We start from the raw sequence: 72,089 nt of genomic DNA, 5'->3' as shown, positions 1-72,089 counted from the left end.
CTCTTCTTCTTCAGCAATATCCAAATACGGTATGTTAAAAGACTTAAAAACTTTAACATAGTCGAAAAACTCAGCAGGTCCGTTGCTCGGTTTTGGCGGTTGGTAACTTGTGATATCGGTGTTACACACCACTTCAACCTTGCTGGTCGATGTATTGAAGACACGTCTGTTGGGAGTCCCAACAACATAACCGACTAAGATTCCTTCATCGGCTACTTCACCAAATTTAGAATTTGTCTTCAAAATCGAACAAGGGGACCCGAATGGTTCAAGACCACTCAAGTTGGGCTTTCTCCCATGCATAAGCTCATAACACGTTTTACCAAGTCTTTTAACAGTTAAGACTCTATTCAGAACATAACAGGCTGTAGCAACAGCTTCAGCCCAAAACACCACAGGAAGCTTCGAATCAGCCAGCATAGTTCTGGCTCCTTCAGTTAATGTTCTATTCTTCCTTTCAGCCACTCCATTCTGTTGCGGTGTATAAGGAGCACTGTATTGATGTTCAATCCCTCTCTGAAGGCAGAAGATCTCCATCTCAAAATTCTTGAACTCCGTTCCATTGTCACTCCTGATGAACTTAACCCTTTTATCCATAACGTTCTCAACTTTGGTAATCAAATTCTTCACCATCTGAGCCGTTTCGTCTTTTGATTTCAGGAAATACACCCACGAATATCGTGAGTAGTCATCAGTGATCACCAAGCAATAAGAAGTTCCTCCTAGACTTTTTGCATTCACGGGACCGAAGAGATCCATGTGAAGCAACTCCAGAGTACTGGCAATTGAATTGACTTTCTTGGTGAGATGGGATTTCTTGTGCTGCTTTCCCTTCTTGCACGCAATACATTTATCTTCAAAATTGAAATTCTTCAAGGGAACGCCCAGCACAAGCCCATTCCTGACAATGTGGTTCATCTTCCGAAGACGAATGTGCCCCATTCTCCTATGCCACAATTCGGACTCTGATTCACTCGCTTTCGTCATAAGGCATGATTCTGCCGTGGCCATTTCAGTTGATCTCATATCCATAATGTATGTATTTCTTTCACGTGGAGCCTTCATCACAATCCACTCCTCTGGTATCTGAAAACCAGGTTTCAACACAATCGCCTCATTCTTCGTAAAGTGAACGGTGTACTCCTTATCACAAATCTGCGACACACTCAGCAGATTGTGCTTCAATTCTTCTACAAAGTTAACCTTCTCCAAAGTCATCTTTCCGTTTGACACCGTTCCCATTCCAGTAATCTTGCCACCACTTTCACCGGCAAAGCTAACTCTCCCTCCTTGAACAGGTTTCAAATCGTGTAACAAGTATTTGTTACCCGTCATGTGCCGGGAACAGCCGCTATCTACAACCCAAAGATTGTTGGCAGCCCTGTTCAACTGTTCCTGCACAATAAAGCAAAAGATTAGAATTTAGGGATCCAAGACCAATTGGTCTTGGATCTATACATCCCAAACTTTGGCTTTCCAAAGTTAGTATCTCGGTAACTCCTGTAAGTCCCATTAGGATATCTCATTGAAGATTGATTGTGAGGCCTTCCAAACCGCTGTGAATTGAAAGAATTATAGCTTGTGGTTTGGTTATTAGTAGTGTAAAACTGAGATTTGTTTCTATGAAAACCTGAATTATTCACATTTTTGAATTTTAAGTGGTTTTCATTTTTAGCAGCATGATAATTAATATTAGGTTTATTCTCAGCTTTAGTAGGCCTTACACCTCTGAAACGCTGCTTCAGAGGGCAATTTGCAACAAGATGTCCTAACTGATTACATCTAAAACAACACCTATGCTCAATTTTTTTCTCAACCGGTGTTTTAGATGTCGAGGCTATATTACTGCCCGTTCGTCTCACATATGGTGGGACGTACGGGTTTAGTGGAGTACTCTTTTTATTCATTTTATCTTTTTCTCCACTCTTGGGTAACACAACCTCCTCTTTTGCCTTACCAGACTTGGATGACTTATCCGAATCTGACGAGACTGGACCCTGATCAGAAATTTCAACACTTGAAACAGGCGAACTTGTTTCGCCTCTACTAACATTTGGTTCTTTAACAGTTACTTTAATTGGCACTGTCTGAGCAACCTCAAAATCAACAGATTTCTGAACACTATGGTTAAAAGTGTAATTGTGATTGTACGGTGGTGGAACATCATGATAACCGATTCCTCCTCTCTTAGCAGTGGAACCTTGATCACTAACAAGGTGATCAAGAATAGTAGAAGAATTTCTGAACTGCTCCAGTTTTCGATTCAGTTCCACCACTTTCACCTGGTGGTCAGCAATCTGTTTTTCTCTCTCAGCAATTAGTTTGGTCTTTTCTTCCAAAACTTCATAACTTAAATCAATCACTTCAATTTTTTCAGCAAGTTTTGTTTTTAGACTTTTAACATCTTTTTCACAAGCTTTTATTTTAATTTTATAATTATTTTCTCTTGATTTAATAAAGTGATGATCTTCTTTTAAGGTTTTAAATTCAGCATCCAACCTAACATACTGATCGGTTATGGTTGCTAGTTGCTCAGACAAGTTCTCACATTTTGAACAAGTTGGTTTAGAACATACCTCGGAGAGCTGGTCATTAACGTCTGCCATTAGAGCTTTTTCCTCTCCGGTAACCTTCTCACTTTCTTCAGTTTCTACCTTTGCCAAATTTGCCTGCTCAAAAGTTTCTTTAGAAAGCAGGTTCCAGTTGTATTCACCATCTGCTCTAGACATCATGGCACTGTAATCTTTTCTACCCTCACTTTGCTATGGAGACCTACCCTGACTTCATTCCACACGCTCATTCCTGCATTCTTTTGCAAAGTGACCGTTTTGTTGACAATTGTAGCATCTCACCTTTGCCTTGTCAAACCCCGGTTTTCCACCAACAAACTTCCTTCCCGTCTTTCTCATAAACCTCTTTACTCTTCTCACGATCATGGCCATTTGCCATTGTAAATCCATTTCTTCCATATCGTCAGCATCAATCTGATCGTAATCTTCATCCAACATAGCTGGATCTACAATCTTCCCTTGAATGTAGTTCTCATAGGAAGCAATGAAAGAAGCATAGAGACCAAACTGCTCTTCAGCAGACTTGACACTCATAGGCATCTTGGAGTAGTTGTTGATGGGAGAACTTGGAGAGCAACTACTTTTGCTTACCTGGGGTTGAGAACCACTCGATCCAGCTGCTACATAGCAAACATCCCAATTTGTGTTAACTGACACATGCCCCTCATGTGATGAGTTGGGGCCCGACTCTCCCTTTGTGTAGTAAGCAGCAGATTCAGTCTTCGATCCTGAGCTAGTGTTGACTTTAGCTCCATACATACCTGGATCTTGAACCTGATCCATAGGTGTCTCTTTTCTGACCATGTTAAGCTCAAAGGTTCTGAGCTTGTTGACTACCGTTTCAAGATCATAAGTGGGAAAGTCCTTGTCTTCCCTCATCAGCACAGTGTACATCTCCCATTTTGGTGGGAGAGCATCTAGAAGCTTCTCAACTATTTCTTCTTCTCGGTAGGAAATGGAATAGTTGCTCAATTCAGTCATCAGATGGTAGTATCGAGTGATAATATCATCTAAAGATTCATTCTTCAAATACTTGAAGACTGAAAACTGGGTTTTGAGCAATTTAATTTTTGAAGCCCGGATTCCTACATTCCCCTCAAATCTGCTCTCAAGAGCTTCCCAAAGCTCTCTTGCTGATGTGTACTTTCTAAACGTATGAAGGATCTCTTGTGGAAGAGCCATAGTAATAGCAGCATGAGCCTTGCTCTCAGCCTCATACATCTTTTTCTCTTCTTCTTCCATCTTACTATACTTTTTAATTTGATCACGACCTTCATACTCCATTACTGGTGGAATATAACCATCCTGGATGCATACCCACATCTTCGCATCCTGGTATTTGACGTACTGTATGAACCGATCCTTCCATGCAACGAAATCGGTTCCCTTCAGCAATCTTGGGGCCTTGGTAGCTGACCCTGCTTCAACTTCCATCTTCACTAACTCAGAGATGTTGATCGACGACATCTTTCCCGAAAAGTAAGAAACCAGAAAAATTAAGAATTTTTTTTTTTTTTAAGTACTGTAGGCGAAGTTACGGAGAACTTCGCTTGAAGTAGGCGAAGTTGTAGAGAACTTCGCTGAAGAACTTCGCTGACGAACTTCGCTGATAACACAGCTGTATAACTTCGCTGATTAACTTCGCTGATTCTTAACTTCGCTTGAGGTAAGCGAACTTAAGAGGTAGGCGAAGTTGTAGAGAACTTCGCTTGAATTAGGCGAACTTGAGAAGGTAGGCGAAGTTGTGGATAACTTCGCTCAACCTTATATCTTCGCCGAAACCCTACGCACAGTGATGGCAACTTCGCCTGATGAACACGAAGTTTCTGCAGATCTGTAAATCGGATTTTAACGAGGTTTTTGACGGTGTAAAGGCTTGAACACGATGGTAGGAGGTAAGAATGATCAATAACACAGAAAACACGTCCCGCGAATAGTCGAAACGGGACAATTTCTACACCCGCGTGAATATCCCGAACCACACAATCGAGCAAATGCTCTGATACCAATTGTAGGTTCCCTGGACGGATCACACGAGATATCGCGGTCTACTCAGGTGCGGAATCCCTGCGTAGATCCTTACGAGTGTAGAAAGCAAATCAAACAAACACGATACGATAAACGAACACGTTATATTGATAACCGAACACGTGATATGATATCACTATTACAGACTCTCGTCGACTCGATCGACTCAAACGACTTACTGATTAACTGAACTCACGAACTACTGACTGATTAACCTAAACCAAGCCGTAACATCTAATATAAATACACGACAACTTCGCCTGATATGTTCAGGCGAAGTTGTCCATAACTTCGCTTGTTCAACAAGTTCGCCTAGGCGAACTTGTTAACAACTTCGCTTTACACAAAAACATAAATAACATTACAGACTCGATTACAGACACTAGACTATGAACTACTGACATTCGTGCACCAACATCTGTCCAAGGCGGAAAGTCATGAGCTTTTCATGCAAACCATTCATTCATCTTCATCACCTCAAGCCGCCTTTGTTGCTCACCAAAACCGATCTCACAATTCAAATAAAGCCTCACGTGGCTCCTCCTATCCGAATAGGGGACGGTCATACGGATCCAACTATGGTCGGGGTCGGGGTCGGCGTCCACCAAAATGTCAACTATGCCAAAAAGAGGGTCACTCTGCCTCTTCATGCCCCACCCTTTCGTCCTATGCTCAACGAGCTCCCCCGGTTGATGCAAATCTTGCACAAGCTTTTCAAGCTCAATGCCACATTAATGGAAACTATCCGGATTGGACCGTTGACTCCGGCGCCACTGCCCATATGACACCAAATCCAAATGACATTCATCCTCCTTTTACAAATCTGGGTAATAATTTTGTTACCTTTGGTAATGGACAATCTTTACCGGTTGAAAAAATTGGTAATACTTTTCTGAAAAATCGCCTGCCATTAAAAAATGTCCTTGTTGTTCCTCATTTAACCAAAAGTATACTTTCCATTAGCCAACTTACAAATGATTCCCCTGTTGATGTCCTTTTTTCTAATCATTTCTTTAACATTCAGTATCGGAACACAAAGGAAGTTCTAGCACGGGGAACGTGTGAAAATGGGTTCTACATCCTTCGGGAGGGACAAGGAGCACTTGTCGCCTCTATATCGTCACACCATCTTAAAGCTTCGTTTGATAGATGGCATAATAGGCTTGGTCATGTTTCATTTGATGTTATTTCCAAATTACATAAAACTGGTCATTTATGTGTTACTTCTTTGTTACCCAAACCGGGACTTTGTTCGTCGTGTCAATTTCTAAGTCACATCGTTTATCTTATGAAATAAATCCTAAACGCTCATTGCATGTTTTAGATTTAGTTCATTGTGATCTTTGGGGACCCGCTCCCATTATGTCTACAGATGGTTATTGGTATTATGCAATATTCATTGATGATTATTCCCGGTTTACGTGGTTCTACCCATTAAAAACTAAAGCAGAATTTTACAATGCTTTAATGGTTTTTCTACCATTCGTTCAAAACCAATTTTCGTGCAATGTTAAAATATTTCAGAGTGACGGTGGCACTGAATTCACAAACAATCGTGTGCAAACACTTTTCCAACAACAAGGAATTCATCATCGGCCCTCGTGCCCACAAACAATCGAGTTTTCCCTTATTTATGCGACTATGCCAAACATAATCTTTCCCCAAAAATTGCTTCATGTATCTTCATTGGCTATAGTCCTAAATATAAAGGGTATAGGTGTTTGGACCCAATTACCTCCCGGGTTTATATTACTCGTCATGCTCAATTTGACGAAGATGTGTTTCCATTTGGTGGGATTATTCCACCAGTTGATGAGGCAAAATTGTTTTTTTCTAACTTTGATGAATCCATTCCATCTTTATCACTCGTGAAACCTGTTAGTCCACGATTTTTATACTGAGGATCCTTTATCCTTGACTGTCTTATGGATAGTTTATCCTTGAAATATATATCAGGATATAAAGGATCGACGATCCTCGGTATTGTTTGTTTACTAATAATTGTGTTTAGTATGGTGATGTGTTAGACATGTATATCAACTTCAAGACGAACTTGCATCAATTATCCTCATGGGACATCCTGTAGCTGAAACATGGATCTAGGATCCTAATTCAACATAGCTGATTATGGACAAACTCTCTAGAAGATTGACGTTTAAATAACAACAATGGTATATAGACCTGGTCTACCGCTTTATTCGCTAGTGAGTGGCTATTAGCACGTGGTCAAAGAGCACGTTGGTGAAGAATGGAAGACTAGCGGATTTATAGGATGAAGTCGTTAAGTTAGTTAATTACTTTTTTCTTATATATTTGAGTATGATCGATAGGAATAGACACATGTACTTACACACACACTAGAGCAGAAGCAATTATTCTCTCTATACACTAGCTTTCATTGTAATCTCGATCATATACTCCACAAATATTTGTAATCACCTTTTGTTCATTAATAAACTCGACGGTGATAGTTTTCACCGTCCTGGGGTTTTTTGTGCCGGAGACCACGATAACCATATACTCATCGACCAAAGGTTACCTTGTTGATCATTGACTAAAGTACTTCGACCAAAGATTATCCTATTAATCTTCGACCAGAGCTATTTTACCAACGATTGCCTCGATAAGTTTTGACCGAAGTAAGACTATCGTGATTAAGGGCTTTTTCCCTCGTGATCAAACCATTGTGTTCACCGATATCATGCTTATACATTTGTTATTATCAAATTAGCACCTTACCTCACATAACAGATTTGGATACTTGATCCTTAGCTGATTTTTGTCCAAAACATTTTGGCGCCCACCGTGGGGCAATTGGTGCTATAACCCATATTATTCTCATCAACCTTCATTTTTCATACCCATATCACTTTCAATGGCCTCTCAATCCACCTCTGCATCATCAACTATGCCGTCTTCGGTTTCTCTCTCCTCAAGGACCTTGTCGCCGATGCCTCCGTCAATCACGGGAGCACCAAAGGCTGCTACTTCTGGGAGCAAGACGCAAATACCAGTCTTCCAGAGCTCGAGAACAACCGCTGCTACTTCGGCGGTAAACTCTAACAATGACGTTTCCTCTATGTTTTCGCAGGTAAAAGCATATATGGAGCATCAGACCAAGACTAACCAGAGGATCCTTCGTGAGATAGAAGATCTCAGGAAGAATAAGAGGCCAGCAGAAGATCTCACTCCCCTGGTGCCCAGGATTCTGGATTTCACCAGTTCAGGATCCATGGCTCAGCTTTCGCAAGGATCTTCACTCTTTCAGTCAGGATCACATATCCTTCAACAAGGGTCCATGGGTCAACCGGTTCAAGGATCCTCAATATTTCAGCCAGGATCCTCTATCCTGCAACCAGGGTCCATGGGCCAGCAAACTCAAGGATCCTCAGTCTTTCAGCCAGGATCATTCATCCTTCAACAAGGATCCATGGGTCCTCAGGTTCAAGGATACTCGGATTTCCAGCAAGGACCATCTAGCTTCAACCATGGGTCAATAGGACAACCAATGCAGAGTTCCTCGATGTTCCAAAGGGGATCAGGGGTGCTTCCGCCAGGGTCCTCCGGGATTCCTTATCAAGGATTCCCCTTTCAGGATCAGGGATCCTTTGGATCCCAACATCAACGATCTTCCGAAGTCCATGATGGGGACATAATCCCCATGCAAACCATAGCTTCTGGAGGACCCACTCCGATTGCTGACTCTTCTTATCCCAGATACTTGTCTGGAATACCAAACTCAACCCAACAGAGAGGTAACTGGTACGATCCTATATCTTTAGATACTAACCATGTTCCCATGCAGGATTTAGGTATCAACCATGCCATGGCCAAAGAGTTACAGAAGCTAAAGGATATGATATCCAGTGTCCCGGGAGTAATACGTCCAGTTCCTGAGATACCGGAGGGAAGTCACAAATTATCCAGATTTGCTCCGCCCATATATGATGCTGAAATCCCGAAGCGGTTCCAAACTCCCAACATGAAGACGTATGATGGAAGTACCGATCCGGAGGAACATGTTGCACAGTATAGGGAGATGATGGAAATTAATCCCGTTCCTGAAAGACTCAAGGAGGCTTGCCTTTGTAAATGATTTGGAGCCACACTAACAGGAGCTGCACTAAAATGGCTGCTAAGTCTCCCTCCTTTCTCGGTTACATCTTTCTCTCATTTAGTTAATTTATTTAACACTCAATTTTCCTGTAGTCGGAAATTTGAGAGGTTAACCAGTGATTTATATCGTGTTGTTCAACCTAGTGATGAATCCCTTAGGGATTTCGTTACCAGGTTCGGCAAGGAAGCTCTAGAAATTCCAAACCTTGATATGACTACTGCTGTTGAAGCATTCAAGATGGGAATTTAAAAGAGCTCCCCCCTTTTATGATGATTTAGTGATGACTCCATGCAGGACATTAGATGAAGTCAGAAACAGGGCATTAAGATACATCCGGTTAGAGGAATATAAGAAGATCCAGGATCGTCTCGGGGGACACACAAAACAAGAAACTCCCGAAAAGAATAAAGGATCCTAGAATAGGAACAACAACTCAAAGCCATACGCCAAGTTCAACAATCAAAACGTACGGGCAGTTGAAGAAGGAGATGAGGATGAAGACTATCCTTGCATCTCCGACTATTGTTTCTCTGTGGATACTCATGGCCTGATATGTGCCATGAAGGATCTGGGGGGAAAATCAAGGTGACCCCGAAAGAATGAGAAGGTTGTGGGTTTCAAGGACAAATCTAAGTGGTGTGCCTTCCACGAATATTTTGGCCACGCGACAGACGAGTGCATCGGCTTAAGGAAGGAGATTGGATACTTCCTGAGCAAGGGTCACTTTAAAGAACTCTTGGGAAGGAAGAAATCCAAGATCCAAGATACTGAAGACCTTCCACAAAAAGCAACACCACCACCACCAGATGCTCATGTGATCAACTTTGTCTCCAGAGACTACGAACTGTTTAGAGATTCTTGTACCATAGAAGAAAGTCCCATAGAAGAATTCGAGTTGGATAATGAGAGAAGACCACTCATTCCCACCACTCGAGTAACTGATCAGAGAATCTTTTTCAATTCAAGTATCCCGGATCCTCAACAGGACAAGCTGGGTGTGCAAGCAATCAATTTCATCTCCGGAGGTTCAGACATCTGTGGAACTTCTTTCTCTGCAGCAAAAAGATTCGTCAAGGAGATCAAGATGGATAACGGGGATCATCCGATGGTGTCAACCACATTAGAAACAGACAAGAGAATCTTCTTCGACGAAGAAGACAAGTTGAACATTCAGGATCCTCATCATGACGGTTTGATTATTACTTTATTTATCTCTAACCATTATGTACGCAGGATCCAACATGATGTACTCAAGAAGATGAACATCCCAGATTCAGAAATCATTCCTAGAACATCGGTGCTAGTCGGTTTCAGTGGTGAAACCAAGAAAACATTGGGGGACATCAACCTCCCAATTTATATTGAAGGGTTAAACTCATATCAAAAATTTTGTGTAATAGATAACCTTTCCTGTTGTAATGTTATTTTAGGTAGGCCTTGGCTCCATGGGATGAAAGCTGTAGCTTCAACTTATCACCAATGCATCAAGTTACCTACTCCTTGGGGAGTTGTGAAGATAGTGAGTGACCAAGCGAAGGCCAAGAACTATTATTCATCATCAATGAAGCCAACAGCCAAACCAACTATAGCATAGCAACTACAGCAACATCCTAGGGACGTCCTGGAAGCTCGGGAGAAAGACCTTAAAGAAGTATCATTGGACCTCGAAGATCCAGAAATAAAGGTGTTCCTAGGATCCAATATCCCCAGTAAGATCGAGGAGGATATAATATCCTTCTTAGGGCGAAGAAGATCTACTTTTTCCATCAAACACTCAGACATGACAGGTATTTCAAAAGAGGTAATCACTCATAAACTCGACCTTGATTTAACTGTGAAACCCGTCTATCAGAAGCGAAGGAAATTTGCTCCTGAGAAGAACAAGATCATACAAGAAGAAGTTGAAAAACTTCTTAAGGTCGGTATGATCAGAGAGGTTCAATATCCTCGATGGCTAGCTAATGTGGTCGTTGTTTCAAAAAAGAATGGAAAGTGGAGGGTGTGTGTCGATTTTACGGACTTAAACAAGGCATGCCCCAAGGATCCTTTCCCATTACCACATATAGATTCCATGATGGACGCGACGCTGGACATGAAATGCTCACCTTTATGGATGCTTCCTCTGGATTTCAACAAATTCAAATGGAACCATCTGATCAAGAAGATACAACATTCATGACTCCAACCGGCATATATTGTTATACTGCCATGCTGTTTGGACTAAGAAATGCAGGGGCGACGTACCAAAGACTAGTCAACATGATGTTCAAGGACCAATTGGGAGAGACTATGGAGGTATACATAGATGATATGGTGGTAAAGTCGAAGAAAGCAGAGGATCACCTCAGAGACCTTGAGGAAGCATTCAATATCCTTGATCACTATAACATGAAACTAAATCCATCCAAATGCCACTTTGGCGTTAAGGCTGGAAAGTTTCTGGGATACATGGTCACAATGAGGGGAATTGAAGCGAGCCCGGAACAGATCGAAGCCATCATCAATCTCAAGTCTCCTACAAATGTCAAAGATGTCCAGAGACTCACTGGAAGAATAGAGGCTTTGAATAGATTCATTTCAAGATCCTTCGAGAAGTGCAAAGACTTCTATGATATTCTAAGAAAGAACAAGAAATTTGAGTGGACTGAAAGACATGAGGCTGCACTCAAGGCTTTGAAGGATTACTTATCCTCAGCACCAGCCTTGATGAAGCCTATAGATGGAGAACCCTTGTTTCTATATCTCGCAGTGTCAGGCAATGCAATAAGTGCCGTCTTGGTAAAGGACCACGATGGTGAACAACACCCTGTGTATTATGTAAGTAAGAGTCTTTTAGATGCAGAATCCAGGTACTCCCATTTAGAGAAATTAATTCTTGCACTTATTATGGCTTCAACTAAACTGATACATTATTTTGAAACTCACCCTATTATTTTGAGAACTAACTATCCTGTAAAGAATGTTCTTAGAAAACCAGAGTTATCAGGTAGAATGGCTAAGTGGGCTGTAAAGTTAAGTGCATATGATATCCAATACAAGCCGAGAACAACAATCAAGTCTCAAGCACTAGCAGACTTTGTGGCTGATTTCACTAGTGATCTACAAAGAGAAGCTGACTTGGAAGTCCAACAACTGGAAAAGACCAAGGATCCTTGGATACTCTTCACAGATGGAGCGTCCAACGTGAGAGGAACAGGATTGGGGATCCTATTGAAATCGCCACAGGGGGACATATTACCCCAATCCATAGATTGTGAGTTCCAAGCAACAAATAATGAAGCAGAGTACGAGGCTTTAATCGCAGGTTTGCAATTAGCCAAAAGCATGAGGATCAGGTATCTTCAAGTTTATGTAGATTCTTTGTTGATAACTAACCATTTTAACGGCTCGTATAGTTAAAGGTGAGAAACTAATGAAATATTTAGATGTTGTGAAGGAATTGTCGAAATTTTTCGAAGTATTTAGTATTACACAGGTACCGAGGGAAGAAAACGCTGGGGCAGATGCCTTAGCAAACTTAGCCTCATCTCTGAAGATTCCTGAAGATTTGAAAATCCCAATAATCCACATTCTCTCGCCAGCAATAGGAGAACAGGAAGTTGGAGACATAACAAATGATAAGGAAATCGTACTCTGGGATCCTTCATCCTCAAATAACAAAGGATAATGGATCCATCCTATCAAGAACTATATTCAGACTGGAGAAATTCCAGCCACAGAAAATCCCAAGCCCTTCAAACTCAAGGTATCCCAATATATTTTATTAGATAATATGGTATATAGAAAATCTCTTGCAGATCCATATATGAGATGCATCGAAGATCCTGAGATCCAAGAAGTACTTAAGGATTTTCACGAAGGAGATTGTGGCAATCACACAAGTGGAAGAGCATTATTTTCCAGGATACTCAGAATTGGATACTTCTGGCCAACAATGAAGAAGGATGCAGTGGAGTATTCAAAAAAGTGTGATGCTTGTCAAAGACACGCGAACATCCTTCATCAACCAGCGGAGCCTCTGTATCCTATATCCTCCTCATGGCGTTTCATGAAATGGGGTATGGATATTGTAGGCAAACTGCCAAAAGCACCAGGTGGAAAAGTCTTCATGCTTGCTATGACTGACTACTTCTCCAAATGGATTGAGGCAGAATCATTTGTACAAGTCCGAGAAAGGGAAGTAATATCTTTTATTAAACGAAATACTATAACTAGATTTGGTATTCCCGCTGAAATTATTTGTGACAATGGTTCCCAGTTTATCGGGAAGAGAACCACTAAATTTTGTGACAGTTGGGGCATCAAAATGATTACTTCAACTCCGGTTCATCCTCAAGCCAATGGCCAAGCGGAGTCTAGCAACAAGATCATCATCAACAATCTAAAGAAAAAGCTAGGATCCAAGAAGGAAAAATGGGCTGAAGAACTTCCTTATGTTCTTTGGGCAGACAGAACTACACCCAAAAATGCAACAGGCCAGACACCCTTTTCTTTGGTGTTTGGATCAAAAGCAGTAATTCTCACAGAAATGGTGGTTCCTACTGCGAGAACCAACATCCGTGATCCTGGAGTCAATAAAGAAGTCCTTCTTGAAGACTTGGATACTATAGAAGAACTCATGGATCTAGCAAAAATCAGAATGGCAGCTTATCAACAAATGGTAGCTAGGACATATAACAAAAATATCAGAATCAGAAGATTTCAAGAAGGAGATCTAGTGTTAAGGAAAGTCTTTCAAAACACAACAAATCCGGCTGATGGGAAGCTACCGCCCAAATGGGAAGGACCTTATCAAATTGAGTCGGAGGCAGGAAAGGGGGCATATAATTTGCTCACAATGGAAGGCAACAGGTTATCGAGAGCATGGAATGCCATCCACCTCAAGAAATATTTTTTCTGAGCAGGATCCACTATATATTATCCAAAAAAGGATCTAGGATCCTTAAATCGGTAACATCTTTCTGATCTGTTATTCTTTTTGAATTATTACTGTTAATTTAAGGATAATGTATTCTTAACACTATATCTTTTCCAAGTCTTGAATAACCATGCAGGATTACAATAATTCAGTTGATGTTCAAGAGATTGGCCACCCCTCCTTTACGTTTGAGGTACTATCTTATTTCCCTTGGCCTAGCCCACGATTGGATATGACCCCCGATGGTCATATCCCCTACGGTTTAAAGGTTTTCACCTTTCTCACGATCGCCAGTTGCGCACGCTATCCGACGTATAGTTCGGGGCAGCGAAACCAGTACACGCTTAGTGGCTGACAATTTCGTTGTCTCCGGCTATATGGAGGATTCTACGAATTATGGTAGACGTACCATACCTCCGGTTTATAACGTTTTCACGTTATCTCACGTTTGGGCAAAATTCCGGTTTGGGCGAGTCCCCAGTTTACATCCGAATCTTTGGGCCAGTCCCCAGTTTGGGCTTGTCCTCAGTTTGTTGGGCTTGTCCCCAGGGTATTTTATGGGATTGTCCCCAGTTGCATGGGCTTGTCCCCAGATTACACGAGCTTGTCCCCAGTTGCACGGGCTTGTCCCCAGTTTATTTATTGGGTTTGTCCCCAGTTTAATGGGTTCGATCCCAGTTGATAATATGAATTCTTTGCAACGGATTTTCTAAGTTTTTTCTGAAGATCAAGAAACTAAGGATCCCGGATCCTAATGCTACTCTTGTAAGGATCATTAAGAGTTCTATACTCCTAGTAACTTAGGTCTATCTAGACCTTCTGGTATGTTCTCTATTAGTAACTTATGTGTATTATTTGTTGCAATTATTTTGGGAATTTCAGTTTGAGAAGCTATTCTTTTAAAGTAATTTGATTACTAAAATCTTTAGCCATTTTAAGGATACGTTATCCTAAAACTTGCCCTGCAAGGAAATTCTCTTTTATAAATGTTATCAACTATTAAGAATGTTTTATCCTAAGATTTACGATGTAAGGATATTCCATTCTAAACGATTTTTAAAGATCTTTTATCCCAGAAATCTTTTACACAAAATTATTTTTCGAACTATTAACAACGCCAAACTTATATTTAACAAGTTTTTTTATAATAAATGACAAGTAAATAGTCAAAAGATTTATATATTAATTAAAATAAGCCTCAAGGACTTATCCAAAATACTTAACCCGGACTTCACCATACGAAAAGATGGGCCATCCATCTGGGTTAAGTGAAAGTTACTAATAGTTCATAAAGTGCAAGGAAATTAAAAACAGGGGCAACAAAGGCTTCATCCCCACAAACAGAGGATCCCTCCATCTTTGTCACCCCCGCAGATTGTCTTAAGGATCATGGATCCTTTACCCTAAATAACTATTGTTTATTACAGACCATAGAAATTGTTCATAAAACATCAACACCAAATAAAAAAGTGGGCTCGGGCCTTGTCTTTAATATCCTTTATCGCCCACTTAAGCTGCATCTTCAACCGCAGCATCACCTTCCCCCTTGCCAGCTTCAACCGCCTCCTTAACGCCACTGGTCCGAGCCTCGGTGTTCTCAACCATCTCTTCATCATCCTCACCACCAAGGTCATCAAGAGCAGACTTCCATTTCTCCACTTCCCAGGCTGACTTGTCAAAAGCAGGATCACCGGCTTCCTGCGCCATCTTGATCCGCGCCTGGAATACCGACCTGGCAGCCCACACCTTGGCTTCATTAGTTGCCTGCTCCACTGCCTCTTGACGTTGGGCTTCGGCTGAGGATATATGATCCTCCAATTGTTTCTTGAGTTGGATCATAGCTTTATCCTTAGCAACCGCAGCTTTCCCTAACCCGAACATTTTCTCGCTCATCTGGAGGATAGTCTTTTCGTAATGGTCCCTCATAGCAATCACAGCCTACCAATAAATTTCGTATCAAAATTGGGACAATACTGGATCCTAAATCACTAAAGGGGAAAATACGGTACACTTACAGAGTAGACAATGTCACAGTGAGTCTCGGGATCAGAGGATTTTTTCCTCTTGGAAGCTGCGGATTTAGCCCTGGTAGTGGCGGTCTTGGGCTCGGAGCTTATGCCAGCCTTTGAAGCCTCCTTCTTGACAGCAGAAAAAGTAACCATACAGTCGATGTCGTCAAGGGAGAACTTAAGAGCAGACTTTCCAGATTTCTTGGTGCCTGTAGAGGAGAAATCAACAGATAAGTATTCTATTTTATTTTATTTACTTTAAAATGATTAACTTACTTGACATGTTTGAACTTGAGGAGATGTCACAAAAACCTTCAATAAACCGAGCTTGAAAGGTCCTAACTTCGGTATCCAGTGCTAGGAACCGTTTTGCCTTTTCTTCTGTTCCAGGTAGCTTGCTCAATGAAGCGAAGTTTTCAACTGCAGACAACATAAAAGAATAGGTCTTAAAACTGAAGAATAAAGGATCCTGCTATTCCTTAAGGATCCAGGATCCTACTCTTCGTGACCCACGTTGAAGGAAGATCAGTCCCCCTGGTATCGATTAGCGTTTAACGAAGAAAAATTGATTCCTCCACATGGAATCATTTAGCGTGGCTTTGGAGATTGGATGGGGCTGTCGGGGTTGGATTTGAAGATAAAACGGGCAGAACCGAAAGTAGTAAGGGTATACAGATAAGACAACTCCGGAAGGCCAAAATTGATTTTTTCCTCCTTGAGGATTCTTTCGATAGTGCTAAGAACCCTCCAGATCATCGACATGGTTTGTATGTAAGATATGCCGGTAGAATCGAAAAAACTTTGGGTAAAAGGCGGAAAGGGGTATTTATAGCCAATAAGAAAGAGAGTTGCCGGAAAGCAGACCCAAACCTTGGAGTAAATATCGCATCTAATGTTGGATTCGTAGGGTCGGAACAGGGTTTCTGGAGGAAATAATGTATGTAAACTGTCGACCTCGGGATCCGTGAGCTTACAAATTTCGGAAGATGGGTTGGAAAGCAGACCTTGAGGTTCCATTTCGACTAGTTCGGAACCGCCGGATGAATGTTCAGAAGGTTTAGAAGAGGTCGGAGAAGAAGAAGAAGAAGAAGAAGAAGCGGCGGACATGATAAAAGAAAATAAGATACAGAGGTTAAAAGAATACCTGATGCGTCGGATAAAGGTGTATATAATCCAAGATATAGGGCGGCATATATAGACGGTTATAATTAACCTTGGGGGCTAAATGGTAAATTTTCTGGCAAAACCGTCCCATCATTCAGTTTTTGCAGGATTTTGAATTTCAAAATGACAGCTGTGCTCCACTGTCACCCGCCATTTTGAGGGCAATTGTTAGGCCACGATTTTTATACTGAGGATCCTTTATCCTTGACTGTCTTATGGATAGTTTATCCTTGAAATATATATCAGGATATAAAGGATCGACGATCCTCGGTATTGTTTGTTTACTAATAATTGCGTTTAGTATGGTGATGTGTTAGACAGGTATATCGACTTCAAGACGAACTTGCATCAATTATCCTCATGGGACATCCTGTAGCTGGAACATGGATCTAGGATCCTAATTCAACATAGCTGATTATGGAAGAACTCTCTAGAAGATTGACGTTTAAATAACAACAATGGTATCTAGACCTGGTCTACCGCTTTATTTGCTAGTGAGTGGCTATGAGCACGTGGTCAAAGAGCACGTTGGTGAAGAATGGAAGACTAGCGGATTTATAGGATGAAGTCGTTAAGTTTGTTAATTACTTTTTCCTTATATATTTGAGTATGATCGATAGGAATAGACACATGTACTTACACACACACTAGAGCAGAAGCAATTATTCTCTCTATACACTAGCTTTCATTGTAATCTCGATCATATACTCCACAAATATTTGTAATCACCTTTTGTTCATTAATAAACTCGACGGTGATAGTTTTCACCGTCCGAGGTTTTTTTGTGCCGGAGACCACGATAACCATATACTCATCGACCAAAGGTTACCTTGTTGATCATTGACTAAAGTACTTCGACCAAAGATTATCCTATTAATCTTCGACCGGAGCTATTTTACCAACGATTGCCTCGATAAGTTTTGACCGAAGTAAGCCTATCGTGATTAAGGGATTTTTCCCTCGTGATCAAACCATTGTGTTCACCGATATCACGCTTAAACATTTGTTATTATCAAATTAGCACCTTACCTCACATAACAGATTTGGATACTTAATCCTTAGCTGATTTTTGTCCAAAACAAAACCTAACCCGCCCACACCTACTACCACATTAAACCAAACAAACCATACCTCCACATGTGTGTTATGTCAGCTTCCCACTCAAAATCATATACAAACACCCACTGCAACACCTTTGCAACATCTTACACAAGTCCACCAGCCCACTACAACTCCCTTGAACAGTTCAACATCTGCTACAGCTCAAAATACTACCCCAGCCCACCAGCCCTCTCATTCACCACCACCACATACCCAATCTGCTTCCTCAAGCTCATCAACCCCTTATCCCACTTCTTTGGCTCACTCAAGCCCTGTTTCCACTTAATCTGATACATCCACTTCGGCTTCTGTCACTGATCCGTCGGCTCCATCGGGCCAGCCATCAATCACATCCTTTCATCCCATGAAAACTAGATCAAAATCCGGCATATATAAACCCAAACACTATGCGGATCTTTCAGTTTTTTCAACCCGTATTCATCATGCTCTTTTTGTAGCACATGATCCTAAAGGGTACAAATCAGCTACTAAACACGAAAAATGGGTTAAGGCAATGCAAGAAGAAATGGAAGCCTTGAACCATAACAAAACTTGGGAACTCGTGCCTCGTCCGGTAGATTCCAATGTTGTCGGTTCTAAATGGATCTATCGAACTAAATACAAAGCTGATGGAACTGTTGACCGTTACAAGGCTCGTTTAGTAGCTCAAGGTTTCACACAAATTCCTGGTTTAGATTTTTCTCACACTTTTAGTCCGGTCGTTAAAGCCTCAACAGTTCGTGTGGTTCTTGCTCTTGCCACGGCCCTTACATCAATTGGATGTTAAAAAGGCCTTCCTAAATGGAAATCTCAACGAAACTGTGTGTATGGAGCAACCACCCGGTTTCATCGATAAACATTATCCCGATCGTGTGTGTCGTCTTCAAAAAGCTATTTATGGGTTAAAACCGCCACGAGCTTGGTTTCAAAGACTTAGTACATTCTTAATCAACCATGGCTTTGCTTGCGGTCAAGCCGACACGTCTCTCTTTATTTATAAGAGAGATAACGTGCTTATTTATCTCCTAGTTTATGTTGATGACATCATTTTGACCGGTAATAATGCCTCTTTCATGCAAGCTTTTATTTCTCAACTTCACAAGGAATTTGCTATTAAAGATTTGGGAGCCTTGGGTTATTTTTTGGGTCTTGAGGTGACACATACCAACTCGGGCTTATTTTTAGGCCAATCAAAGTATGCCTATGATATTTTGTCTCGTGCCGGTCTCTTGGACACCAAATCGGTTGTCACCCCACTTGCTACCACCGACACCTTTATGTCTAAAGGTGTGCCTTTTCATGATCCCACCCTCTACAGGTCTTTAGTTGGTGCCCTTCAATATCTCACCATTACTCGTTCGGACCTCTCGTATGCGGTTAACCAAGCCAGTCAACACTTACAGTCACCTACTATAGCCCATTTTCAATCGGTCAAACGCATTTTGCGTTATGTCAAAGGGACCATCTTATTTGGTTTAACTTTTGATAAACCAACTATCACTACTCTTGTTGGTTACTCTGATGCTGATTGGGCTAGGTGCATCGAAACACGACGTTCAACATATGGCTATTCTATTTATCTTGGTGGTAATCTCGTGTCTTGGAGTGCCAAGAAACAACCAACCGTTTCTAGATCAAGTTGTGAATCGGAATATCGGGCAATGGCAAATACAACAACTGAAACCATATGGCTTACACATATCCTACGAGAGATCCATGCCTTACCTCCCGATCGTCCAACTCTGTTATGTGATAAAAAAACTGCAATTTCTTAAGTCAAAACCCGGTGTCATAAACGAGCAAAACACATTGACATAGACTATCATTTTGTTCGATAATTGGTTTCCTCTGGGCGGTTATATACTAAATTTGTTCCTACCAATCTCCAGGTAGCTGACATTTTTACAAAGAGTTTACCCGGACCGTTGTTTGAACGCTTCCGTGCTATGCTACGTGTTGGTCCACCACCTGTTAGATTGAAGGGGGGTAATAGCATCCCTTAAATTATGCACGTCAGTTAATGTATTCAATGTAATTGTTTTGTTATTTTAGGATAGAGATTGACCTCCATGATTTATGGTTATCTCAATCCTATTTATACTTGTACCAATATTATTGTAAATCAATCTCAATCATTATCACATCTTGGCTCAAGCTCGACTAGGTTAATGCATAGAGGTCTACAAGAGGCAAAAAGTAAACGAGTTTTATATGAGGCTCAAGCTCGGTTTGTTTTAAGTTTTCATCGATCCGAGCTCGAGTAGCTTGACTTGAGCTTACGAACGACTCATTTGCACTCATACCAATACATTACATCTTTAGATACCTCATACCATAATAATTGTTCATAACTAGTATATATTGTTTTTAGGTGACTAAGTGAGCATCTTTTGTTGTTGATATTCGTTTGAAACTTTGAATAGGTTCATGTTTGTTTATCTCCGTTTGTAAATATTCAAAACAAACATGTATAAACATAAAACAAAAAGAAACTGACCAATTAAAAGCTAACAACGCTAATTTAAAGTGTAAATACCATCAGAATAGCATGTTAGCATTAAACAACAATATGGATCAGACCAGGGCCAACCTTTGGGGGTGGCTGGGTGGTTGACGGCTACATACCCGACATTCCGCTAGGCCCGAAAATATATATATTTTTTAAATTATATGTATTTTTATTAAAAACAATATGTATATCTATACTATATATAAAGCATGAGTTAAGAACCTCTTAAAACTCATTGCTTCATATACAACATATAATGCATCAAAAATTTAAAAATTAGGGATAATTAAGTCTTTACTCACAAATATATACATACAACTTTGGTCTCTCAACTTCCTTACATTTTTTTGTAAAGTTTAATAATAGTTACGCATATGCCCCCTAATTCAAAACCAACCACCCTACGACTTTTTAACGTTCATAACATTTTCACACGTTAATATTTTTTCAAAAAAATTACATCATTAAAATTTGCATTTTATTCTCTTTAATTTGGGTATAATATGGCTATCGTTTTTAATTTTAACAAGTTAGAATGTTACGCGCTTGCCATTTAGAACCAGGTAACAAGTCGAGTCGGACGAGTTCTGAAAGTACAATAGGGTCGGAATGAGTCGATATAAATATGGTGGTTCGGGTTCGAGTAGAAATGGGCCAGATCAAAACGTTGTCGAGTTGGAACGGGTTTGGGGCAAAAACGGGTTGGTTTAAAAAAATGATTTATTTCGAATTATTGTATATTTCAAATTATTGTAAATTGGTTAAGCATGTTTTAATGTCGGTAACGTGCATTCCCGTCCGGTTACGCGTGTTCAATCTTCGATTACACGCAACTGGCTTTGCACGAGTTACCCGTCCAATTTTAGGTTACGTGCGCACTGTCATCAGGTGACGTATGTACCGACACGGACTATGCGCTCAATGTAAAGTTACGCTCGCGCCCCGCTGCATTGCGCGGGCACACTGCTAGTTCAATTACATAACTACTAGTTTGGTCTATTGGCAAAAATGTCTTACTCCCAACCAAAAGGTTATGGGTCTCATATGAGACATGTTTAATTCTATTTTTATATAAAAGTTTTTACACAATCCAAATTATAACCAAGTAAACTCATATAAATATTAAATTGTTTAAATCCAACAAAATACTATATTTACTTAAGATCCAAAAATATTTTCACCTTAGGCCCAAAACTTTTTTTGCTTTTTCAAAGCTGCCACTTAATCTGATTCCCCCGATGATTTTAAAATGTATTGGGCTAAAGTTGAGAACATTATTGCAAAGAAACACAAATGAACTTTAATGAGTAAACAATAAACAAATGATCGTGAACTAACTTGACATGGATTCATATTAATTTGCTTACCTAATAAGCATATATTTTCATTTATTAAAGATTTGATTCATTTAAATCCATTAAGAATTGTAAGCAACAATAAAACGATAAGTTTCATGGATAATCTTGTTAATATCGTCATATTCAAAATAATAATAATAAATTAATATAATAACAAAAATAAGAAGGAGGAGGTAATTTTTTCCGATTTGGCTTGAAGGTAAATGTAGAGCCATTCAATCATAGTCACGTCATATTAGTGTTATTGATAACAATAGACGAAACCATATATAATAATACTGGTTTTATCCTCTGTATTTACTGGAATTGTTTTATATTATTATTTTTTAATATTTATAATATTTTTTGGATTTTATTTTATTTATTGTAAAAAATTTAATAATATATTTATGGTTTGATTCACAAATAAAGGAGATTTTATAACCTAGTTTAAAAGCTATATGGGTTTGGTGATATCCAGGACGCGTTTATTTTTTTTTACTATGAAATTGTGTATTAATTAAAATCAAATATTAATTTTTAGTATATTATTATTTTATAGGATTTTCATATCAATATCTGATGAGATTAATTTTTAATTTAATGAGATGTTATAACCCGTTTAAAGGCTATCTGGGGTTTGGTGAGAATCATATCTGTAAATACGGGTCAAATGCATGAGAAGTTTTCATTTACAAATTAAGTAATTTGATGACTTGAGAGAATTTAGGGATCAACCAGAGATCTTTTAACTGTTTCGTTTATATATATTTAAGATATAAGATATGAGTGTTGATCACCATAATTAAAGAAGATATAAGTTGACTTTCATTATTTTGGGTAAAAAATATGGGAAGATTGATCGGGCTAAATTGGTAGAACTGGCTTTACTTTACACTTTGAAATTCTATTATGTAATTTGGTGTATAACATGTAATCTGTTGTAACTGTGGTGTTGTATTGTGACTAGTAACTCCCTCGTCCTTAAATAACAATAATAATTCGAAACACAAATAAATAACTCCTCACAAAAGAAGGTTAGCGTTATACCAACACCAGATTGGTTATTCAGACACCAGGTGAGCATACACGACTCGTATAAGCAGGGCCATCTCTAGGGGCAACAAAATGAAGCTAAAGCTTTAAACCCTCATTTTCTAAAGCCTTCAATTTTGAAAACAAAATTATTATGTGATTTGAGTGACATTTAAATTGAACTAGGTTAGAGAACGTGTGATGAATTGCATTACTTGGAATGAAAACAAGATAATTTTTTTACCAGGTTCATAACTATGCGAGTTTATGTAGGCAAGTATAAGTTATGTTTCATAGTTTCGTATAACTGCTATACGAGTGTATAAAGCTACACGACTCATATCTGACTCCTATAAGCCTATTTTTAAAAAATCAAAATTTGATTTTGAAAAAAATCCATACCCCGCGTCTACATCGAGACAAATACGGGTCAACCCGCCCATAACCATCTAATTCAAAACTCAAAACCCTAATCCCAATTTCTCTTTCACCACATTATAAATACCCATTTCTCCCATCCAATTCAGATCTCTTCTGAACATCAAAACCCCCAATTTCAATCCAATTCTTCAATTCCTCCAAAACCCACATATTATATACAAATCCAAATCTGGGTTTTCTTCAAAATCGTTCTTAATTCAATTCAATTCTTCAATTCCTCCAAAATCAACATATTATATGCAAATTCGAATCTGGGTTTTCACAAAATCGTTCAAATCGTTCAATTCCACCAAAACCCACAAGTTATTTGCAAATTCCAATCTGGGTTTTGCTCAAAACCGTTCAAATCGTTAAAATCGTTAATAACTGTTCTTAATTAATTTAATTACCAATGAATAGATCTACAACGGCGTATGTGAACTGGCGAGAAGTGGGTTCTACGAGCCGTAGAGGAAGAAAAGAGGTCCGGTTTTATTTGAAACGGGTTGATGGTAGTTTCGATTTGGCAGTTATTGGTAAAGAGAAGAAGAAATTAGGGTTTGGTGTTAATACGACGGTGTATCGGTATCGATATGCGAATATGCCGGCGAATATTCCGGTGGATCTTCCGGTGAAACTCAGATCTAGAAGAGAGGTTATTGATTGTTTAAACTCCATTGTTTCAGGTTCGTTTTTTATGTAAATTTTATTTTTTTTATTATTATTTAAATTATATTTTTTTGTTTTTTGTATGTGTGAGATTTATTGGGTTTTTGTTTGTTGTTTGGTTTAGGGTATTTGATAATTGAATAATTGTGTAATGTAGATATATTCATGTTAATTGTCTTTCGGGTGTGCACGGTTAGCTGGAACCTTGGTTTTTGAGATTTTGAAAATCGTTCGGTTTTGGTTCGGTTTGAGTGGGTATTCGGCTAAAACTGAATAAATAAACAGAAACTTCAGTTTTTTTAGTTTTCGAAAACAGTTCTGTTTCGGGTTTTCGGTTTCAATTTGGCTTTAAATCATTTTTTTTAATTATTAACTAATTTAAATCATTTTTTAATTATTAAATAATTGGTCTATATATATTTGGGCTAAAATATTTTATATACATATTTCTTATAAATTATTTAAAATAAAAAATTGAGTATCTATAATTTGTTTTTGATGAAATGCAAAACCAAAACCAAACCGTCGTTTTTGTTTCGCTTCGGTTGTCGATTTCGGATCGGTTTTAGGCTTTTATCGGTTTTACGTCCACCTCTAATGATGTTTGTTAAAATACATAATTTTGCTCAATTGTCTAATGATCTGGGCTGCAGGAAGAATTAAATCAGATTCCAAGAACTGGTTGAGAGCCTCGGAATTTCCGAGCCCTGTTTACTAGGTTAATATCAATCAACTATGTTCTCTTTTGGTCAACTTATTTTGATTTGTGTTGACTCAATTCCGTCATACATCATCATGCCTCATTTAGAATTTTAGATCCAATAAGTGTTAATAATTTGACTCCTATATTGTTTGTTCTGCCTGACTTATGATTTTTTTTAAATTACATTGCTTGCATCTATTTTATTCTTTGTACATATACTTGAGCAGAGTATTGATTCTTTGCTTTCTTCATGGTTTTAGGTGGCCCGTTTCGTCCTCCGCTGCAGCCCGTTTCGTCCTTGAGGTTGAACACAGAAAAAGCAAAGGTATCTTTTTAAATATAAATTTAATATTTTGATTAGTTATTATTTAAAATATTTTAAGTTTCTTATAAAGTTTTATTTTTACAGGATATTTATATGCATAAAACGGACTGGCATGCTGCAGAGTCTGTATGGGTTGGTTCTCCTTGCATTTGCAAGAAAAAGTTGAAGCACTTCGGAGCTTACACTCGTCGCGGTGTTAAAATCTCGGTGGGCTTTCTTTAATCATTATTTATTTATTTATTTTTTTAAAGAAGAAATTTTTTTTCCGGTTAACATGCCATGGTTTTTTTTTACTTGTACTAAATTAATTTCTTTTCTTTTGATTATTATTATGTGATCAGGTTCAAGATTTTGTGTACGTATTAGCAGAAGGAAGCAAACGACTTGTTGCTTACATAAACGACTTATACGAAGATTCACGAGGATACAAAACCGCAGTGGTACAGTGGTTTCACAAAATCGATGAACTTGGTCTTGATTTACCTTGTACATACAATGACAAAGAAATTTTCTTTTCACTTTCTCTTCAAGATCTTAGCATCGAGTGCATAGACGGACTAGCAACCGTACTCAGTCCTCAACACTATGAGCGTTTTCTCAAATCAAGTGCAGCTCGCACGATCATGGACCGTCCTTTTGTGTGCCAAAATCAATTTGAGAATGAAGTGGTCAGCTCCTTTGACCTTACTCGAGTCAAGGGCTACTGGAACCAAAACATAGTTAAATTATTGTCTGCTGATGAGGTTAGCGTCAGACCGAAGAAAAGGCTTAGGAAGATGGTGGACGTTGAATATTCTTTAGGTTCGGAAATTGAAGTGTTGCAACAAGATAGTGGGATTAGAGGTGTTTGGTTTAGAGCTGTGGTTATTAAGAAGCATAAAGATAAGCTTAAAGTTAGGTATCAAGATATTAAAGACGCAGCTGATGAATCCAATAATCTTGAGGTGAACATTAGCAAATGATTATATATATATATATATATATATATATATATATATATATATATATATTTTCTATTTAAAAATCTAGCTTTTTTCCTTTAATTACTAAAAAGTTTTGAACTTTTTTTTGTAGGAATGGATAATGTCATCAAGAGTTGCTGTCACCGATGAATTGGGAATCCGTCATGCTGGTAGGATGACGGTTAGACCAACTCGACTGGCCAACAAGGTTGATGTGTGTTCAGTTGATATCGGTTGTATGGTGGATGCGTGGTTGCATGATGGTTGGTGGGAAGGAATTGTGGTGCATAAAGAATCTGACGATAGAATCCATGTTTATTTTCCAGGTTTGTGAACTTGATTGATCGCCATATATATTATATGAATAGGTCTTCAAAGGAACCATGCGAGCAAAGAAACAAACGACCACGTTCATGTTTGTTTAAATTTAACTAAACTATCGGACACGAACAAATAAACGAATTAGGTTTCCTTGATCGTGTTCATTTGTTAAGAAAATGAACTTCTTAGTGTTCGTTCGTTAAATGTATAAATGAGCATAGCTGAACAAACTTAACTGAACTAAATTGTAAAAAGTTTTAATGAGTTATGGGCATATTAACGAACATAAACAAATGTAACTTAAATTGCATAAACGAATGTGAACTAACGAAAATAAATGATTTTAAGTGAATGAACTCTCTACGGGGCATGCGTTCATATTCGTTACTAAATGAGCAAAACTTTTTGTTTATGGTGTTTGCTCTTTAATATTAAATAAATGAGCATAAACGAGCTTCCTACCGAACGGTTCTCCAAAATTTTGCTGAACGTTTGATTTGTTTACAGGCCTATAAATAAATATAAACTATAAATCGGATCATTATTGATCTTTAAAGCATGTAAGTTAATGTTAATATTTTATTTATGTTTTTCAGGTGAAAAAAACCGATCAGTTTTCGAATCTAAGGATTTGAGATATTCTCAAGAATGGTTCGAAAACAGTTGGAAGAAAATGGAAGCGCGGCCAGATATTATTAATCTAATATCTCGTGAAATTAAAACCATCTCAGAAACTACCAAATCCAATGATAATGTATCCGATTTAAGTTCAGAAGAAAACCGTGACTTCGAAGCGGATTTACTTGCTAGTTTAAACTGGAATTGGTCAACAGCCAAGAAACGACAACGGGGGCATATTTGTAAAAACAAGAGTTTAGGAACAGTTGAAACGAGAAAACCTGACGGGTTCACAATGTCAGTTTCTGGTAAAATGGGCTGCAAGTTGACCCGTGGTCAAAAGGCTTCACCGTTAACCAACTTAGTTATGTCCAGGTGAAAGTTTTTACATTTTTCAGTTGGAGTTGTGAACAATTGTTAGTTAGGTGGTTAGCTGGATTTGTGACATAGTTTTTTAGTGTTTGATGAGGTAGGATGTGACTAGTTTGAAGGGCTTAGATTAACCTAGTATTGACTTAGATACTAGATTTTATAGCATGTTTTGTTTTCTGTACAATATTGTTTTAGTTTGTACTAATTTAATAATGTCGTTTTATGCAAATTGAGGTCTTTTTGATAGGTTTCAGTTTTTTGGTTGTTTGTGTTTTGACATTATTATTTAAGCTGTTGTGATTTTAGCTTTGAAAACCAACTGTTGATTACAGCTTATAAATATTAAACCGCAAATCAAACCGGTTAACAATTTAGCTTCGCAGCATAGATGTTATGAGCTGTTTTTTAGTAGAACTCGATCTACTTGTGGCTTGCTTAAAGTAACTCTAATCTTTACCTCAATTAAAGATTTTATACCTCAATATAAAAAACCGTTTTCGAATCTAAGGATTGTATATTTGAAGCTCAACTTGTACTTGGCCTGTTTAGCATCGAGACCTTTTCTTTTTGTTCTATTAAAAAAACTGAGCTGAAAAGAATTATGAAACTGAAGCGGCCAAATTTTTAAAACTGAGCCAAACGGAGTCGAGTCTAAGTTTTCAACTTGGTTTAAATTTTGAGCTCGAGCTTGGCTTGTTGTATTTAATCACACTTAACTCGCACAAACTTGGTCGTTTATGTGTAAACAAAGTACAAGGGTCTGTCATGTCCATTAGTGTGTAGTTGTACGTATGCATCGTAAATTCGTATATATAAATAAATGATGTTTGGGTCGATCGAAAACAACGAACCCACATATTCATACTAGTTCGATCAATTTTGTGTTGATCGATCCTGTTGTATCAATTCTTGTCAAGATGGCTTGTGAACAATCCTATTTGCAAAAACAAAAAAGGTAAATAAAAAAAAGTAAGGTAAATGTCCTGTTTGATTTGTACGGTTAGTTTCAAGTTTCAAACTGTTAAACTCGGTTTTCAAACCGTGAATCATGCGCCGCCTGAACAACTTTCTTTAGTCTAAACTGTTCGTTAAGTTTAATGGTTTGTTAATAGTTTTGGTTCAACATAAACACTGAAATTGATATGTTGTATAAAGAAAAAAACTTTTTTTTTTTTTTGATATGTAAATCAATCCAATAGTTATAAGAAAATAAAGTTTGTGGTTTAGGTTAAAAGTAACACTCAACTAAACCCAACTACTAACCGCTAATCATATGAGACAGTAGTAACTTATGAAAAGTTAATGGACTGAAACTGTACATCATCAATAATTCAAGGGTCTTATTTGGCTATGTACAATTTTCTGTTTCATTGAATAATTTGAATTTTGACAATTCCTTTTGTTCTTCCTTGTACGCCTGTAGTGTGACACCACCGGCTTAATTGACTGAATTTTGGTCTTACAAGTTACTAGTATTCCACTAGACAAATTATATTTATTTGAGTACATCAACTAAAGCTCTAGTCAATTGTTTGACTGTTATATGTTTGGAGCATGCTTAAATGTGTTGGTTTTTCCCTTTCATGAATTGCGGCGGCTCATCTAATCAGTTAATAGTAGGACGAAACTAGTGATCTATGACCGTGAGCAGGACGATAAGATGTCGCACAAAGTTTACAAAACGAGCCTCCCCCATATTATGGATTCACGAATCCGTGGTTAAATTGTACATATATATAGATTTTTAGCCTAAGGGATGTGACGGAATTAATCCATGTAGTGATTATAGACTATTAGTGACTAGTATTGATTAGAAGATGTAACTTTCTAGTTTGTGATGATGACAATCTTGACCATCTCTTCCTTTGTCGTTTCTAAGTGTCTAACACATGTTTATACAAAATAAAACACATATGTAAACAATGGAAATGTCATTATGAGGTCATGAGACGTATTTCGATGAACGCAAGTGCCAGTAGGGGTCATGTATAGGGGGTGTCGATTCTTGACACGACCCGAAACCCAACCCGAACCTGACACGAAAAAAAACAGGTTTTGGGCTGGCTAACACAACCCGTTTAAAAAACGGGTCGGGTTCGGGTTGACCTGTTTTCTAAACAGGTCGGGTTCGGGTTAACCTGTATAAAAATGGGTTGACCCGTTAACCCGTTTAATTTTAGATATTTTAAAATTAATTTTATATTCCCTCTTTAGTTTTAAAATGTGTTGAAGAATTTAATTATTTTTCATTCCCCATATTATATTTTTAGGTCTCCTCTTAAATTTTATTTTTCGTGAACAACACTTTTAAGTTCTCAACCAAAATTTCATTACCCAAGACGCATTTCTTCTATCCATTCACCAATATACATGAACATATCGTCAAATCCATCTATATCTAAATCAGCTCATGCTTAAATTCATTTGAATTTTGCAACATATGGTTTGATTTTATTATAATTTGTATGTCTGACTAAATAAATTAACTTGTTTAAAAAATATGGGTTAAACGGGTCGTGTTCGGGTCGACCCGAATTTATGTGTGTGCGGGTTAGGGTTGACATATTTGACACGAATAATAATATGGGTCGGGTTCAGGTTGCACATTTCAACCCGTCAACCTGCCAACCCGCAACCCGTTAATCCGCCAACTTGCCAACCCGACACGTTTGACATCCCTACTACTCATGTAGGCGTATATGTGCAAAAGATGTATCCCCTAACACTCATATGAGAAGGGACTAGCTTGTGTGAGTGTTGTGAGCTTTTAAACAAAATATCGATTTTTTAATAAAATATTGTAACATAAAAAGGTAACACATTGTTGTAAACTCACCCACGAAATACAATGTTTATTCATCTCTTTTAAAATTTAAAAATAATATAAACAACTTTCATTTATTTATAAATCCTATACACTAACCAGGGCCGGCTTCGATAATTGAAAAAAAAATTGGGCCGGAAACGAAAAATATTTTGGGCCTAAAGTAAAAAGAGTATTTTGTTGGGTTTAAACAATTTAATTTTTAAATTGGCTTCCTTGGTTATGATTCGGGTTGTTTGAAAAACTAATGTATAAAAAGTGAATTTAAACATGTCAATGAGGCTTGAACCCACAACCTTTTGGTTGGGAGTCATACCCCTTTACCACTAGAACAAGTTAGTTGTTATATAACTATGTTAAAACATTAACTATAGATATAGTTATTCATAAAATTACATATAATTTAAAGAAAATAATAATTCCGGGCCTATGGCCGTCGACTACCCTGACATATGCCATGGCCGGCCTTGACGCTAACACATACAATCAATGCGTAGATTATATTATATATGTATAAACCACAACAAACTTAATAAAACATACAAACAAATTGACTGTATAATTTTTATGTGCGTATGATACGCATTTATATGAAAAAACGATTTTAATTTGGTGTAATGTTCTTTTTTTAAATCTTATCTATAATATTTAATTTAATCACGTAAAACCCGAGGATATGTTTGTTGAACATTCTTCAGTTAAACTTAAATAAATAAACACGAATAAAATGCTCATCCAATTGTTTAACCTTTTAAGTTTGGGTGTAGATTCTTCTAACTTGGTGTATAATATACCAATTTATGATCTAGCCTTTGACAAGAATGAACTCTATCATTAGTTACACCTACAAAACGAATATAATTAATGTAAAATACAAACAAAAACAATTGTAGTAGGTGGTAGTGTGGTACTTGGGAGGTTGGCAATGTTCTTGAGGCATGTTTGTAGTTTGTCAACAAAATATTTTTTTTCTTTATTTATATATATAGCATATATAACTATTATTTTGCCCGAACCATGAGATCGTTATAGATAATTAAACTGTATGTGTCAAGTTATTTTACAAATGAGAACAAAAATGAAAATGATGAGAATGATTTGTAGCCACACAAAAAACTCTAAAAAATATTAAAAAAAATCATAACTCAAAAAATAATAAAGAAATGAAAAAAGTAAAAACACGAAAATGTTTCCACCGTCTTTCTTATCTCATAAAATAAAGAAACACAATGGTAAGTGAAAAAAGTTGTCTTTTTGTTTATCATTGTGTTTTATGTTTATTTTTGTCATTGTTTGTGTCTTTTTTGTTTGACATTGTGTCTTTTTTTCTTTATATTGTGTCATATTACTCAATATTGTGCTATATTTTGTTTGGTATTATGCTATATTTTGCAATCAATTGTGTCATTTTTAGCTATAATTGGGTTTTTTGTTCATTTGCGTCATTGTGTCTTTGATCACACCATTGTGTCTTTTCGTCAATTTTTTTTAATTTTTTAACGGGAATCATGGCGGAAACATTTTAGTTTTTTTTTATATTTTGAGTTATGAGTTTTTTATTATTTTTTTTGAATTTATTTTTAAGGGGTTTTTTCCTCATTTTTGTCTCCCTTTGTATTTTAACTTTACCCATCAATCTATATACGTTGTATTTGATAAACGAAGTGAAAGAAGAAAAGAAATGATTGTAAGTTCAAGTTCGATTATATACTTTAGTTACATTTCTTTAAATAATTCAACGATTCATTGCATTTTAATGATCATAGATTATTCAACAACTTCAGTTTCTAATTTTGAAGCTTGCAAAATAATTAAAAGATATAGGACTAGCATAGGAAAAAAATGTACAGAATGAAAAAGATGAACAACTCAAATTATAAATATACATACAAATGTCTACTAATGTGTATACGTACATTTGTAATCTATTCATCTTCTCATATTTTGATCATATGTATATCTTTGTTTTTGTTATGTCTAATTAAGGTACTACTTGGATGATGTCATCTTTGCAAAAACAGGTTCAAGAAGTTGTTCTTTTAGCTGATACAATGGAATCAGTGATCTAAGATTGTAACTTGTAAGAGAGACAATGAGTGTGTGAATTGTGATATTATGGCTTCATGATTCTACATTAAAAAAAAAGATTAAAAAAATAAAAATAAAAATAAATAAAATAAAATCATGATTGCATCATTACCAACTAGAAAGTTGAAAATCAATTAATTTATACTACTTAAGGCGAAGGAGCATCAATACATGATATAAAATAGACACATATCTCAAATAAATCATATATAATATATATGTCACTACAAGAATCAAAACTTTATTAGGGTAAATAAATCCGGAAAGAAAACTGATTTATGTTTGTTCGTTATAAGAATCACGCACTCGTTTATTTTCATTTATTGATAAACAGACATAACAAGTTTAAAAAAATGACGAAAGATGAAAAATAAGTATTAGAAAGACGACGTGTAAAACAGGGTAGGAGCGATGTAACGTTAAGATAACATAATAAAATGATAAAAGACAAGACAATTAAATGTAACATACTCAAATAAAACTTAGTCCATGTTGATTCGATTTATTTACCCTTTATTAATAGTGACTTTTGAGGTGTATTTATTGAACTTGGTAACAATTACATACCACATATATGATCTAGCCTTTGACAAAATGAATTTTTATCATTAGTTACATCTAGAAAACGAATATAAATAACATAAAATACAAACAATAAAATTGTAGTAGGTGGTACATGAGAGGTTGCCAATGTTATTGAAGTGTATTTGTCAACCCTTACAAGGATTTTTTAACTCCATCTCTCTCACACGTATACACACATCTTCTTTCGAACACACATATACACATCATCACTCACACATGCTATATGTGGACCAACCAAGTATATAAGGTAAACCAACTCACAATATTTTATTTTATATGTAATTAATGATATATTATGGTTTTTTACAGAGTTTTAAGTGTCCACCTTACATCTCTTCAAATATAAAATTATATTGAAATTTATTATGTTTTTCTTTGTTTAATTAAACAATATTTTTTATATTTTTATTATTACCTTTTCTTTTATCCTATCATAATCACTTTAAAAAAATACTAGAAAAAAATTAGGATGAGACAGAAACTTTTCAAATTTATAAAAAAATCATGACATTTTCTTTCTCATTCACTCACAACAACCTAAACAACTTCTTAAAACCCCAATCACATAATATGGTTGATCAAATGCTTTAGTTATTTCACTTTTTCTAAAGGTTATTGAACGCTCCATTAAATTAATTTTGTTATCATGATTAGCACGTAAATGTTATCATAACTCTTAATTACAGGTTATAACAATAGTTAATTAGTTATCATTATTTATCTAATGCGACCTAACCCGACTCGACCCAAAAATTCAGATATCAAGTTAAGAAACCTTCAATAAACAAAGAAACATGAAAAACAAAAATAATAAATAAGAGTCCACCACACATTCTCTCACACACATATACATACATCCTCTTTCTCACACACATATACATACATCCTCACAAAGTCATGTTTCCCTTTTCATCTTGACCAAACTTGTCATACATCTTCCCCACCTTTTAATCTCTCTCTCTTCCAAAGAGAGACATAACAATAATATCAACAATTAATAATAAATATGGCTGTAAATGATCAGAATGAAGAAGATGAACAACTCAAATTAGCCATTGTTCCAACCACACTTGCCACCATAGAATCCTTAACCTTCCCTCTCGTAATCTTCTCATTAAACATGTTCATATCTTTGTTTTTTGGTATGCCTTATTAAGGTACTAACTAATTATTGCCTTATTGGTGATGTCACCTTTGCAAAAACAGGTTCAAGAAGTTGTTCTTTTAGCTGATTTTCGATGCAAAAATTGTCAAGATAGAGTTGCTGATATAGTCTCAAGATTAAATGGTAAGTTGTATTTTTTTAAAAGATTTCTTGATTTTCTGGTAACGTAATTTGATCACGGTTTTGGGTCTAGTCAAATCGTAAAACCACGAAAACTGGCCGGTTCGGATTGTGTTTTTACAAATTCATAGTTACCGGTTCGGCTCAAAATTTTCATTAAAACCATCAAATTTACATGCCAAATTACGTCACCGGAGTATCAAAAATTTTGAAAAGACCCAAATGAAATACTTGTATAGTTTATATAATTATATTTTTGTGAAGAAAATATTAGCTAAACACATTTATTTAAATTATCCTTTGTTTTAGGAAATTTTGAAATAATTATGTAAATTTTGTTTCAATCAAATATTTAAGGGAAGTCAAATCATATTTTAGTAATTGATGTATTTTCAAAACCCAAATATATATATTAATTTATTTATGTATATTTTGTATTTTTTATTTTTAGATTATTAGTCTATATAATATATTTTTTCACCTATAAGATATACATAAAAATTTAAAATTATGTATTGATGTTTTTCGTCTCGTATACTATATGGGTTCTAAGCTAATATAATATATAAATACAACTTTATAAACTCAATAATAAATGTTAAACAACAGGTTCAGTTTATACGGACGGTTTCAGTTACAAAATTATTAAACCCGAAGACTTAGCCGTACCGTATGTATTTCAAACCGACCAAAACAAATTTTAATAGGGGGCCAGAAATTTGTAGTTAATTTGAGGTCAGAAATTTAAACAGTAGGCCCATAAATAACCTCGATTCTCAAAGTCTTAAAAGCATTAAATATTTTTTTTAATGTGTTATAATAACTTAAATGGCATCAAATAATTTCTTTTTTAACAACAATCTGATCATACTTACACTACATTGACTCGAATCCTCAACATCACGATTATTTTATATATATTGATACCACTAAATCAAAACCCTTTTGGTTAAAAGCATTATATAGATTTATTTTCTTTAAAACGTGTTTTTACATTTATCTAATACGATATAATATATCCCCATCGTGTGAACGTATATATTAATGCACCAGATCTTAACTCATACATCATTTTACTCGTAATATCATAACGGATTTACATTCTCAAACCATAGGTGAAGTAGAGTCTATGGAGTTTAGCTTGATGGAAAAACGGGTAACCCTTACAATGACCCGTAGAGATCAAAAGGTGGCCGAAATATCTAGAAAAGAACTTCAACATGCAACAATATACAAAAACCGAGCTAACAAGTTTTCTTTAGTTAAAAGGATTTTTCGCTCTTCTTCTGGTTGATTTCTTCATTTGATGAATTATGGTATATACATAACTAGAAGTTGTTATATAACATGAATGATGAAATGTAAATGTTTAATTCATTAGATAGGTTATACATGTAACCCTAATTACATTCTTAACAATTATTATTAGTGTAAATATATGCTAACATGTATGGATAATCTTACGAATAAATATACACATAGTCATGTATGTGGATTTTACTCATTAAGCATGCTAAGGTTTGTAAAATATGAAAATGTCTTTAGTTACCAACATTATTTAACTTATTTATAATTGTAATAATAAGTCATATTTTGATTTCTTTAAACAAACATTTATGGGGTAACTTTCTAATTTTCTATCTAAATTTGTATATCTTTTATTGAGTAGTGATCATAAGTTAATATTTACAATTTCAAATTTTGTTTTGGATACAAAATAATACATATTTTTTTTAATCGAAGAAATTAATGTTTTCATTTCAAATAAAAATAAGAGGATACAATTACAATAAAGAGCCATGTAAGCGGGCAACATATTTAATCTTCAAATTGAGTTTCGAGCCTAACTTTAGATGTATAAGAACACCACATTAGGGTTTTTTTTTTCTTATAAGTGGACGTTACTCTTCTTGTAATGATTTTAAATACTTGTGAAATAATAATTATTTATAAACTAGTTGTTTGTTAAAGTATTATACTAAACCAAAAATTTATTGAAAAGTAAAGGAGGGAGCCAAAAACATAAAAGCACACCATTTATCTAAAAGTATGCTAAAATGGCACTAGGCAAGTAAGTTCAAATTAATATAATAAAAGTTGGAAAAATCGTTGGATCATGATTAGTTATTGTCACTAATGAAAATATTTAACAAAACAATATCAAAAAGTCACAACATGGTTGATGGTTCTTTAAACATACAAAACTTTAAAATATAGTTACGGATTAACAAATAGACACTTATTATCATGTTTGCTTATTGCTAAAAGCATAAGACACCGACGTTATTTTAAGATTGTATTTAGTGATAATATATTGATAAGATGTAAAGTCTGTATAAATATAGGATCGATATCAGTTTATAATCTTGACCATGGGACCATAATAATCTTGATTTGATTTATTCATGGTGTATAGAGGTCATAAAAACAATCCATGAGAGTGGTGTGTACCTACATAACAATCCACAAATGCTAAATCGAGCTGAAACTTTAAGCTCGAGATAAACCACACTGTCGGGAAAAGAAGACATAATCGTGATAAAGAACACAAGGGCTTCGACATGGATTAATTGTAGTTCTCCTTTGTTGTATGCCTATATTTTGAAACTATTCTCCATCCAGTCCTACACGTGTGCATATATTATGTTTTTATAGGGCTTTTGGTATACGTCGTATGATGGATACCCGTAAGTGGGTTAAACTCTAAAGAAAACAAGAAGAAGATAGAATAAGTTTTACTGCAAATTTTTCTTCATATTTCAAACAAAATGCTAGTACAATTTGTAGAACTTGAAAATGCATGCTAACCTAGAAAATGGGAAAACGTGCAAGACTAATAACTAAAAATAGGAAACATGGAAACGTGAAAAGCAACTAAAAATAACAAAAAGCAACTTTCATGCGTGACTAATTCAACCCTAACTGACTACATGGAAACGTGGCTTTACGATGGTACAAGAAAAAAGAATTGTTTAGCTAGAACTAAACTAACAAAATATGGGACATATATTTGATCATCAAATTTTGATGCACGTTGATCATTTTATTTCCTAACTATTTTATGTAATGATACCATCTCCTACTAGTCCAATACAAAGCCCAGTGTTACTCCATTTAGGCCCAAGTAATGCCACATTGGTTCTTGTAGTTTTGATCCTCTTGGCCTCTCTCTCTCTCTCTCTCTCTCTCTCAAATGAATATGTAAATTTTTAAAAAAAATTATGTTTGTTTTTTTAAGGTCGGGAATTAAGGAATAAGTTGTGGGGTGGGTGTGTTCACTTTAAATTAAAAAAATCAAAATAAACATGTATAAAACATTTGATTCGAATTTCGAATTCGGTTTTCGAATCGAATTTAAATTTCTAATTTTCAGTCCGATTCGACCTAAACATTGAATTTGAATATATTATTTTTATTTTTTTGCTACAGTTATTTAGCTACAGTTACACGGATTGTTCATGTGACATATTACAAATTTGGTCCCAACTTGCTGAATGCAAAATTACATCTATGCTTCACAATAGTTTGAAATCATATACACAAGTAGTACAATGATAACCCCATGACTTGTAAGTTAGGGACTTAAATTTAAACTGGGTTCCTAACACTTGTTTATCTAAAAATCTATAATATATTTCACTTTTTTTTAGATTTATACCATTAGATCTTTCATTTTTTGCATTTTATGTAGACATGTGTCTTGCAATATTATTAAAAAAATTACTATTTTTTTCTTAAAAAGGCAGATGTGCGTCTAATTAGAATGTTGTGTTCAATTCCTAGATTTAATTCAATATCGTAATAAGCTTTAATGCACTTTTATACTTATACACTTTTCTGTATAAGGCATTACAACGTGCGTCAACGTTAGAGGTTTATTTATTATTGTCTAAAGCAAAAGGCACACCTCTGTTATACGGTTCTTAGAATTTTTAATACAAAATTAGTTTGAAAATAAATACCTCTCACTCACTCTCTCTCTCTCTCTCTATTAATATAGTAACTAAACGTAACAAATCGTTTGAAATGAAAAAATAAGTTTTCGATTGTGCTAATCCAACCACAGCTCTGGTTTTAATTGTATGTATCTATTCTTTTTTATTAAATTTGTCACATCATCACTCTACTTTGATTTACATCCGGTACTTTCACATATTGAGGGTAAGTTTGACTCAAGCTACTGGAAGAAGAGTACAAGAAACAAATGCCTATGCTCGTACTCAAATTGTTTGTCATTGTGAAAGATAGGATTCAATTTTTTTGAGGCTCATATATGTATATCAATAACATCATAGCCCAAGTCAAATTCACAATTATTTAAGTACGAAAAACGAAAGAAATACTTTATTATCATCAAACGAATTTAATAGTTATATAATCATGTAATTTAACATCGCATCAATACTAGAAACCTTTACACTGAACTCTTAGTAACCTTAACAACGAATCTTAATCCACATTTCAATTATAAATAATAACTTGTTAAGCCATAACACTAATTTTTTACATTTTAATTTGATTTTTTGCTATTTTTATTATGTTATTGACCCAAACCACTTAACCGAACTGGACAGATAATTGATCGTTCATCCCTTAGAAATTTTTGAACTCAAAGAAAAAAATGTCTAACTACGCCGCTGTAGAAGGATATGCACACCTACATTTGTTGCTTCCCATTATCTTCTATGACTTGGACTTAAATTGTTTTGTACTGATTCGATATATATTACCTTTCCTTTTCATGTTATTTACATATTTTCAGTTGAGATAGACAGATTAACCTCATTGGATGTGGGAAAACTATTATTATAATCATGAATAATGTTGCTATAATCCAATAATATCGAAGAAAATTGTAAAGGATGATTTAGACATATATTAGAGGTCCTTTTCTTCGTTTTAAGATAATAAGTTATATTTTATACTTGTACATTTAAATATGAAAATTATTACTAACACCCTTTGTATTCTTTATAGTAATATTTAGTGGTAAACTTATAAAACCTTACCAACACTCTACTATCAACAATATTAGCTAAAAGTCTAAAACATTAAAAATTACTGTAAGAAGATTTAAAAAAAAACAATTAATAATCTGTATTTTTAATTTTTATTGTAAGAAGATCTAGAGCATTCTTAGCTGGTTATCTATCTCCAACTCTATTATTACACTCAAATTACTATCTTTTATCTCTCGTTTTCAATTAAATTTGTCATGACATTTTCTTTCTTCTCGACTCACAAACAATTTCAACAAATATTAAAAAAAAATTAGAGTATGAAAGGTGTTTCTTCAAATTTACTCATGAACAGTAACATTTTCTCTCTACTTCATTCACTACCACTTACACTCATTCTATAAAAAAATGAAGTACACACTCACATCTTTTAGAGGAGGTGTTAGTGAATGCTCTTATCTAAACCCTTAAACCATAACTATATCTTCTTTTATTTGTTTTTATTTTCTTATAAATAATACTATATAACAATATACCCTTTTTGCTAACTTATCTTAAATAGTATATATATTGTTTACTAGCATAACAAGTAGCAAACTAATCCCAAAATGAGTGAATATGAAAGTATAGGGACACAAAGTGTAAATATTTGATAAATGGAGATTGAACTTGTGAATCATAAGTTGACCGACAACAACTCTTCCTTTGCAAGGAAATGCCAATAACGCGTCTAGACATGTCTTTAGTTCTTTACTCGTTTACTAATGATGCATTTATTAATAAAAACATGTTTAGATATTGTGTAAAACTGAAATAAGATAAAGGAGCTGCTTGGTAACTTCTTTATGATTCCATTAACAGACTACATATAACCAGTCAACGTTAAGCGTGTTTAGTTCATTAGAATAACACATTCGAATAAGTCAGCAATCCTCTTAACCACTAATTAAGTTTTAGAAACAATTATTACTAATTTTACTCTATACGACAGCTTTTTTTTAATTATTGTTTATAATTGTATGACTTAAAAGCTTGTGAAGAAACACTAAGTGAACCCTGGACAGATTATAGATAATCTGGGGGTTAAGTAATGTTTCCCACGGATGAGGTCCAGCAGAGAAGGTTGTTCTTCAGGGGACCTGCAAAACAGACACCGTAAGCTCGTCACTGAGAAGGGGGGGTTCCTCCTTGTGACCACCCTCCGGCGTGAGAATCAGACTAGATTGCTCTGAATATAAGTGTATATTAAGAGATTGCTAGATAAGATTGAGATATCAGATGATGTCCTTACCATTCCAAGGTGTTGGAGTATTTATAGCCGAAGGTAGGTTTCCAAGCAGGTACAGCCGGCTGAATAGTATTCCTGTTCAACCAACAGTGGACTACGCACAGGCCATGCTGGTTGGTGGATAGGTTACGGCCAACAGTAATAAGGTCGGCTGTATACTGTTCCTTTACTGCCGACTACGCACTGTTCCACCAACTGTAGGCTGCGCACGTCCCATCGTAAGGGTTGGTGAGTAGGCAGCGGCTAATAGTGACAAACAGTACTAGAGGGTGCTCCTCCTCGTATTGTTGTCGGTGAGCTGTCACCCTGTGATTAGTTCATGGGCTGCTCTGGTCAAACTGTCTGTTCCGTCCATACCTTAGTAGGTATAGTACGAAAGACCTTCCAGAAGCATACGGACTGGCTCATTTAGGCGGGAGTGTTCCCGCCTTGCTCATTCCTTCATGTGACTACTGAAGTAACGAATGCCTTGTGCGTGTAGCCTTGCTGTTAGTGCGGGTAGCCTTCCCTGATGGCTTGTATCCGCAGCTGCGGGAACAGGCGGGGTACTTCACCATTGGGAGGCTTTCCCTGCGGGTACAGCTGACGTACTGCGCGTAAGGTTCTTTGAGCATGGTGGGTCCTGCTGGAGCAGTTGGTCAGTGCGCAGACGTCCCTGTTCAAGGTGAGTCTTGCGGGTCCAACTGGGCTCTGCTGGGACCTACCTCTTCAAGTCCCCTCAGTCCAATGTTCTTCTCATGAATTATTAATAAGTGAGGTGAACTTTTGGACTTAGCAAGGGGTTTTGAAAAGGGTTTAGTTTTTCGGTTTTCCGTGGTGATTCATCCCGCGGTTTTCCTGATGTCACGCAGAAATTCCCGACTTTTCTGCTTGATCTTTGGGTGTGAAGCGGGTAGGTTTGTAACCTCCTCGCACGTCAGGAGCGTTGAGTCCCACTTGTGTGGATTCTCCATGTGGTCTTGGTGGTTTTCGACATAGTGATCAATTATGCTAAAACCACCAATTCCATCTTGGAGTTTCAAACAATATAGTTCTCGACGTTCCCGTCGTGCGGGAATGTTATTCACGTTTCCGCAAGCATGGCCCAGAAGATCCTTCTTGGTTTGAATTCCCTGCAGAGTGCTAAGTACGTGAAGGGTTTTGCCTTGACACTGTACCCACACTCGTCTTACGGTTACTTTACTTCCAAGGTATTCCTGGCGTCAATTCCCTGCGGGTGCTAAGTATGTGAAGGGTTTTGCCTTGACACTGTACCCGCATCCGTCTGACGGTTACTTGGTTGCCAAGTTATTCTTGGCTTCAATTCCCTGCGGGTGCTAGGTATGTGAAGGGTTTTGCCTTAACACTGTACCCGCATCCATCTTATGGTTACTTGATTGCCAAGGTAAGGGGTATTTTCCCGCTCACTTTTGAATCTTTTCGAATTTTGAATTTTGAAATTCCAAGAGTTGGTGAAAGGATAAGAACAGTCCAAACCTCTGAAACGTCGTGCGACGGTTTCTTCTGACTGTGTCAGGACGTGCAGGAAGTTATGGTGACGTGACAGTACATGGTCATTCCTGACGCTTTTTCAGGCGCGTGGGCGCGATTTTTCGGGCGCGTGGCCGCGAAATTAATGGTATGCGTCCTGTCAACAGCTGTTGCCAGCTTGCTTTTTGCCACGTGTCATAGTTTCATTGCACCTTCGTTTTCTCTCTCTTCCGCATTAATTTCATCGCATTAATTGCGATTAGTATATAAAGGGGGAGAGGGTTCTTTGTAATCCACACTTTCACTCTTCTCTTCATCTTTTTAAGCGGTTTCCGGCGAATACTCATCCTTTTCAGGCAAGCATTCTCCCGAAATCGTTCTCTTCTTTTACAAGATGTCTCGTGATATCGATTCTACAGCTGATGACAAGAGTACTGCTGGTGAGTGCCAGTGTGCTCTGCCTGGCGATCTATATCGGTACGTCGTCAGGAAGTTCATGCTCGAGTCTCTCGAGCCTGAGTTTCCTGAACCCTACCAGACGGTATACGATGCCCCCAGAGGCAAGATCGGGGTTTATGCTGCATTCTTTGTCTATGGGAATCTTAGGTTCCCGTTGACAAAGTTTGTTTACCGTGTCCTTGAGAGGCACGGTGTTCATTTGACCGAGTTGCACCCCATGGCGATCACCAAGATTCGCCACTTTGAGTGGGTGTGCCGGATACTGGGCGTTGAGCCCTATGTTGACCGCCTGATGACCTTCTACACTTGGAGGTGCATCCAGGGGTGGTACACATTGACAACCCGGATTAAGGGTTTAAAGATCTGCGCGACCGAGCGCAGTCTTCGCGCGTGGAAGAGGGAGTTCTTCTTCATATCCGCCCGCTCCATCCCCATTGCCATGAAATTCAAGAACGGGCAGGCACTTCCCAGCCTTCACGCCTCCAGCTACCAGGAGGCGAAATGGTTTGCCAAGATATCTCGGGTCCAATCTCCGGTTTACCGGTTTTCGGAGTCCGGGATGGTGATGCTGGGGATGAGCCGGGTGTGGAAGGAGGCTGATGCGCGCAAGATTCTAATCGTCCTCGAATACGGTTCGAACTCTGTTCCTTACGGTATGCCTTTTTCCCTTTTGTTGATTTTGATTTTCTTCTAACTTCTTTCCTGTTTATTTCAGAGGGGAACGACCTGCAGTCGCTCCTTAATCCGCGGGAGGCTGATGGTCCCGCCCGGATGGGTACTCGTGCTCTAGACGAGAACGAGTTGCCCATCCTAGAACAAACGGCGGATCGGTTCGTGGAGGTCTATCCGCTAGGCCATGAGATCCTTAGCGCCCGTCGGCCAGGTAAGGCGCTCTTCGACCCTCGACCCCTCAATGTTGAAACCTCTGCTGGAATTCCTCTAATCGTATGTTCTGATGAGGAATCCGCAGATGGTCCTCCGTTGGTGCGGAAGAAGAAGGCTGCCGGCGGGAAGGGGAAGGAGAAGGCCTCCACTGCCGATCCAGCGCCTCGGTCTGATTCGGAGACCGAGAGCGAAGAGGTGGCGGGGAATCCCGGTGGTGATAAGACCACCGCTCCGGAGGTTGCGACTGTCACCTCCGGAGAGCCAAAGAAGACGACGGTGACGGGCGCAAAGAGGCCGGCTCCATCGGGTCCGTCCCCGCCTCTCCGTACCTTTAGGCTCAAGAAAACCCGTAAGTACAACTTTCCTTTAGCTTTTATCTTCATAGCTTAATCCTTAGTCTTTTAACACTTTTCTTCTTTACGCAGGCGTGGATGTTGGCGCATTCCAGGGTGAAGGGCCGAGTAGTACCTCTCCGCCAATGACGGTAGGCTTGGTCAGCCTACCTGAGGCGTCGACCCAGGCGCCTGCGCCTGCTTCCACTGGATCAGTTGCTCACTCCTTTGAGCCGACTGTTCCAGCCGAGATGACTTCACCGCCGGCTGTGAGTGCGATTTTTACAGCATCATTCACCGAGCCGGCGGTTACCATTGCTGCGGATTCCGCGGCAGCGACCGCGGCGGCGACCACGGCGGCTGCTACCATGCCCCCGCCATCGGCCACGACGGCCGGTCCCTCAGGTACGTATGGGGCTTCCCGCCAATCTTTGCCACCTTCCCATCTGCCTGACCTCTTGGATGGATTTCCTTTGGGTTCAGGTGATGGGTTCGGCGGCTATCGGCCCGTTATTGACCCTACAGGTGCGTAGGGTTCTTCTGGCCCATTTTATACATATATATTTTATCATCTTTTCCTAACTGCTTTGTGTTTTTTGCAGTGTCGGATTCCAATGAAGTGTATGTTCCACGATGGAACATTCGCCGAGGAACAACCCTTCGCACCCCTGTGGAGTGCGTGGAATGGGCTCGTCACGCTGCTCCCAGTGGTGCGTTGGGGGAAGCCATGGCTAGCTACCAGGAGGGTAGACTAACCAATGAGCTTTGGGTTCTCCTGGCCCGGATGCAGCCGCGCGTCGAGCTGCTTTGTCGTGAAAACGACAAGTTAAAAGCAGCTCGCCTCAAGGAAGTAGCTCAGGCGCGGGCTGTCCGGGAGGAGAACCAAAAACTTGCCGCAGTGGCTGCGGAGAAGGAGAAGGCCTTCAAGGCCCTCGAGGTTGAAGTTCAGGCTCGACTCGAGGCCCGTTCCAAGGCTGCCCAAGCTGTTAATGAACAGCTTCGGGTGGCTAAGGAAACTGCGAGGAACGCAACCGAGAGGGCCACCAAGGCTGAAGCTGTTGCTGAGCCTCTGCGCGTGGAGAATGAAGAACTTAAAGCCAAATTAGAGGCTCTCCAGCAGGCTCATGATGCCTTGGCGATGGAAGACGCCAAAAAGCTCCAGGAGATCTTGGACCAGAGGGGGGTGCTTGACCATACTGAGCGAAAGCTAAAGGGCGTCGAAGAGGCTGCGGCTAAAGAAGTGTTGCTTGCCAACCTTAACAAGAGTGAAGCCGAACGCGCCCGTAACGAAGCTCAAGCTGCCCTCCAAGAAGCTCTGGCTGCCAAGGAATGGCTTCTTCGAGAAGCGTTGTCTCAGGTAAACTTTCATGTCTTTACGCTCTTCTTTGTAAATAGAAAGGGTGTTGACACTTGTATATTTTCTTATGTAGGTTGTGCATCGGGTCTTCTCAGAGACATCTTATGACGATGCTATGAGCGCAGCCCTCAACGCTTCTCACGAGGATGGGGAACGGGCCGGCTTCCTGCTTGGTCTAGGGTTCGTTGAGAAAGGCGTCCCGCCTTCCAACTTCCCTTTGTATAATGTGGATACTGAAGCTGCTTATGACCAAGCAGTGAACCAGTATGCTGCCTTCCCGCATCCGGTGGTGGAGAAGGTGAATGAAGTTGCTGCTGCTGATGATGGGCTAGCTATCCTTAGGCTTTCCTTGAACAGCCACGCTCTACTGACGGCGCTGGTCCAAGTGGAAGTGGCCCTGAAGCCTGATCCTGAAGATCCCTTCCCGCTGCTAGGATAGATTTAGTTTGTATAGATTTACTTTCTTGTAGGCGGGTAGTTACCCGGCCATTCTTGTAACGAATATTTATGAAATACAAATCTTTGTGCGGCTAAGACCGCTTCTTTCATTGGATTCCTTGCTTTATAAACGTTATGACTTGCATACTTTAGTTTAAATTAGCAATTTTCCAAGTGTTTAGAATAAGTTAACCTTTGAACGTGGTAGATAGGTGTGAAGTTTTGCTTCCTCTTCCGTGATTGTGCGGGTAGGACCGTCACTTGCACGTAGTAGGATGGCTAAACTTTACCATCTGACCTGCGTGTAGGTTTTCCTCATCTTTTGAGGATAAGTTAACCTTTGAACGTGGTAGATAATAGGTGTGAAGTTTTGCTTCCTCTTTCGTGATTGTGCGGGTATGACCGTCACTTGCACTTAGTAGGATGGCTAAACTTTACCCATATCTGACCTGCGTGTAGGTTTTCCTTATCCTTTTTAGGATAACCTTTGAACGTGGTAGATGATTGGTTGAAGTTTTGCTTCCTTGTTCGTGATTGTGCGGGTAAGACCGTCACTTGCACTTACAAGGATGGCTAAACTTTACTTACATCTGACCTGCGTGTAGGTTTTCCTTATTTTTAACGTTGTGTTTATGCGGGTTTTGCCGCCTTCCACACGTAACGACTTACTTCTTCCCCATTCATGCGGTGAATACCGGCACCAGTGTGGGAAGTTCATAAGTATAAAGGTAAAGTTAACACATTATGAAAGGAGAATCATTTCCATTAGAAGTGGCTCTAGGCCTTTTCTTTACAAGTTTTGGAATTGATCTACATATAACATTTGCGTAATTGAGCTCCATTCCATGTTCTTGGGATGGGAGTGCCATCGAGCCTTTCGAGCCGGTATGCGCCCTTTCCCAGGACTTCTTTGATAATGTATGGCCCTTCCCAGACCGGGGCCAGCTTTCCTGGGCGTTCTTAGTTCGAAGCCTCGTTGTTACGCAGTATGTAGTCTCCTACTTTGAAGTTGCAGAGTTTTACCCGCGTGTTGTAGTACTTTTGCATTTGTCGCTTGTAGTTCTCTTCACGCACTGCGGCTAAGTCTCTGCGTTCCTCGGTTAGCATAAGATCTAACCGTCTTTCCGCATCATTGTCTTCTGGCTGAATCAAGACCCTTGGTGAGGGTAAACCAATTTCGACCGGGACCATGGCTTCAGTACCATAAGTGAGGCTGAACGGGGTTTCTCCCGTACTGGCCTTCTTCAGCGTTCTGTTTGCCCAAAGGACGTGCGGAAGCTCGTCCACCCAGCCGGATCGGTGTTCCAATAGTCTTTTCTTTATGCCTTCGACGATGCTCTTATTTGCTCTTTCCACCTCACCATTACCTTGCGGGTGTGCCACTGAGGTAAAGGTGTGAGTGATTTGAAGTTCTTTCAGCCACTGTTGTAGCTTCTTGTCAGCAAAGTTGGTGCCGTTATCGCTCACCAAATTCTGTGGAAGTCCAAAACGACAAATAATAAATTCCCAAATAAATTTTTTGATATGTTTCGCGGTTGTTTGGGCTAAAGGTTTTGCTTCTATCCACTTGGTGAAGTAGTCGATGGCTACCACTAGGAACTGAACATTTCCTGCTGCTGTAGGAAATGGGCCTGTCACATCGATGGCCCACTTCTGAAATGGCCATGAAGAAGTGACTGGAACAAGTTCATTCTTCGGGCGGTGCGTGTTGGGTGCGTAAAGCTGGCAAGACCTGCATTTTCTGATGTATGCCAGTGCATCCGTATGCATCCCCGGCCAAAAGTATCCCGCGTTGTTTAGCTTGGCAACAACAGCGCGGGGGCCTGCGTGTACTCCACAGATGCCTTCGTGTACTTCCCTTAGGAGGTAGTCAGCATCTTGGTTGTCCACGCATCTTAAGAGTGGGCCAAGAAAGTTACGTCTGTAAAGGATGTCATCGATGAGTTGATAATTCATTGCTTTACAGCGTAGTTTTCTTGCCTGTGTTTTGGACTCCGGTAGTGTACCTGTCGCAAGGTATTTTATTATTGGTGTCATCCACGTTTCCGTGCCTGTTTGGATGACACAAATTTCCTTGTGCGGGACCGATGGTGTCTCGAGGAGTTCAATGCGGATATCCTTTCCTAAGTGGGTGAAGGCTAATGATGCAAGCTTGCTTAACGCATCCGCAGATTTGTTTTCACTTCGCTTGACGTGTATGACTTTGCAGCCATTGAAATCGCGCATAAGGGATTTTGCTTATGCGAGGTACAGGGCCATTGTGTCGTTCACGGCCGTGTACGTCCCGTTGATTTGATTGGCTACCAACATGGAATCCACGTGGGCTTCCAAGTTTTTCACCCCCATCTTACGCGCAATTCTCAGCCCAGCCAAGAATGCCTCATATTCGGCTTCGTTATTCGTACTTGGAAAATCCAGTCGAATAGCGTAAGTGTATTCTTGGCCTGCTGGGTTGGTTAGCTTTAGCCCTACGCCTGAACCCTCGTTACTGGCTGCTCCATCAGTGTAGAGTCGCCAGACATCATTGATGTCTTGTGCTGGAGAGGGTTGAGCCTCTTCCTGGCACTCTTTTTCCCGCGATGCAGGCACTTCTGCAATAAAGTCGGCCAGAACCTGGCCTTTTATGGCTGGTCTTGGCTTATACTTTATCGCGTATTCCCCCAACTCAATTGCCCATTTGGCTAGGCGTCCCGATAACTCGGGTTTGCCTAGATCGTTTGCAAGTTTGAAGTTTGAGAGAATGGTGATTGGGTGACCCTGGAAATATCGTCTTAGCCTGCGTGAAGCGTGTATTAGTGCTAAGACTAATTTTTCTAGGGTAGAGTACCGGGTTTCTACGTCTGTTAGGACACGGCTAACATAGTAGATTGGCATCTGGATGCCTTTTCGTTCTACTAGCAGGACTGCCCCGGTTGCTCTATCAGTTGCGGAAAGGTATAGGATTAATTCCTCTCCCGCTTTTGGTGCTGTCAGCGTTGGGAGTTCGATCAAGCGTGACCGAATCTCCTGAAAAGCTGCTTCCGCTTCAGGTGTCCAGCGGAAGTGCGTTTTCTTTAAACAGTTTCTCAATGTTGACACGAATGGAAACGACTTATCCGCGTGGTTTGCCAAAAAGCGATTAAGTGCCACTAGTCGTCCATTAAGTGTCTGAGCCTGTTTGATGGTAGTAGGTGATTCCATTTTGATAATGGCTTCGACCTTTTCAGGGTTCGCTCTGAAGCCATCTTTAGTGACGATGACCCCCAAGAACTTCCCTTCTTCCATTCCAAAGGCACACTTGCTCGGGTTGAGCTTCATGTTTATCTTCCTGAGCGTGTTGAAAGTTTCTTCGATGTCTTTCAACATCGCTTCTGGGTCAGGGCTTTTGATGACCAAGTCATCCATGTAGACTTCCAAGTTCCTCCCAATTTGGGAATGAAACTCTTTGTCCATCAGACGTTGGTATGTGGACCCGGCATTCTTAAGTCCGAATGGCATCATTTGATAACAAAATGTGCCATCGGGCGTCCGAAAAGCGGTTTTGTCCTGATCATCAACGGCCATGTGGATTTGATGGTACCCCTTTTACGCGTCCAGGAAGCATTTAAGGCGGAATGGTGCCAACGAATCCACCTTAAGATCAATTTCAGGTAACGGATAACAATCTTTGGGGCATGCTTTGTTCAAATCTTTGAAATCTATGCACATGCGCCATTGTTTGTCATTCTTCGGTACCATAACGGGATTTGCAACCCAAGTTTGATATCTACTAACGCGTACGATGCCTGCGTCAAGGAGTTCCTTAACTTGGGTTCTACACGCGTTAGTTTGTTCTGGCCCCATTACTCTGCGCTTTTGTACGATCGGCGTGACAGCCGGATCGCATTTGAGCTTATGCTCTGCCTTACTCCGGGGTACACCAGTCATGTCAGCTGGTGTCCACGCGAAGATGTCGGCGTTCCTTTGTAATAAGCGCTTAAGTAAGGTGCGTGTGGGATCAACAATTGTTGGGACAATGGTGACGGCCTGGTCCGGGTACTTGCCGTTGAAGGCCCATCTTTCTGGTTCGGTGATGGTTGGTTTAGCCATCTTTGGTTTGGGTTTAGATGAGACAGATGCGATGCATACCTGGGGAATGCCGGTGATCATCGCTACACCCTCAGCTGTTGGCCATCCCATCATGCCGTGGACTGAGGATACCACGGCGTTGAATCTTGCCATCCCGTCTCTCCCGAAGAGAATGTCGTATGTGTGGTGTGGCTTCCTCATCACGACAAAGTCCACATCTTCTGTGCGGGAGTGTTTCCCATCCGTAAGAGTTACAGGGAAAGATAGGATACCCAGGGGGGTGTTTGTGCTGCCATCAAACCCTTCCATCGATGCGCAGATCGTTTCCAGGCGTTCCTTGTCTTCGTCATCAAGCTTGTCGAAGAACTGCCTGTACATCACCGTCGACGATGCGCCGTTGTCAGCAAGAGTGCGGGAGGTGATGTAGTGCCCCAGCTGGCTTTTGATGACGATAGGGCCTTCTTTGCTGGGTCCTCCTGGCACTCGCGGGAAGCGCACCTCAGCTTCCTTCCACGCACATGGTTCTGGCGTTCGCCTTTTTCTTCCTCTGATGTTACCATGGACCATGTTGATGCTAATGTCAACGGGCTTTCGTCCGTTGCCTCGGTACCGGTTGTCGTTCCGTCCTCCCTTCTTGATTGATGCCACCAGGTGTGCCAGTCTTCCATCCTTGACGAATGCTTCAATAATATCCTTCAAGGATGTACACTCTTCCGTACCGTGATCTTTTGTCCCGTGGAAGTCACAGGATTTGCTCTGATCCGCATTAGGTCGGTGCCGGATCACTGGAGCTTTTGGCCACGGTAGCTTTTCAGTGGCAAATATCTCCGTGACGCTTTTGGTGAGTGGCGTCCACCGGTGCTTTTGGCTTGAAGGGTGTGTGTGATTTCTTCCGCCAACAAGAGGGCGAGAGCTGGATGAGGTGTCAAAGTTTACCCTTGACTGCCAGATACCTAGCTTCCTCTTTTTGTTCTGCCGGGCGATCCGGACATTGTTCTCTCTTGTTCTCTGCGTGTAGAGGTGTGTACTCTGGGGAAGGTCCCTTCCCAGTTGCTTCTCCGTCTCGGCAAAGCGCTTGGCCGCCGTCATGATGGCATCCCATGTTTGGCGAGGGGCCCTCGTTCGTTTTTCCAACTGGGCATCAGTGAACCCCTGTGGAATATTTACTGCACTTGCCCCGGCTTGGGTAGTCGGGGTAATGTTCGTAAGATTTGTGTAACCGCCGGTGTTCCCCCCAGTTGCTGGGGTTGTGGTTACCGGGGTTTCTTGGTCGGTTACTGGCCTTGGGACCGGAGTAACGTTAACCATTTCTTCAGAAACTTTAAAAAAAACTAAATTAGTTCTAGCTTTTATGCACGGATGGCGCCAATGAAGAAACACTAAGTGAACCCTGGACAGATTATAGATAATCTGGGGGTTAAGTAATGTTTCCCACGGATGAGGTCCAGCAGAGAAGGTTGTTCTTCAGGGGACCTGCAAAACAGACACCGTAAGCTCGTCACTGAGAAGGGGGGGGGGTTCCTCCTTGTGACCACCCTCCGGCGTGAGAATCAGACTAGATTGCTCTGAATATAAGTGTATATTAAGAGATTGCTAGATAAGATTGAGATATCAGATGATGTCCTTACCATTCCAAGGTGTTGGAGTATTTATAGCCGAAGGTAGGTTTCCAAGCAGGTACAGCCGGCTGAATAGTATTCCTGTTCAACCAACAGTGGACTACGCACAGGCCATGCTGGTTGGTGGATAGGTTACGGCCAACAGTAATAAGGTCGGCTGTATACTGTTCCTTTACTGCCGACTACGCACTGTTCCACCAACTGTAGGCTGCGCACGTCCCATCGTAAGGGTTGGTGAGTAGGCAGCGGCTAATAGTGACAAACAGTACTAGAGGGTGCTCCTCCTCGTATTGTTGTCGGTGAGCTGTCACCCTGTGATTAGTTCATGGGCTGCTCTGGTCAAACTGTCTGTTCCGCCCATACCTTAGTAGGTATAGTACGAAAGACCTTCCAGAAGCATACGGACTGGCTCATTTAGGCGGGAGTGTTCCCGCCTTGCTCATTCCTTCATGTGACTACTGAAGTAACGAATGCCTTGTGCGTGTAGCCTTGCTGTTAGTGTGGGTAGCCTTCCCTGATGGCTTGTATCCGCAGCTGCGGGAACAGGCGGGGTACTTCACCATTGGGAGGCTTTCCCTGCGGGTACAGCTGGCGTACTGCGCGTAAGGTTCTTTGAGCATGGTGGGTCCTGCTGGAGCAGTTGGTCAGTGCGCAGACGTCCCTGTTCAAGGTGAGTCTTGCGGGTCCAACTGGGCTCTGCTGGGACCTACCTCTTCAATGAAGAAACACTAAGTGAACCCTGGACAGATTATAGATAATCTGGGGGTTAAGTAATGTTTCCCACGGATGAGGTCCAGCAGAGAAGGTTGTTCTTCAGGGGACCTGCAAAACAGACACCGTAAGCTCGTCACTGAGAAGGGGCGGTTCCTCCTTGTGACCACCCTCCAGCGTGAGAATCAGACTAGATTGCTCTGAATATAAGTGTATATTAAGAGATTGCTAGATAAGATTGAGATATCAGATGATGTCCTTACCATTCCAAGGTGTTGGAGTATTTATAGCCGAAGGTAGGTTTCCAAGCAGGTACAGCCGGCTGAATAGTATTCCTGTTCAACCAACAGTGAACTACGCACAGGCCATGCTGGTTGGTGGATAGGTTACGGCCAACAGTAATAAGGTCGGCTGTATACTGTTCCTTTACTGCCGACTACGCACTGTTCCACCAACTGTAGGCTGCGCACGTCCAATCGTAAGGGTTGGTGAGTAGGCAGCGGCTAATAGTGACAAACAGTACTAGAGGGTGCTCCTCCTCGTATTGTTGTCGGTGAGCTGTCACCCTGTGATTAGTTCATGGGCTGCTCTGGTCAAACTGTCTGTTCCGCCCATACCTTAGTAGGTATAGTACGAAAGACCTTCCAGAAGCATACGGACTGGCTCATTTAGGCGGGAGTGTTCCCGCCTTGCTCATTCCTTCATGTGACTACTGAAGTAACGAATGCCTTGTGCGTGTAGCCTTGCTGTTAGTGCGGGTAGCCTTCCCTGATGGCTTGTATCCGCAGCTGCGGGAACAGGCGGGGTACTTCACCATTGGGAGGCTTTCCCTTCGGGTACAGCTGGCGTACTGCGCGTAAGGTTCTTTGAGCATGGTGGGTCCTGCTGGAGCAGTTGGTCAGTGCGCAGACGTCCCTGTTCAAGGTGAGTCTTGCGGGTCCAACTGGGCTCTGCTGGGACCTACCTCTTCAGCTTGTATTCACCATTTCACAGCTCATAAGAGAAACATCGCAAACAGGACCATAAACGGATCGAATCAAATCGAACCAGACGAGACCTTGTCTGTGTGTGGCCGTTAAGCTTTTGTCGAACAAACAAACGGTTCACAAACACTCAACCAAACGAAAATTCATGTCCAGTTCATTTATTAAACAAAGAAACATAAACAAACTTCTTACCAAACGGACGTTCAGTTTGTTTACAGCCCTAATCACAGATGAAATAATTTATTTATGAAAGCCTAAATAATTGTAACATTTTATAAAAAGTTGTTTACAACAACAAAACTTGAGGGCTATATGTGTAACATTTTTCTCCATAAAAGCCTAAAAGATTTGCAACAAATTTCGTCCGTCATATTTGAAGCCTTTTTTTCCCGTTCATACCATGGGAAGAAAGCTAGATGTTCTCCTTGGCCGGAAATTCAAACCCTCAAAGTTCAAAGCCACCATAAACCTTGCGGTCTCGCGTGTCGCTGTTCTCAAGAACCAGCGTCACGCGCGACTGGGGGTGGCTCGATCTGATATTATTCAGCTCCTTCAGCTTAACCATCATGAACACGCGCTTCTTCGGGTACTATTTATTTTATTTTTGTTACAATTTCTGTTTATCGGTTAATTCGGTTATGTTAACTAGATATTTTTAACAGGTTGATCAAGTGATCAAGGAGCAGAACATGTTAGATGTGTTGGTGATGGTGGATGGTTATTGTCATTTACTATTGCAGATGGTTAATCTTATAGAAAAAGAAAAGTATGTACTTTGTAATTTATATAATTATATTACACTACTATTTACTAAATTAAACAAGTAAGTATCATCGATGGTTGGTTACAGACGGATAAACTCCGTCTGTATCACTTACGAAATTAATTTTTATGAAATATGATGAAGTTAAGAAGATATTCTTAAATTTCAAAAGGTTTCTGATACTCATTTATTTAGTAGTGTTTTTTTATTTTTTTTAACATTTTGTTTTTAGTTAAGGTAAAATGAAAAAGTTCCCAAGTTTCATATAGGATACTCATTTTATATCACTGTTAGTCGGTAAATTTTTTAACATATTTTGTAAGTTTACATTGACGGTTATTTACCGGCAAACGAATTCTGTCAATAATAACCTAGTTTTCTCGACGATATATAAGTTTGAGAAGAATCTAAAATTTTAGACTGTATTATGACGGTGGAACTTATTTGTTTAGTAGTGTTTGTTTCTAAAACTTTTAACATTTTTCGCAAATTGACAAACGGGTAACACTAAAGGTAGGTTACCCGTTGACTAATTTCGTCAGTAATCACTAACTGATTTATGACGGAATCTGGAAAATTAAAAATTAACAAATTATTTGTTTGGTACTTTTAATTCCTTAAACTTTTTTTTAACATTTTGTGCAAATTTAATTCAGGGATTGTCCAGATGAGCTAAAAGAAGCGGTATCAAGCTTGCTATATGCCGCTCCGAGATGCGGGGAGTTCCCGGAGCTTCAAGAGGTCCGGGAAATCCTCACGTCTCGTTACGGTAAGGACTTCGCGCAAGGTGCTATGGAGTTACGAAGTTATTCCGGAGTTAACACCCGAGTAAGAAATATTATTAATCATATCATATTATATCATATCATATTGTATCAGATTAATTTGTGTTTTTTTATGTTAAAGATTTAAAATTAATCAAGTTGTTGATGGTTTTAGATGATACAAAAACTATCCCCGCGACAATCGAGTTTAGAAACCCGAATGAAGATTTTAAACGAGATCGCAGCCGAGAACGGTGTTGTTTTAAAACTAGAAGATTCGTCTCCGGTGGTTGAAGAAGAATCAACGAAAAGCGGGACTACAAACGATTTGGTTGATGAAGTGTTGAGTTTTCCTGAATCTAGAAAGGGGAAAAAGAAATATAGGGATGTAGAGGACGCTGCACAGGCCGCGTTTGAATCTGCGGCCTATGCAGCAGCCGCCGCTAGGGCCGCAGTGGAGCTGTCGAGATCACGATCTTTTGGGTCTGATAATCCCGACAGCCCCAATTCTCGGCCAAGAAAAGTACTTGATTCCAACCTGGAAAAATCGAAACTAGAAATGAAAGACAATGTGGTTTTTGATGAAAGTGACAATGAGATTAAAGATGAGGTTAGTGATTATTTATCATCAAAACAAGTGGAGATTGAAACAGGATTTGAGGAAGAGGTGAAGATGCAACAACTAGATTTGACGAGGAGGCCGATGTCGGTGAGGACTAGACGAGTGTATGGACGGTAATGAGTAAGGGTGTTCATGGTTCGGTTTTTGGGTTATTTTTTATTTTATTATTTTTTTCCTTTCTGGTTTGATTGTGTAATAAGATTATATTTTTTGTACTTGATTTTTGTTCTATGCTTTGGCTTTTGAGGGAGTGATGTGGTCTTTTAATGTAGATTATTTTTTAAATATACATATTTTCTAGTTACTATTTGCTAAAGTTGATGTCATTTGGTCATATATTCGTTTGATAAAGGGTAGTAATTTAATTTTGGTGGTAATGATTTGGGTAGGCACGAGCAAATTGTATCGAACTACCGTATAGGTACCGAATCGGTTATCAATTTGATAATGACTTTTGAGGTTTCGGAATTGTATGGTACCATTACTTTCCTGAATTATTCCCTTCGGTGGAGGTACAAGTACCGGTACCCACATTTGGACTAGGGGGTTGTTTCGATACACGACTACTCGAATAGTAATGTTAATAATTCAAATAAAATATGTAGGTTCAGTTAGTTTTTAAGACATCTTCAAACAAGATTATTAGACCAAGTGTAATAGTATAACGCTCAAGGCAATCTCATCAATACAAGGGGCGTCAAGGGTGTTAAGCACCATTACACAAAGGGGCCAAGAGCTTTATGGGTAAGCCGTATGTAAACCGGTGTTAGGGTAGATGAAAAACTGCAAAAGTTTTAGGCCAACCTAGAGTAACCAAGTGAATTGGTTATGTAGTGAGATACCAATCCACTACACTTTTAACACTTTTTTAAACGGGCTCTCGGGTCTCTTAGATCTTTATATATAGATACTCGACTCTATTGTACGCATAAGAAAAATATTATTAACATACATATCAAGCAACAAATTGTGTTACATTCCGGATTTGCTAGTAATTTTTGGAATTGAGTTAATTACTAATAAAGTTATTTAGTGTTAGTTGTATCTAATTTGACTAATGAGGTTAGCCAATATTCAATATTGGTAAAAGGAAGTATTAAATTTGAAGTTTTCGAAAGAATAATAAATAAACCTATATCAATTTTGTTGCTTCTAGAAGTTTAGTGAACTTGTGTTACTTGTGTTTATTTGTTGTGTATGAAAACGACTCTTTTGTTCCAACTTTATGGCTGTAATTAAGTAACACAAACACGATAACAACGATGAAACAACAAAAGTTATAACATTTAATCTTTATTATAGGAATATGTTAGTAGACTATTCTTTACGCCATTTTCATTTGCATTATATGAAATATGATAAAAAAAAAATAAAATTAAAAGTTATCCATAAGATTTTCATTTAGATCCGCCACAGAGTGAAATTAAATGACTATTCAAAAAACAAACAAGTGTTATAAAGAGAAATTAGTTAACCAAAGTAATAAAACAAATAAAAAACAAAAAAGGATGATTGGTTGAAATGGAAATGGACCCCACACTTTTATGCCCTATTGGGCGTTAATAGTTTCGCCACTTTCGCGTGCAAGAGGCAGAAAGAAATGGCAGATAGTAGGGCTTGATTTGTGCTATGGTGAAAATGGATGAAGGTGGGGTAAGGTGGCACGGAGTGGCGCTCTCCATCCCACCATAACACCTAGTGTAACAAGAAGCTAAGTAATACATGTTAGTATTTTAGGTAAACGGGTTCAAGTAATAAACATGTTAAATGGGTTGGATTATACATGTTAATGACACGATTGAAAAACGTGTCTACATGTCTCTAACCCTAGTAACCCGTTTATGACACGACGTTGTGTTCACGTGTCAAATAGGTTAATATGCCGAAGAATTCACGAACGATTCAATGAACGTTCCGTACATTTATTTGTTTACAGACTAAAAAGTAAATTGGATAAATATGCATACAAGTATCGTATCGTAAGGTCCATTTAAAAATACTTGCATCTTACGACGATTCTTGGTGCAATTATTTTACTTGCTCCTGTAATGGGTTGGGCCGATGTAACTTTGGCCCAAGACAAATGATTTCATTTCTTGATCCTCATAAAATTGTAATTATCACAAAGATCAATACCCAGTAGTGTTGAGTAGCCACTAGCCATAGCAAATCCCGAGACCCGACCCGATCATTTTTTAACAAGGATTTGTATGCAAATTAATTAAGAGGGAAATAAATTAAATTGGTAGATGTGTAGAACCATAATGCATCTAACGTACATTTAACTAAATATTATACTATATTAACCGGTTAAACAGGTTCGGATTGACATGTCAATGACCCTTTACAAAAATGTGTCTAAATGTCTTCAATACACTTAATGCATTTAACTTCTCTGCGTCAAATAGGTTAATAGGCCGAACAATTCACTAAAACGTTTAGTTATTTACCGGCCTAATAAAAAAATTAGATAAATATGCATGATTGCATACTTGTAGAGTTGTATGATTTGTATCTTAATATTTAGATAAATATGCGTTATGAACATATGGGCTAGGCCAATGTTGCTAATAAAAAGGAAAACAAATCAATTTGGTAGATTATTAATGCATATAACGTACTAAATCATTCTTATTTATAAAGCTATATCACCACTTTGGTGTGTGGCCAGATGTTTTGCTTCAGATTCACTTGGAATGGTTTCTTTAGTTTGATGTTACGAGTTCAAGTCCCACTCATGTGCCACATTCCTAGTAAATGAAGCACCACTGGGTGAATTAGGTCGTACGAGGTACGACATCAAACTCTCTGAGAGCTTTCAAGAGGTTTAGCCGGTGTTTGTGGTTGAAAAAAACGATAAAGAATGTGTAAGTATGTGTAAAAAGGTTTTAATGTGTATCTCTTGCCAATTTCCACTCCGCATTTAGTAAAATTTTCATGCATATATTTATTTCTCACTAATCTTTATCTAGCAAGTTACCTTTCCATGAAAATGACTTTATGCATGTGAAAATACTTGTTACACAGAATAATATTATTAAATTTGGTAAAATACACATGCATATACATTTCAATATTTCATGATAGTGAGTTGTCATCTATGCTCCTCTTGTTGATGAAGGCCTTGATATGTGAAATCATTTCTTGAGTTTGCCTTTGTGAAAGTGGAGATTTGCCAAGGATTTGGAATGCATGACCAACACCTTTATATACCACATGATCTACTTCAATTCCTGAATTCTTCAAAACACTACAAAATTCCATGTTCCTATCTTTCAACACTACTGGGTATTGATCTTTGTGATAATTACAATTTTATGAGGATCAAGAAATGAAATCATTTGTCTTGGGCCAAAGTTACATCGGCCCAACCCATTACAGGAGCAAGTAAAATAATTGCACCAAGAATATGAGATTCGACTTGTATTCAAGATTTTAAGTTATAAACTGAAAAAAATAACAAATAACATAAAAGGTTTAGAGTTAATAGCGGATGTTGTTTGATCTGCACACACACATCAAGCAACACAACACTTGACCAAGAAGTCAACAACTTTGATTTCAATCAACTGCCTTTTGAATATCACATATTAATTCACACCCCCTTAAGGATAGCATCTGGAATTAAAAAAAAACCGTTAGTTAGACTTGAACATGTGACATGTAAGATAGATGACAAGATTTACCACTACACCGGTTTTATCAGTACACCAACCTTAGGTTTATAATTAAGGTTCCATCTATGCATGGGTCGTTACAAAATTTAGTATACCATCTCCAAAGTTTTTTTAAAAATTAAACATTGAGGTCACGGGACCCCGATCATCATAGTGTGGGTCCGCCTCTGTTAACACCAATATTGTTTTCATATATTTAATTCGGATGCTTCTACAAGAAGTTGTGCACGACTAATTTATGAGAAAACAAGTGGGGTATGCATTGTTGACACAAGGGTAAAAAAGACTGGAGTTCACATTACTGAAAAATGTGGCAAAAGTGTCACAAACCAAAGAGGCCTAACTTCATGTTGTCCCCCAATAACATACTTTCCATCAACTTTAAGGCACCCTAACTCCATTAGTGGAAGTCTCTTGTCTTCTACATCTCAACATATGTGGTCTATATGGTAACAACTAACAACTCACAACTCATAATCTCTCTTTTATTTTTTATTATTTTGCTCTATCTTTAATTTGTTTTTATTACAAGCTAGGTATTACTTTTGTAAATATTGCATTCTATGTTACTCCGTATTTAATAAATATTAAAATCCAAATTGTTTAATAGTTTACAAACCAAAAAAGATAACAAATGAATGAACAATTGAATTTGAACTCATTTCATTGTCTCAACCACAAATATAACAATTATCAATCTAGTTATTTAGATTATAATTATTTATAGAGATTATAATCCATCAATTTTTTTTATAACCATCCTCGTTTTCTCCCATCATGTATGAGTAAGGATTATCAAATATTTATTTTTATTTAAAATAAAGAATATTATGTTTTAGTAGAGAGAGCAAAAAAATAACATGTTCTTACGGAGGTGCGGGGGCACAACCCGTCGAAAAACCAATCACTAGCCAACAACTGACCATTCATCCTTGAACCCACCATACACCGCTACAACAGGCGCTCCATTACGTCGTGAATCTGCCTGCTCACTATCTCTCTCCCCTAAAAAAACATCTCACTCTTTGAACGACATTCTTCAGGTACTAATACCCTCACTACTGGCAGCGATGTTCCTGTCCTACCCGAAACACCTTACCCGGGAGCATATATTGGAATTGTTTACTTTACATATATTGGAATTTGTTTACCTATATTTAAATAATGATGACGTGTGTTGATGTTTAGTTTCCTTGGCTTTAGGACATCCATAGAAAATGCCCCCTTTTGAAATATTTATACATATCTTTATTATATATCCCAAAAAAGAAGCCAATAAAAGCAAATTTTGTACATTTGAAAACTTATGGGGCATTTTGGTCAACGATTCTATCTTATTCAATAACTTTTGTAAGTCACAATGAAACCCTAAACGCAATTATGCACGTGTTTGTTAGGTTGTTCACTATGGATGGCTCTTAAAGCCCTCTACGTCATCGTCATGTAGGAAACAAGGTTTTAAAGTCATTCTCAATAACGCCTTGTGGTTTAAAACTCCTTTACTGTCATCATACACATACACACACATATATATATATACACACACACACATATATATGTATATATGTGTGTATAAGAGAGAGAGTGAGTGAGTGTGTGTGTGTAAAGCATGATGACCCACCATTTTTCCTTTACCGCCGGTTTTCACCACACCGCCTCCACCCTTACCGCCCCTATGTGGTGTCCCCCCCCCCCCTTTTACCGCCCTGGACCATGCCCATAGCGTGTAGTCTTATTGAATCTCATAGTTTTGTTTTTCGGAATGACATTACTAAATCTCTAGTAATACACACACACACACTAAGATACACAAATGAATAATAGGGGTTGTTTTACATTTTTTGTTTTTAATATTATATATTTTTTGAATTTTAATTTTATTTATTGTAAGAAAGTTAATAATATATTTAAGGTTTGATGAAGAAAATGTTTCACAAATAAAAGATATGTTATAGCCCGTTTAAAAACTATTTAGGTTTGGTGAGATCCATCACCCATATTTTTTTTTACCATAAAAGTGTTTATTAATTATAAATAATATATTTATTTTAAAAAAAAAATCGAATATTAATTTTTAGTATACATCTATCTTAAATGATTTTCATGTCAAATATTTGATAAGATTAATTTTAATTTAATGAGATTTTACAACTCGTTTAAGGGCTATCTGAATTGAGGGGCGGATCTACGGTGTTAACGGGTGGTTCCTCGGAACCACTCGAGTTTTGAAATAATAGTGTAGTTATATATAGAATTTAATAAAGGAACCACCTTATAAATTAGAAAGGAACCACTTTATAAACATTTGAAGCGCTTATCCAGATGGTAACATGTTGGTTTTGTAACCCAGAGGTCGCAGGTTCGATTCCGTTTTTGAAACTTTTTTTTTCTTTTTTTTTTACTAACTTACCCTAACATCAGTTAGGGTTTCAAACATAACCAGTCCACAATTAGAGCCCCTCTCCAGCCTCCACAATCCGCCCTAGTCCCTGAACCTCTTCAACCCCTGACCGCCGCCAGCCTCACTCTGTCAGGTCAGCCACTCGTCCCCATCACTCCGACCATCTCGGAACGCCGACAGCTTCGTCTCTGTCAGCCACTCAGCCCGTCAGCCGTCCCCATCCTCTTGCCATTGCCTACCATTACTCGAATCCTTTTATCCTCCCACTTTGAAGGTAAGTTTACATTCATGATTCATTGTTAAATGTTAATTGTTCTTAATTGTTAAGTTATTTGCTAAATTTAGTTTTAGTTTGTTAGATTGTTGGTTTAATTTGTTAGTTTGTTAGTTTTCGTTAGTTTCTTTTAATATTTTATCGTATTTTTATTATGTAATGAACTTTTCCCGAACCATTGAACCGAACCGAACCTCAAACCGCCCCGGAATTTTTTTTACCCGACTTTATGAAATTGAAACATCTAAAGTAGTGCACCACCCGAAAAAAATTCCTGGATTCGCCACTGTCTGAATTAATGAGACCCATACATTTGGGTCAAATGCATGAGAAGTTTCAATTTACAAATAAAAAAATTTAGTGGCTTGAAATGAGGTGATGAGCAACCAAATAGCTTTTGAAGGTTTTGTTGGTGTATGTTTAAGATTTAAGATACACAAATTAATAAATGTTAGATTCAATAATAACCTACCCAAGTCATGACGACTTTATCCAATTATTTTACAAATTGCTAAATTTGTCACGTCAGAATCGTACCGAGAACCAGACGCGCCTCTAGTTTGGGTCGGTGAACCGATAGATTTGATATGCTTAAAACTTGTCTTAAATATTATTTTATAGTGGACAAGTTTCTTTGGCTTCTTATAAGAACGTAAATTAAATTGGTTTATGACAACGAGAATCAGTTTACCTATGCTTTTTTATAGATCGTTGTGATTATGAAATTCATAATATTTAAGAGACCCATGTCTTATAGATCATACTGGACAAAACATTTGCCTCGCTACAACTTAATTTGGTTGCCTGATTCGGCCAATGGCAGAGGCGGAACTAAAGGGGGTGGGGGTGGGGGGGGGGGGGGTCAGGAGGGTCTGTTGACCCTCCGACGGGGCCGGAATTTGTATTTACTGGGTTACTAAGATCAACATGTTTTTTTAATAGTTTGACTCTTAAACTCTCTCTCTAGCGGACTAATAGAACTGTGAAAAATGAAAAAAAGCATTCTGAAAAATTTCCGAGTGATCGGAGACGACGATCTGTGGTTATGTCATTTTGGTGAGGGAGAAGAAAGATGAATGCTACAGCCACTCAATGCGTATGACCTCTTTTACTGCACCTTAATTATAAATGTCAGAGATTTATTTTATTTTCCTTTTAAAAAATTGAATGACTTAACCATTAGTGGTGAGGTGCACAAACCGGTTTTTTTAAAAAAACCGGTTCGGTTATTAACCGGACCGGTTTTTTTTGGCCCGGAAAAAAACCGGTTCGGTTAATAACCGGACCGGTTAATAACCGGACCGGTTAATAACCGGTTTTTTTCTGTCAAAACCCTAACCGGTCTAACCGGTTAGGACCGGTTTAGAAACCGGTTAGAACTGGTTAATAAACCGGTTTTTTTTATTAACCGGTTTTTTTTATTAACCGGTTTTTTTTTTTTTTTAAATTTCGCGGTTTCAAATACGAATATTTGTTTTTTATATTTTGTACTTAATGAAGACCATTATTTTTTCACAGTATAAACAAACCGGTAACTACAAGGCAAACCGGTAACTACAAGGCAAAACGGACTGACCGAAGCCATTCTTTGCTTTCGTTGTTAGGGTTCTTTGCTTGGAAGATGAGTATGAGTGTGTGTTGGTGAATGTGTTTTCAACAAACCAAAGAATAAAAACACATAACTTTCATTTATAGTTTTTACATTAAAAATACAAACATTAAATCGTTATCGCATATTCGTAACTCAAAAATACAAACATTAAATCATTAACACTGAAGAAATCTCTGCCAAGAACTGTTGTTCATGATTTAACTCAAAAATACAAACATTAAATAGTGAACTAGCAGATGCTCCTGTTGTTCCCAATCGCAGTTTGTTCATGATTTGCCTTCATGTTTGCTGTTTCTTTAACTAAATTAGAAAAATCCAAATCAACAAGTAAATAAGAGCACATATTAGGAAAAAGAATGCTTAGACACGATTACATGAACAACTTGCTGTTTCTTACTCATGATTTGCCTCCATGTTTGCTGTTTCTTTAACTAATTTTCTTCGCTACCCGATCCCGAGCTATTTCTTAGGTAATCGTCGTACGCGGCTTCTTCATCGGTCATTGGTTGAGTGTGTCCTTCATTGACCTCGTCTTCATACAAGCCCGCTTCATACTCCATTTCCCCCTCGAGTGAGCGTTGATGTTGTGCCATATCTAAAGAGTCCAAGTAATCCTTGTAGCAAATCGACATCTCTATAGCTGGTGCAGTGAGTCGAGTCCTCCTAATCGATATAACCCTGCCAGAAACAGAAAAAGCAGACTCCGAAGCTACCGTGGAAGCTTGGACCGTTAGTAAATCTTTGGCCATGGCGGCGAGGATCGGAAACTTCGCATAGGTCGAAATGTTGCCACACATCTTGGTTTCGTTTCGTGGGGATGATCCGAACGACCGTTATGTCTGTGTTCGAGGCACCCATATTGACGGATGAAGCAGCACTTTGGGAGGCCATGATAATAAGAGCGTATAATCGAGTATGAAATAAACGAGTACGAGTATGAAATAAACGACTACGAAATAAGAGCGTATGGAGTGGTAATGTGGTATAATTGAGTGTGAGATAACAAAATAATCGCGTATGAAATAAACGTTTAGAGCTAGTAGAGTTGTATAATCGAGTGTGAGCTAACCTACCCAACCTAAACTATATATAGTTGTTTGTGGGGGTAAAATGTTAAAAAAAACGGCTATAAATCAAGAAAAAACGGGCAAAAAAGACCCAAACGGTCATATGGCCGTTTTATAACGATCAAAAACCGGTTAACCTAAAAACCGGCTAACCGGTTTTTAGGTTAACCGGTTTTTGACCGTTAACCGGTTAACCGGTTTTTAGGTTAACCGGTTTTTTAATAACCGGTTTTTAAATTTAACCGGTTTTTTTACTAACCGGTTCAATAACCGGTTTTTGTCCACGAATGAGTAACCGAAGTACTAACCGGCGGTTCAATAACCGGTCTAACCGGTTTTTTAATAACCGGTTTTTCTATTAACCGGTTTTCGGTTAAACCGACAAAACCGGTTCTATAACCGGTTTTTTTGAACACCTCTAGTGTCTACTAAAGGAGTATTTATATTTTTCAAACAATATATTTTACTTAACATTATTTATTAGTTTGAGTTATTTTACTTAACTCTTACTTTATTAATTTATATTTTTGTTTACTTTTATTAAGTTTACTCGTTTTAAAGTCCGTGTAACACACGGGTTGATCTAAATAATTAAGTTACAAATAAAGCACTGCATAATATATACAGAAAAATGTATTACATCTATACTTGTATCATTATACACAAATTGAATTTATTTATATCACAAAACGATTTTTTTTCAAAAAAAAATAAAATTAATAAAAAAATAATGCACGTGCAAATACAAATAAAAAACACTCCATCTATTGAAAATTTATTCTCAGTATCATATATTTATAATTGAAATAAATTTGGTTATGAACCAATTTCGAAGAATACTTCTCATATAGCAATAGTTTTAAACTACACCATGAAACATATTTTGATAAGTTTGAGGGCTTCTCGACTTTGTCAATTGACGAAAATAAAATAACATGTTAACTCGTTCAATTTTGTGAATGTTTTGCATCGCTTAAACATAATTTGTACGACATGATTCGCATACAACATCTGATTACCATTCAAGGAAAAGTCAATGCTGACAAAAATGTTTATATTGATAAAAGTTAGAAGCATTGATAGCCCTGAACTTGTCATGTCGGAAGTGTTTATCATTTTTTCTAAAATTTTAATAGTAATGGAAAAATACTAAATGTGCAAAATCCCGAATCATTTGACTATTTTCAAAAATTCCTTAAAAATAAATCTGAAACCCAGTCACATTTAAAATTCTAACTTTCATTTGCTTTACATTTTCAAGTCAAAACTTTAAACCCATGACACATTTGACGATAAATCTATTTGCATTCTCAAATTTTTAAAAATATTTAGATTACTCCTTTTTTGCTTATAACAAATTTGAGCCAAATGTGGTTAATGTGTACCAAGCGATCTATTTACCAACTTTTAACCCGTAAAAGTAGTATTTAAGTTTCACAAAAAAACCCGAAGCAATCCTTGATAAAAAAAAAAACTCAAGTAACTAAATATGACAAACTTTATTATATTTGAAAGTGATTATTGGTATATTACTATCCTTATAATTTAACACATATATGTATAATTTACTAAATTAACTGAAAAAATAAATGGATAGATTTAAATCATATATTTATAATTTATAATATTATATGACAATGTACAAAAAGACCAATAGATAAATGAATTTATTTTTAAAAAATGAATCAACTTTTAAACATATATTTATAATTTAATGATTAAAAAAATCACTTCATAAACTGAAAGCATATTAGAGTTTTTTTTTTGTTTTTTTATTAACAATCTTCAATAATATACATAGGATAATAAGTTAATGATAACATTTAAATTATATTCTTTTTAGTATTTAACAAACACGACTTTTTGTTGATTTTTGGATTTCAACAAGTATATGTGAAATATATTCTAACAATGTATAGTAGTATAAGATGTAAATATTTATTTTTATAAAAGTGTATAGATATAATATAAATAGAGTTTAAAGAAAAATTAATAATTTAATCATATTATATATATAATATAAATAGTGTAAAAGGAAAGTGAATAATATGAATCTATGACATATATTAGTTTTGGAGGAAAAAAATTATAAGGATTAACCACAAACTGACACGTGTCTACAAGTATTTTACTTTATTAGAATAGGTAGATTTGATATTTTCTAAGTTTTCCTATTTTTTTAATAAAAATATAATTCAGAAATATTTTTTACTACTCCATATTTACGTTTAGATTGGTTGAAGTTATTTGACTTTCATAGATCTTTTTTTTATTGGGACAGAAAAAAATATTGGAGCTAAGCTTTTGATAAAAGTATTAAGATTATTAGCTAACAATATGCTATTATGTTGCCTTAGATGTATATGGGTTGTTTGGGATTCCTTATCGTTGCCTTCTTATGACTTGTAACTTATTAAAAAGTTAAAAAAAGTGTTTAGGTTTGCTTAATATGTGAGGGAAAAAAATCAATAAGTTACAAGATTGTAACTTATAACTTTTTCATAAGTCATAATGAAGTAAAATAAGAAATCACAAGCACCCCCTTGTTTATAATATTAAAAAAATGTTTATATTCTGACCCTCCGATTGAAAAGTTCTGGTTCCGCCACTGTCCAATGGCAATGAAAAATTTGTAAAAAGTTGTTAGATATCCGAAAACCGGAAATGATCGCACATGTAATGTATCCAAAGTTTTCGTAAAGCAAGTCAACTTGTCATATCATCTTGATATGCTACCTAGATAATCATGTGTTGAATCAGGGGACAAGACTACTGCTAAACCTTTGGTCACGTGTTTGTTGAACTTGTACATATTTGAGATTTTTCTTGGAAAAATATATATTTGGACTCCATATATAATTGCAACCGATAAAGAAAAAAGAGAGTCTTATACTAATCATTTGATAAAAAGTTCTGGTTCTCTCATTAAGAAAATAGGTGTACACATACCATACCATACCATATATGTACAAACATCACATACAATATTATTCAATCTTGGACCTTTATGGTTGACTTGGATTTATAAGATTCTCTATTATGCATCGATCCCATATGAATAATATGATCATGTTGTGCATATGGTCCAAAATAAACGACATTTCATCAAACTTAGAACTCGATCACACATGTTGTATAGGTGTTTGACTTGATATTGATTCGTTGAGATCGGGAAAAACTTATTCCTTGCCTCCTTGGTATCAACCATGATATTATGCCAAAAAATAGAAAGCACGCACAGAATATATTATGGATACAAAGAACATCTGAAACAACTCGTGACCTCAAGATACTAGTAAGCTTTCATAAAAGAATATTTGCAAGAAAAAATAATTATGAAAACATTCGCTCTTTTAGGCCCAATTCTTTAACGTCTCAACATCTGCTAACCCAATGTCTGGTGTTCATGTATGTAGAGGTGCACAAATCGAGTTTTTTTTAATACCCGGGTTCGGGTATGGAACCGGTTTCGAGTATGATCGGGTATTGGAAAATTGGGTATTGAGAGAAATCGGGTAGGGTTCGGGTAGGGAATTGAGGAGAAAAACTAAACCCTATGTACCCGGGTAGGGTATGATCGGGTTCGGGTATTGGAACCGGGTACGACCGGGTATTAATACCCGGTTTTGAATTTGTAATTTTTTTATACATTTTTAATTTGTTTAAAAATTTAAATTTGCTTTGTAATGTATAAAAATAATGAAACTATATTACAAAAACCATAAATTCATTTAATTATAAATTATTTACTTAGTAATATGCATTTTACAAAAACTTAAACATAAAAGTTGTGAAATAAACATAAAAATATACTATAAAAGCTCATGTATTATTTCGGGTATTAGAAAATTGGTATCGGGTATGACCGGGCCCGGGTATTTAAGGGTATAAATCGGGTACGGTTCCGGGTACGGGTATTGACCTCAAAATGCATACCCTATCCATACCCTACGGGTAGGGTCGGTTCCGGTTTCGGGTATAGAATACCCGGGTATAAAAAAACCGGTTCCGGGTATTTTTTTCGGGTCCGGTTCTGGATACGGGTTTTTTGTGCACCTCTACATGTATGTACTCCACATCAATTGCTTCAGCTCCAAAGTCTCCAATTCTAGTGTAGAGGTGTACTGAAGAGGTAGGTCCCAGCAGAGCCCAGTTGGACCCGCAAGACTCACCTTAAACAGGAACGTCTGCGCAGAGACCAACTGGATCCGCAGGACCAACCATGCTCAGAGACGTGACGTCCTTACGCGCAGTACGCAAGCTGGTCCCGCAGGAAATGCCTCCCAATGGTGGACTCCGCCTGTCCCCGCAGCCTCGGATACAAGCCATTAGGGAAGGCCACCCGCGCAGCATGGCTACACGCACAAGGCACTTAGCTCTCGATCAGTGTCACCTGAAGGAATGAGCCAAGCCGGGAGCAATCCCGCACAGAGGCGGGAGGGGGAATACTCCCGCCCAAATAAGCCAGTCCGTATACTGAAGGATCTTTTACTGTACCTGACGAGGTATGGGCGAAAGATCTGATCAGAGATACGTCAGCTCACTGATACAGTATGGCGAGCAGCATGCTCCTGTACTGTATCACTATTAGCCGCTGCCTACTCACCAACTACTGCCATACCACGTGCGTAGCCGTCAGTTGGTGGAACAGGAATAGTATACAGCAGGCCTGGTCACTATCAGCCGCTACCTACCCACCAACTACCAGCAGGGCACGTGCGTAGGCTACTGTTGGTGGAACAGGAATACTGTTGCAGCCGGCCATACCTCTTTGGAAACCTACCTTCGGCTATAAATACCACAAATGGTATGACCATCTCATCTTATCATATCTTATTACATTATCATCATAATATACCTGATATCTGCTCTAGCAATCTCTTAATATACTTTTATATTTAAAGAGCAATCTAGTCTGATTCTCACGCCGGAGGGTGGTCACAAGGAGGAACCCCCCCCTTCTCAGTGACGAGCTCACGGTGTCTGTTTTGCAGGTTATCAGAAGAACCATCTTCCAAGGGTCTAACCCCTCGTGGGAAACATCTCTCCAACCCCCAGGTTACCAGTAACCTGCCCGGGGTTCGGTTAGTGTTTCTTCATGTACAAAACCGTTTTTTTTTTCAAACCGAACCGGTGGTGAAATACAAGGAATCCCGGGTATGAATCCTCGGAATTGCATATTTTTTATGAAAAATTTCCAGATTGGTTTTATTATAAATTAAATTTGTTTCTTAGCAACACCAACTTATAATAAATGTGGGTCCATGTAAATGTAAAATGTTACAGAGCATAAAATGTTATGTAGACTAGATATGACTTCTTTTTGGTTTTGTTCGATCAATTCCCGCGTGAATTCAAGTGTGAAAGATACCTCTATTTAATGTTTACCGATTTAATTACATGTAATAAATACATCAAATACTAAATTCCAAATCACCAAAAGGCCAATCTACATTTAATCTTGAATTCAATACATAGTGAATTAAATTCCAAAATTAACTTCTTTTTCGTTCACACCAACAACTATATATACCTCAAATCATGTTGTCAAAGAATCTCATACTCAAAAGTAAAAAAAAATGGAAACAAACAAGACAACAAACCGTACCCCAGAAATCGACTTGACAAATGACTTTGATTCTTTCTATCACGAGCTTGAAAGGCGAATATTGCCATTAATATTCGATAATGATGAGAACGAAGATTGTATTGGGAGTATGACCACCAAGCGATCAACTCATATGTCTATTGGCAGACAGAGATCCATCTTGGAGCAACGGACTGAAAGCTATTTTTGTTGGGAATATGATTTTGAGAGTTCTACGAGTTTAGTACCAAATGTGTGGAAGAACACGAGCAGTGGGACAGGTGTTTTTATTCCTCGTACAAACGTTACTGGAGGATATAAACCAAGTATGTATTTTTTTCTTGTTATCTTTTTTGTTTCTTTTATTTATTTCTATGTTGTTTTCTTTAAATCTATTTATATTCTTCCTTAAATAGTATTTTAACATGCTGTCTTTTGGGATGGTGGTTTTGCAGGAAGAAGAAGCAAAGGCAAAAAGAGAGTGAATAAAGTTTTAGTTGATTAGTTAAAAAGATACATATAAAGGTCTACGAGCCCTTTTATTTTGGTTTGGCAGAAGTATTTAAATTCTCGAAAACAGCCCTGCAAGTTATATAAAGGTCTACGAGCCCTTTTATTTTGGTTTGGCAGAAGTATTTAAATTCTCGAAAACAGCCCTGCAAGTTATGTGTTGATTTTGCATGGAGCATTATTTTGGTGTAACCAAAACTAATAAGTAAAAGCAACTTCCATTATTTTGTGAACTAATGAGTTTAAATTTAAGTTATAACAGTGAATCTTCACTAATACATTTAAGTAGTTGACTCTCATCTTTGTAGCGTATCTATAATATTCATCACATTTTGAAAGAAGTTAAAATGGTTGGTTAGGTTTACACAAGTCAATGTTGTAAAAGTAGGATTACAAGTCCGAGTACTCGCTACAAGGTATGTTACCGAGGCGAGTTTCTGTAAATCCGCCTAGTTACTAAGAATCAGTCAAATGTGGTCAATCTCAGCCAGAATCACATCTTATCGGTGAACTTGGACTGATTTTGACTCAAAAAAATAAAACATAATTGTTATTTCAATAATATTAAGTAATAAATATTATTTTTTTAATTAATGATTAGTAATTTTTAGAATATTTTATATTTAAAAATATATTTCTTTTATTTATATTGATATTCACCTATTTTGTTATAAATATTAATAAACTTATGATATTTGACATATATATAATAACCAAATATTAATTTTCTTTATATTTACCATGTCCGAGTACTCTTCGATTACTCCCCGAGTACTCCGAGTACTCCCTCCAAATGGGTCGGCCGCCTATGGACCGATTAGCGACTTTTGCAACATTGACACAAGTGGTTTCAATATATAGACCACTTGATTTAATATTGTATTTATAGAATTTTAAAATATATATGGAGTAACCTATCGTGTTTATATGATTGTTAAAACTTTTAATTTATCTTAAGCTGACAACATATTGTGTTGTTCTACAATCTTCGTTTTAGCTCGAGTGTATACATACTATAATACTTTTAAATTTCATTACAAACAATAGTACATGTCATATCACTATAAGCTATACATATGTATATATAATCTAGGTTAAACTCAAAAGCATCATAACTCTTCACCTTTTTATGATATAAGTTTCTAACTTATCAATTATATATTTTTCATTCAAATTAAATAGTTTAAAACAATCTATTACTTATATTATTCAATCAAGCTTTTAACAATTAACTAGTGGACCAAACCGCTCGCTGTGGTGGGCATGTGACATGAATTTGGTTGGTATCAATATTGGTTTATTACGGTAACGTAGATACCGACACTCTTTTTAGCAATTGAAAGAGAAAACTTATAAAGAATAAAGTTATAGCATGCCACAATGATATTGATCGACAAGTTTTCTTCTCCTCCTCATCCTTCTCCTCTTCTGGTGGATAACGCCAATATATGTACCTTGTGTATCCAAACTAACATGTATAGATGGAAAACCGGACTTTTTCAGGTTCTGGAATCGAGTAGAAACCGTTTCAGGTTTGATAAACAAAAGTCAAGAACTGGATCAGGTAAAAATCGGTTCTGGGTATGGTCGAGTTTTGACTAGTTGATCGGTTCTCTCGGGTTTTAGCATGTTCGGGTTCGGGTTCGGGTTTTAACCAGCAAAATTATTTTATGTCTCCGCATCTGCTAACCCATTGACTGGTGCTCATGTATTTACTATTTTGCTCAAAGCCCACATCATGTGCTCCAACTCTAGGTATATCTATATTTAATTAGGTCTCTAATGTTGCATAAGAAATTTGTGATTATTATTATGGTTTATGTAATATGTTTATCAACAATCAAATTACTCTTAACTAATTATGGTTTAACTTCTTTTATATTATACATAAGAAGTTTGTTATTCCCACTTGGGCTTTGGCTCAATGGTAAGAGGTGAATCCTTTTAGATACCCAACCTGGTTGCTGACAAGTGGGTATAAATTTGTATAGCAGGAAAAAAGACTTGGTTGTTAAAAAAAAAAAACTAATTAAGTTATTCAACAATTTTTAATATTGTACTTAGAGGCGGATCAATTCCATAAGTTGTCATAATATATATTAAAAAGAATAGTCTGCAACAGTCGTTAGGCTAACAATAGACGGCTGACAGGGACTTAGGTGTACTTGGAGAGTATTCGGACATGGTAAATATAAACAAAATTATGTTTTGAATAATATATATATATATATATATATATATATATATATATATATATATATATATGTTTGATTTCTTTTGAAAACAACTTTGAGCTTTAAGA

At 37.8% G+C, this 72,089-nt stretch overlaps 3 protein-coding genes and 1 pseudogene across 3 annotated transcripts; all 4 read left to right on the top strand.

Annotated features, from left to right (window-relative positions):
• The first annotated feature begins 18,271 nt into the window (after positions 1-18,271).
• On the top strand, positions 18,272-18,694 carry LOC143624430 (putative mitochondrial protein AtMg00820 pseudogene; annotated as a pseudogene).
• A 4,508-nt stretch (positions 18,695-23,202) lies between these two features.
• LOC143624466 (uncharacterized) lies at positions 23,203-27,430 on the top strand. The gene is made up of 6 exons (XM_077095110.1): positions 23,203-23,894; positions 24,841-24,905; positions 24,990-25,112; positions 25,247-25,849; positions 25,980-26,193; positions 26,785-27,430. The coding sequence occupies exons 1-6, from the start codon at positions 23,621-23,623 to the stop codon at positions 27,183-27,185; spliced, it is 1,680 nt and encodes a 559-aa protein (XP_076951225.1). The 5' UTR covers positions 23,203-23,620; the 3' UTR covers positions 27,186-27,430.
• A 6,141-nt stretch (positions 27,431-33,571) lies between these two features.
• On the top strand, positions 33,572-35,392 carry LOC143624399 (uncharacterized). Its single transcript, XM_077095069.1, has 3 exons — positions 33,572-33,777; positions 33,882-33,963; positions 35,076-35,392. The coding sequence occupies exons 1-3, from the start codon at positions 33,682-33,684 to the stop codon at positions 35,252-35,254; spliced, it is 357 nt and encodes a 118-aa protein (XP_076951184.1). The 5' UTR covers positions 33,572-33,681; the 3' UTR covers positions 35,255-35,392.
• Positions 35,393-52,874: 17,482 nt separating this feature from the next.
• On the top strand, positions 52,875-54,819 carry LOC143624398 (uncharacterized). The gene is made up of 4 exons (XM_077095068.1): positions 52,875-53,096; positions 53,173-53,276; positions 53,930-54,101; positions 54,213-54,819. The coding sequence occupies exons 1-4, from the start codon at positions 52,911-52,913 to the stop codon at positions 54,774-54,776; spliced, it is 1,026 nt and encodes a 341-aa protein (XP_076951183.1). The 5' UTR covers positions 52,875-52,910; the 3' UTR covers positions 54,777-54,819.
• Positions 54,820-72,089: the final 17,270 nt, after the last annotated feature.

Source organism: Bidens hawaiensis, unplaced genomic scaffold (assembly GCF_021521415.1).
Source record: "Bidens hawaiensis isolate Kalapana, Puna unplaced genomic scaffold, B.hawaiensis_p1.1 tig00003781_1, whole genome shotgun sequence".
In the NCBI taxonomy this organism is placed as follows: Eukaryota; Viridiplantae; Streptophyta; class Magnoliopsida; order Asterales; family Asteraceae; genus Bidens; species Bidens hawaiensis.
Note: the sequence above shows the minus strand (reverse complement) of the source record. Positions and strands in the feature narration are given on the sequence as shown.

Excerpts from the sequence above, each read along its gene's own strand:
- LOC143624399 (XM_077095069.1), top strand. The coding sequence starts at position 33,682 with ATGGCTGTAAATGATCAGAATGAAGAAGATGAACAACTCAAATTAGCC. Across the intron at positions 33,778-33,881 it reads AATCCTTAACCTTCCCTCTC|GTTCAAGAAGTTGTTCTTTT; the intron begins GTAATCTTCTCA and ends TTGCAAAAACAG. Across the intron at positions 33,964-35,075 it reads TATAGTCTCAAGATTAAATG|GTGAAGTAGAGTCTATGGAG; the intron begins GTAAGTTGTATT and ends CTCAAACCATAG.
- LOC143624466 (XM_077095110.1), top strand. The coding sequence starts at position 23,621 with ATGAATAGATCTACAACGGCGTATGTGAACTGGCGAGAAGTGGGTTCT. Across the intron at positions 24,906-24,989 it reads TGAACACAGAAAAAGCAAAG|GATATTTATATGCATAAAAC; the intron begins GTATCTTTTTAA and ends TTATTTTTACAG. Across the intron at positions 25,850-25,979 it reads ATGAATCCAATAATCTTGAG|GAATGGATAATGTCATCAAG; the intron begins GTGAACATTAGC and ends TTTTTTTTGTAG.
- LOC143624398 (XM_077095068.1), top strand. The coding sequence starts at position 52,911 with ATGGGAAGAAAGCTAGATGTTCTCCTTGGCCGGAAATTCAAACCCTCA. Across the intron at positions 53,097-53,172 it reads ATGAACACGCGCTTCTTCGG|GTTGATCAAGTGATCAAGGA; the intron begins GTACTATTTATT and ends TATTTTTAACAG. Across the intron at positions 53,277-53,929 it reads AATCTTATAGAAAAAGAAAA|GGATTGTCCAGATGAGCTAA; the intron begins GTATGTACTTTG and ends AATTTAATTCAG.